Genomic DNA, 72,089 nt, shown 5'->3' on the forward strand with positions numbered 1-72,089 from the left:
TCAACCATGATTTTTTAAAAAAGAAAACTGGAAAAAAAAAAGAAGACGACAAATGAATCAGAATCAGAAATGAAAACAGAGAACGACTAACATCTTTTAATCATGTTTTATTCTTTCCAAATGTCATTTTATCAAAGTGAAGTTCCTTTAATGAAACCCTTCAGAATTCCAAATACATATGCCAAAATCCAATACAAACCGGTTTAGTTCCATCTCTTTAATTACAATAGTTGTTTCTATCAAAACCAATGGTACTCAATCACATTAAAAACTGGAGCACCAACTGCCCATTTAATGACAAGACTATTTTTTTATTTTCTTTTTCAAGAAAAATTTACACTTCTCCACTTAATTGTTTCAGCTTTTATATTTTATTATATTTATTTTGATCAAACAAGTTGAGCTGGAAGCTCCATATATCTATAAATCAAAATACCAAACCATAACTCATCAATAAAAACTCAACCTATTTCATCAAAATATCACTAGGTCAAGCTCGGGGGATTATGATATAGCTGTTATAGCTCGACTATACGTCATGACTCAGCTATATACGTTATAAATCGATTACCAAGAACAGTCATAAAAATAAATACCAAAATACTCAAATATGTTATTACTCTCTATTTAAAGCAAAATTACTCGAAAACATAACCATTATTCTCCATTTCAGATATAGAAAAGAGTAAAAGGATTGTTCAGATTGTTACAATTGGCAAAGTCTATTATTTATTTACTTACTTGAACGTCGGAATGTCTTATACAGATATCCACCCTTTATTTTCTCATTATCGACATATAACTCATCTCAACAAAAAATTTACAAATATTTATCGACAGACGAACTATACAATGGCCAACCTCTACAAGAACAACATATATTCTTAATACATATTATCTAAAGCCAATAAAATAGCTTATCTTATCTATCGGAACTCGGAAGTAGTACAAATAAGTTAAGATGTTCACAAAGCATAACAACTAGCATACATGTAATAAATTTAAGAATTATCAATTAAAAAAATTATAAAAAATATAAAAATATATAATTTAATTTTTAATATATTTATTAAAATAAAAAATTAAAAACTTCTATTAATAATAATTTTAATATGTATTCTATAAATATATATATTAAATAAATTAAAATCAAAATAACACTGCATATTAAATTTAATAGAATATTAAATTTAATAGAATTAAGATTTTTTAAAATAAAAAAATTAATAAAATAATGAGTCAATTACCATTAATTTAAAATAGTAAGAGATATTTTATAAAAATTATAAATTTAATAATAATTAATTTTTTATTTTATTATTTTATGATTGTTTTTAATTTAGATGATCTAAATTTAATTTAGTAAACATTGATTTTGGTGTAAAACATTTCCCATCTCAAAGTGGAATTGACGGGCCACATTAATAGCAGTTCTATGTTAGGAAAATCTCGATGACTTATTTGACTATGCAACTAATGAACACAAATGTGTTGAGTTTGTGACCCACTCCATAGGAGAAACAGGATGACCTACCCCACACACACAAGCTGTACAATAATGACTCATTGAGTCATTTCAAACAAAATTTAGAGCAAAACTTAAATCGTTTGTATCAATTTTGACTCAATTAATTGTATCTTTTAAAATATTAGATAAATTAATCTTTAATAAAATAAAAGTACTTATTAATTCTTTATCTTTTAAAATTTCAACAATTTATTAATCTCGCGCTCTCATATTTTATAAAAGATATTAGATCGATATATCAGTTTGTTTTTTTATTTTTATTAAAAATATAATTATTTATGTATTTTTTTATTGATTTAATTTTTAAAAATTAATTTCATGTCATGATATAAGAACTTTTATAATAAAAAAATTTAGAATTTGTTTATTATTATCTCTTAAAAGAAAAAATAAAATAAATAAAAAAAATTTATAAAAAAAGTTATATAAATGTAAAAATGACTCTTATATAAAGAGACGTGTTAAATATAGAGTGAATACCTCATCCGGCCCTGACAATCATCTCGAAAGGACAACGAGGCCCCCAAAAAAAAAACACCCAATCCGATCCCTGATAATTTATTTTTGGGACTGATTAGCCCCTGTACCAAAAAAATAACATTAATTTTTTTTTGGCACAGGGACCTCGTTGTCCTTTCGAGATAATTGTCAGGGGTCGGATTGAATTTTTTTTTTGTCAGGGGCCGGATTGGGATTTTTTTTTTGTCAAGGGCCTCGTTGTCTTTCGAAGTAATTGTCAGGAGCTGATTTAGGTTTTTCTCTTAAATATATAATTATTCATCTGTCTTTTTTTATTAGTTTAAATTTTTTTAAAAATTTTAAAAATCAATTTGTCCAAAACACATAAATTTATACAATATATAAAAGTTCTCTCTCTCTCTCTCTCTCTCTCTCTCTCTCTCTCTCTCTCTCTCTCTCTCTCTCTCTCTCTCTCTCTCTCTCTCTCTCTCTCTCTCTCTCTCTCTCTCTCTCTCTCTCTGTATATATATATATATATATACGCCATTCACACTACTCACGTTGCTACAGGAATATAATATTCATAAAATAGATATTAAAAAACATTTTCCATGATGATTGAAGCACATATACCTCGTGTGAGCTTTGAACTGAAGCCTTCGATACTTGTTGGCACTTTATTTCTCATATATAATAGACCATAGTCATGGCTATTCATCACTTCCACCCTTCAAAATTAAACAACTAGCTTTGAGAAGAAAATGGGTAGAGCTCCATGCTGTGAGAAACTAGGGTTGAAGAAGGGGCCATGGACCCCTGAAGAAGATCAAATCCTCATCAATTATATCAACACAAATGGTCACAATAATTGGCGTGCCCTTCCCAAACAAGCTGGTAATTAATTCATTTTTTTATATAATTAATCCCTTTTTTGTTTCAACTTCCATGCATTGATAACTAGATTCAAGAAAACATTTGGGGATGGAGATCACTTATTAATAGCCAGATTAAGTGAGAAATTACAATGATGAAAAGTTCAATAATGTCAGACCTTGATCCAAAAATCTTAAGAGACTTATAATTAATCCCTTTTTTTGCATACTACTGCTTCTTCTTCTTCTTCTTCTTTTTTTTTTAATTTTAAATTACAAGAAAGTAAAGAGAAATTTGATGAATAAATTTCTTTCCTTGCTTTTAATATCAACAGGGTTATTGAGGTGTGGAAAGAGTTGCAGATTAAGATGGATAAATTATTTGAGGCCAGATATCAAACGGGGCAACTTTACCAACGAAGAAGAAGAGACAATACTCAAGTTGCATGAAATGTTGGGAAACAGGTAAAAGTTTATTTCATTATTTACACTTTACATTTACTTTTTTATTATTTTCTTCATTCTCTCTCTGATCTTCTTTCAATTTATGTCTTCGTCACTTTTCAGCAATAAAACTTACTAAAAATTTTGAAATATTCTTCTAATAAAGTGGATTTCCTTTTTTTTTTCAGAGAAATACTAAGAAGATAATATTAAAATACTCTGTACACTAAAATTTATTTTTAACATTTTAATATTTTTTTAAAAAGAATAAAATAAGATCATATAAGAATTTATTTTTACAAAATTATTATATTAGTACATTAAAAATCAGTCGCATTATGTATTTATATATAAATGAATATATTATTTTATATATTTTAAACAAATGACTAATTTAATAATTAATCTTTAGTGTATGTAGTACTATTGTTATTTTTATTTAGTTCATATTCAAGTTTTGTGAATTCACAATATAATGGAACAAAATCTAAAGCTCCTGATTCCAAAGTTTATATGCCATTTTGATTCTTGTGTTTGAATCTTTAATTTGGCCAGTTGTGTACACCTTGTACTATGCATAGAACTTATATTAATATAAATTTAATTTTAATATATTAATTATGTAACATCTAATTGTATATCGTTATTTTTAAATCAAAATATGAATAATCATCTAAAAGAATAAAAATAATTAAATAATCATATAAAAAATTTATACTATTAGTTTATTAAAATTAAATTTATATAATATATATTTATGCACATTTGTATGTATAAATAATTAACAATTTATTATATAGTTAAAAAAATGTTTAAATAATTAGTCTATTACTTTCTCTATCTTTTTTCTTTTCTTTTAACATCAATCATCTTTGTAGTGTTGTTCTGATTATTTTTATAATAAAAATATTCAAATAAGTATAAACAATAATATTTTTCATGATGTCACTTGATGAATGATTGCATACACATTCATCTTCATGAACTTAATCAACTTAATGTATACCGGTACAGAAAAGAACAAAGAAAAGAACCTTTATTAGCAGCCTCTAACTTTTTCTTAACAGCCTTAATTAAATAATGTATAGTTTATTTCCTTCCTTTCTTTTTTATATATTGGTTTTGGTTCAATAGCACTTTAATTTGTCCTTTTCCGTTATTATTATATGAAAAGTTGAAAACAATAATGTTGCTCATATATTGCAAAAGTTAGTGCTATTATCATTGGATTAAATTATTTGTTTACATCTCAGTGATCCCTTTTTTCTTTATATTAACATAAAGTTTTACAACAAATATAATGAATAGTTCGGTAAATTATTATTTTTTATTAAAAATTTTAAACACTAGCAACTTTATTTATAAAAAATATAAATTAATTTGATATTCATAAAAATGTGATTAATTTGACAATAAAATTGTCTGAAACTAATTAAAGACAAAAGTAGCCAATAAATTACATATTTTTTCATATATAATTTGTCAAATTAACTCTATGTTTAATGAATATTGACTATTGACTTAATTTATATTTTTTATAAAATTTACTTTTGATACGTTGATAATATAAAATATTTTATATAATAATTTAATTATATTCATATAAATTCTTTCTTGTTTTTTGTCATATGTATATTCAAATCTTGTCTTTTGGAAACTTTAAATTATGTTATAAAATTATTTGTTCAAAAATTTTAATTTGATAAAAAAACACATAAATTTTTTATAATGCACTTTAAATATAATAATATATCGTTAAAAAAGTACATGTTAGCAAATCTTAGAGTGATTTGCATTTAAATTTTTTATAGTCATAAATAAAAAATAGTAATTTACAAAGAAAGTATCTAGCTAAACAAAATCCTTGCCATCATCGATGTGTTTGATAGTGAAGATTCTTTAATTTGGTTCAAGTTTTTCACGTGCTTATTTAAATTATTACAAGTGGTATAATCAAAGTCTGACACATTGATTTCTGCATACACGTTATCGTCAATCTACTTGAGTGATTATCAAACGTTGCTTTCAATTTTGTTTTCAATATCATCACCAAAAACAAAAAACAAAAATTGTTTTCAATATATATATTTATTATCTAATACATATAAAAAAATATCCATGATCAATATAATTTATTGTTTTTAATTTAGTTATTAATGTTTAAAAATGTGAGTTAAAAATATATTGTTAAATTATCAAATTAAAAAAATTAGATTAATGACTAAAATAATAGTAAAAAATAATAAATTTTATTGGCCTTTGAATTTTTTTATCAAAAATAATAATATCACTCTTTTTAAAAATACCACTCTTAACATGAAGTAGAAATGATATTATTATTTTTCTAATATATATTCTAAATATATATTATTAAAAAATATAAAAAAAATATATTATTTTTACTATCTTTAACATATAATTCTGAAGAATGTGTTTTCAAGAAATATATATAAACAAAAACATATTATAAAAAATTAATAAGTTAGAAAGAGTTTCAAGTATATAAAGAGAGCTCCTTTCATAAAAAAAGAAAAAAAAGAAAATGAGAGAGAACAGAGAGAGTTCGTCTTCTCTTATGTCTTAACAAGAAGACGCTTGTTATTTTTTATGTGGGAAAGAGAAGTGTATAACAAGAAGTTGTGAGCAGAAGTGTGTTTCACATTGATATGGGATGTATAAATCAGAGGTATTGATTTGTTTATTTTTTTTTTTTTTTTCAAACAAACAATCACAAATCGGACGGTCCGATTTGTGAATTTGAAAATTAAAAAATTTTTAATGTTAAAATCGGACCGTCCGATTTTTATTTAAAAAAAAAATATATATATATATATATATATAAAACGGACCCTCCGATTTGTAGTTTATTTTTTTCTACAAACAAATCGGACCCTCCGATTTGTAATTTATTTTTCTCTTCAAACAAATCAGACCGTCCGATTTGAATAAAACACCATATAAAAAAAAACACCTAATCTTCTAATAATAATGTATTACATATATATTTAAACAATATAAAAAAAATTAGTCACAAGAAGACAAGTCCTAAATAATAATTGATGTTAATTATTGAGATGCCACTTTATTTATTTATTGTAATAAAAAAAAAACATGCATGCCCATCAAGTTGATCATCATGTGCTATATATTGTATTATTACCTAATTAAAATAATAAACATTAATTATGATGCATCTACTAACTTTTTCCTTTGAACTAAATTATATGTAGATGGTCAGCAATTGCAGCAAGATTGCCGGGTCGCACAGATAACGAGATAAAAAATGTTTGGCACACCCACTTGAAGAAAAGGTTGCCCCCACAAGAAAACAACAACATTAAGAGCACAAAGAAGCCACGTCCAAAACAAAAGAAGAAGTTGGAAATTACCAAAAAGTCCAACAAAACCTCATCAAAACAAAAACAAGAAAAAGAAGAAGAGGAACCCATCAAAATTGGGGATAGGACAATGATGTCTCCTAATACACAGTGTTCAAGCAGTAGTAGCATTAATAATACTACTAATAATAATAATAACAATGATGGTGTGTCGATGAACAATTCAAGTGGTGAATCGATTAATAATGATGATGATGGTAATAAGGATGATAATTTGGCATTGGACGAGGAGTTTTGGTCTGAAGTTTTGTCATCGGATAATTCGTATGATGAGGATGCAAGAAAATTTGAGGACATTGAATTTGGTGACTTAGATTTGTTCCACTTTCCGTTGTTATCTTCATCAGCATCAAGTGTTGCATGTGATGGCATGGATTCTTGGTATGATTTTTGCACAAAATCTTTGGAATTGCCACAATTGTGATGTTACCTAAATGGGGTTCCCCGTCATTATTTGTAATTCGTTCTATTCAATGGAAATTAAAAAAAAAATCCTCCTTTTGCGTTACTCTTATTATTATTCTTATTATTTTGAAATATAATTTTATCTAGTATGCAAGTTAATTATATTTAGTTTTGTCCAGATTTTATAATTATTTTCAAATTAAATATAAAGATAATATATCAAAAGTACAAAATTAATTTTCTCTAACAAAAACAATTATTAATGATTTTATTAAGATTGTAAGTACGAGAGAAGTATGAAATTAGTCCTACATAAAATAAATAGTAAAACATTTATAAAATAAAAGACTCGTTAATTTGATACGTTAAAATTTTGAATTAGATATAACATTTTTTTATTTTATATTCTCTCGCTTGGTTTCTTCTTAAAATCTCCTTTATACATGGTAGTAAAATTACATTATAAATATATCAATTTGTAATATTATCAACGTGCATCATTTATGAGTTGTAACTTAATAATCCTCAACTCCTCAAGTTTTAATCTTTTAGCAAATAATTTTCTTTTAACTTTTGAAGATAATCAAAATTTACGACTAATACACTTTTTAGTAATATTTATATATATGTCAATTTGGATCACTATTTTCAACTTGTAGACAAGTAAAAAATTATTTTGATTTCTTTAGATCCTATCTGTTAATTTTATTGTACAGAATTTAACTAGCTAAATTTAACTTGGCTGAACTTCCATAATAAAATAGGGGATGACTCTCAAAAGGGAAAAAAATGTTTTTCAAATTCAAATCTAAAATCACTAATGAAAAATGAGTTCTGCTAGAAAATCAACTAGGGTCCAACTAACTTCTGCCAACTCTCTAATAAATTGGATTTCGAAACCTGTCGTATATAATAAAAATAAGTTGATATATATAGATGTTTTTTTTTGTAAAGCATTATAATGTTTCTTTTTCATACTAAATAAATATTTTTTAATGTATTTTTCGAATTTTTTGTATTACAGATGTGGAAAGAGAAGATTTTTATAGTTTTTAATTAAGTTTACTTAATTAGTTTCTAATTATTTAAATTTTAAATTTAAAAAAAAGTAAAATTAATTATTAATAATTATAATTAATTGAATTGTTTAATTTTTAACTGATTACACACTTGGTTACCTATACTTTTCCATAAAAAATTAATATACCTCTACCGCCTTAATTGTATGAATTTGGCTAATAAATTTCTTATGGACATTTGTTAAGTCTACTAATAATAACAAAAAAATTAATTTCCTTTTAGAAAAAATACATTATAAAGATCGTAAAATTTCAACTATTTAACCTTTTCATTATTTTTTAAATTAAACATATTAATCTAGTGCCCTTAATTGTTAATGAGACCCAATTAATAGTACTAGGAATCAGGGGGTTCCCTGTAGTTTAGAACGTGGATGAGACTTTCAATATATAAAGATTATTTGAAGAGGATCAAATATTCAAATGTATTAAAAATTAACCTAGATCGGAGTCAGAAACGTAGCGTGACCACCAAACTGGAGAGACTGATTTAGTAATATTATAATTTGTTGGTCCCTCCTACAAATATTTTTATATATTTCGCCTTTAATAATAAAATATTAAAAATAAATAAAATTTATTACATTAATAATAAATATATTATTATAATTATTATTTCTGTGAGTCAAATAACAATCATGCCACGTATATATTAAAAAATTATCCATTAAGTCACTACGTCACTCTTATAAAATATATATTAATAATAAAATATAAAATACATATTAAAAATTAAATAATTTATATATTTATACATAAATACATAATAATTAATTTAATAATTATTTTTTAATGTGTATATACTATTTTTAATCAAATATCACTAATTTATATATATAATTATAATGATTATTGATAGGTATTTTGGTTAAGTGATCTAAAATTTATATTATTTTAATCTTATAATAATTAAAAAAAGAAATATAAATTTTATAAATAGAAGAAAAAAATATTATTTAGACAAAGAAAATAAAAAATGCGAATGACAATAGAGTAAAGCGAGAGGGGCATTTAAATATTCATACCCGTCCTAAACACTCATAAATTGTTTCATTTTTCGTTTTATTATATACAAATATTTTAATTTTTGTCCCATACTCAACCTTGCGAGTATATACTTGTTTCATACTTGTCTCGTATCGTCTTGCAACCTAATCGATTTATAGTTTTTCTGTTTAAAAAAATTTATAATATAAAAATAAACAAATTAAATTACATCGATTAATAAGATCCCAAACATAATTGATGAATACTTCATATACATAATTAAAAGCTTACACATGTCTAACACAAAAATAAACAAGTTTTGCCCTAATTCGCATCATACCCAGTCAATCGTTAAAGAAAAACATGTCCCATTCAGCTCGAATAGATCCGAATTGTCATCCCTCAGATTTTTCCTTTTTACTATGAGATGCACATTCAATTATTAATTAATTTAATATTCAACAAATAAAAAATGTATGTTTTATATTTATGCAAGAATTGATATTGTTGTTAGACTTTAGTTCGCATATATTCATAATATAAAATTTTAAAAAAGTATAGATAGACAATGAAAATACTAAACAATGTGAACAATAAATATGTCGGATATTCAATTCATTAAGTATGCGAATGGTTATCCTAATGTTAGAGTTTAGAAGGTAATTTGAGAGTGGTTTTTTTACTTTATTGGATCAATTCTAAAGTCCATTGTTTACAACAATATCAAAAATTTATGATCATTTAATCAACCCATATTAAGAATTTATGATCATTTATGGAGTAAAGGTCAAATTTAATTAGTTATTCATGTTTGTGTAGGTTTGTATAATATTAGTTGGTAGTATATATATTATACACAAACCAACTTGAGTTGATCGAGTGGTCAACTCACTCGTCCGCTTAAGCAAGTGTCGGGGGTTCGAAGATTAGGAGGTTGGGGAATACTGTGGGCAATAAAAAAAAAGTATATATATTATACACACTATCAATGAATATAAATTAAATTTTACAATTATTAATGTCAAAAGATAATATATTTTTTGTATCAACACGTCCAACAATAATATACAAACAATGAAACAACTATCTTTTCTCTCAAATAGTAGTATTTAATCATTTATTAATATTTTAGTAACATGCATGACTAATAACATTTTGCTGTATATTATATTATAAGGCCGAATGAAGGAAAACTGGAAAAGGGTCATATTAAAAAAGAAAAAGATAAACCTCTTTGTTATCTCCCATTTTAATTAATTATAACAAAACAATAATCATGGCATGTAGTGTGTCCTTTAACAAATTAAAGTAGAGCAGGATCATATCTCATGTTGGTTTGTAGTAATCGATGAATGATGATAATAAAATATCGGATTTTCAGGCTGTTATATAAAACACTTTTTTTTTATATTGGATTAATAATGGTATTTTTTTTTTAATTGTAAATTATTTTGATATTTTTTTAAAATATGAAACGTCTAATTGTTGAAAAATATAGAAATTAAAATATCTAATTTTTTAGTACAAAAATCAAACTTTTTAATTTTTGTATTCAGAGCTTTCAATTTGTGTTTAAAAGTTAAACAAATTTTTTTGGTGACAAAGTTAAACAAATTTAAAATACACTTCGATTTGTGAACTTCAAAAATTAAAAAAAATTACAACAAAAAAATTAGACTCTCCAATTTTATATTAAAAAAATTTGAAAATTTCATGCAAAGTAATAGGAAGATCCGATTACTTATTTTCATACCCAAAAAAAAACACATACAAAGTCAATATTATTGAATTGCAGAAAGACTTCATTCATAATAAAAAAAATTTAGCCTGTATAAAAAATTAAATATAAAAAAAAGACAAATCTCTTTTACAGATAATCATCAGATTGCTTTTTTGTAGAGTATGTATTTTAAATAATGATTTTATTAAATATTTGATATAATATTTATAAATGTTTTGGAGACCAGAAACTAAATCTAATGAGTCCCCTATGGGAATTTCGAAGAACACCCAATAACTATTTATCAAAAACTAAAAATAAAGACATCTCAATTTTTTAATTAGTTTACCAAAAGACTAATTAAATCCACCAAATAGTAAATACTTTTTTCCAATTTCATATGCTGGCCAAGCATCTTTTCAAAACATATATAAACAAACCAAGCCCATTTTAAATTTGTTGTCTACACTGTACAGTCTCAGTTCTTATTATCTTTTTGGGTTTGGGGGCCGGGGGTTGCTTTGTTTGTTTGATTAGAATATTCTTCTAAAAAGAATATTAATCTGTTTTTAACTTTTTATATCTCACATATGAGAAATAGTTGAGATGATGAGTGGCCTAGCTTTTAGCTATGAAACACGGATACTTTATTGAGTTGTCGTATTCGCGTGTCAAATATATTTTGTATATGAAATTTATCGATATTCGTTCGACACACGTGTCTGTCATGTCCAACCGTATGTTAATAAAAATTAAAAACGTTTTCTTCTAGGTGAGTTCTACCCAACCCCCTCTAAATCAACATGTAAATTACCCCCGTGACGTGACATATTTTAATTAGATGTTTAGTTTTAGTTTGAGTTAATTTAACTCAACAAGAGTTAATATCTTAACTAAAGTAGAACAACTTTGTAATTAAATATTTTTGTAAGAGGGGTGAAAATATAATTTCTGTAAACATTAAAAAGTAAAGTTATATTTCTTAGAAGCTCAACGCCCCTTTGCCACATTCCTCTCTGAAATTGAAAGAAAAAATAATTCAACCTGTACCCACCCATTGACCAGACCCAGCCCGCCGCCCGCAGCCCGCAGCCAGCAGCCACACCAACCACCGCAGCCATCTCAACCCCGCAGCTCCGTCGCATGTACAGGCATCGCGTGTGGAAGATCGGCGCCGTCGCAGGAGCTTGAAGTCCTCTCCTCTGTTCGAGAGCGCTCTCTCTGTGTTCACTGTGCCTCTGTCACCGTCACTGTAACGGTCACTGTCAAGAACTTCTTCGTACTTCCCTCGCCGCCTGACAACTTTGTTCGTTCTGTCTTCATCCGTTAGCCGGAATCTTTTCTCGCCGCTGACATCTCTGTTTGCTCTGTTCGCTCTGTCCGTGCTTCAGGTAGCTCTTCTCCTTTTTTCCATTTTGAAAGAGTGATCCTTCTTGATATTTAATGAACATTTCTCTTTTCATTTATATGGCAGTGTGTCCCTTGGATTTGAAAAATTTTCATTTCAAACTTTCTTTGACTATACAATTTTCAAATAACTCTATAAAATTTTGCTGAAGTCACTATCATGGTATTACTTCAATGTTCAACTGTATTTACTCATAATTTTCTTCAATTATAGCAATTTGAATGCAATAGAAACGATAATCTAGAGGTAGAACAAGAGGCTTCTACCCTTTTTGATATGTGTTTTGGAGTTATAAGTAAATACAAACTCTTAAATAAATTCAGTTCCACTTTGATATGATGCCCAATTTTTTTTCTCATAATTTTTTGATCTATTGACTCTAGAAAGGAGTGGAGAATTTTAATATACACAAGTACTGTCAAACATGTTACATACTTAATGATTCTCATGAACTCAAAAAAGAGCTAAAATTTCTGCTTTGTTATGTAATTGTTTTTTGCCTCCACTGCTTATAGGAATGTTCTGGCTTATAGTTTTAAAGTTTCAACAACTTGATGCTTAATAAATTTCTGTATTCTAGGCTGAGTTTTGCGCTGTTCATTCTTGTGATTACTGATTCTGAAATTTCTAATGTTGTGGCTTATCTTCGTGTTTGTGTTTGTGTTTGTGTTGCTACTGATGTTCGCGTTCTTAGTTGCAGCTGTTCTTCCATAAAAAAGGTATGTATATGAACTAATTAGGGTTTATAAACTATTTATCCCCTTTCTGATTAGTTCTTCGTATGACAATATCATGAATTTCTTGCTTTAAATTTAAGTTTAATTGTGTTTCTGTAATTTTTAATTCCATTTCAACGGGTAATTGATATTCTAATTTTTGTGTCTTCTATTTGCATATAATAGGCACATCATTATTATTATTATCATAGTGCATTGCTGATTTCTTTTTTGGCTTTTGATTGTTGAAAAAGGAACGGAAAAAAGAATCTACAAGCATCATAATCAATTTTCGAGATCGAGTTCCTTAACAATATTTCTTCAAATTTTGTCATTTCACTTTTTCACATCTGGCTTTTATTTTCATATTATTGATACTAACACAAAATCAGTTACCACTATTGGTTGAAAATTGTTTCTTATGGTTACCGTTTTATGAATTTCTGACTTTTTCTTAGTAATGACTACTGGTTTTTCTTTTAGTTCATTTGTGTTTTTGATGCATTATATGTTGCAGGTTATCATTGCCAAATATACAAGGGCAGACATCCCTACATTGGACAAGAAAAAGTAAGCTCTACCTATATGGTTGATTTTTTTTTAAGATTATATTTGTACAACAATAATGATTAGAAGAAATAAAACCTGTGCACTTCGAATAGCTGATTAATTATTAGCTAGTTTCAAATTTAAACAAATAGCTATAGAATATATTGCTGGTAATGTATACTTCTTCAAAAAGTGCATAATAGATATAATCAGAGGGAGGAAACCAAAATTCGACTTCGACTAACTAAAAGCTCAAAAGTTGGCTCGAATTATATATGTATAGATGTGTATATAATACAAAATATAGAGCTCAACTTCAAGCTCAAACATAGCTCATAACTTGCATATACATCACTTTTAAAAAGGTTAAACTACTAGAAGAATGAATTAGTGATGTTAGCCTCTCATAACTCGCTGGCAAATTCATCAACAGTGATTCCCTCCATTCGATAGGAAGCAGATTTTGAGGCAAGTTCCCTCAGCTGTGATACGCTTCTTCCCAATTTCATTGCCACCTTCATTCCAAGCAGCTCCCCGTTTTCTCTTTTCTCCAGAACGCTTTCTTCCAAAGTTGATTTAATGGAGGTTTCTAACTGCTAGAAGAAGCCAGCAGAGTTTTTATACATTTCGAATGCCCATACCAACTTGGCCTTCATGCTCGAAGGTGTTGATTGCAGCATCCAAAAAACCAGCCATGAGAGGCATCATTGACCATTGTAGCATACCTAGCTGTTCTTGTCAAATTCTTATTCTCTCTGCAGAGCAAACAAGCAAGTCAAATTCATAGAAACCACACAAGAATGTTGACAGCAAACAGCTACAAATTTATTTATAGATTTATGTGCTACTCTTTTACCATAAATCTCAACAATTAAATAGTCAGTCTATCACGAGTAGCAATATCTTAACATTTCAGATATCGGTTTTTCCATAGTAAAAGATCATTCTAGAATTCCAAAAATCCAAAATAATTTCATGTTGAACCTTCTAACCATGGTACATAAAATCAAATAAAATAAATAAAAAGTAAGAATGATTGTAAAAAAAGGAGACCTGTAAGGAATATGCTGATGTGTAGAAATGTCCGTGTATTTCTTAGCAATACCAAAGTCAATGATATACACCTACAGAGGGTGCTTGGTTTTGATTCATACAGCAACTGAGGGTGCTTGGTTTTGACATTTTTCTGAATAAGAAAGAAAACTTAGCCAATAGCATGCTCGATCAGACACATATGACTTGTCCTTCAATAATTTAATTTTGCCACTGAAATATCCAGAAACCTTAAATTGCCATGCCCTACAGCACCCCATAGCTCTAATATATCTCTCTTAAGAAAAAAAAAGAACTAGTTTTGCATATTCATTTCTTGGAAAGTCACTAAAACATTACAATTCTCCTAATTTCGGCAGCTCTTGAAATTTTATTTAAAATTTTATTTAAAGTTGCATAATTATACATCATTCTTTATGCAGTAATAGTTGGCTTTTTCAAGTGTCAACTAAATAGCATATTCTTGCTTTCCAACAGGATACACCATGTGCAAATGCCTATTTATATTAAAAAAAACCCCTTCCATATGGTAAAAGTATTATTATTCTCTTTTTCTTTTCTTGCTTTTTGGTGAAATATGGTAAAAGTGTTCACTTATAAACTGAACTCATTGGAATTAAACTATAAATCAAAGAAACAATAATGAAAGAAATTAAAGGGACAAAATCAATTGAGAAGAAAAATGACCAAGTTATTTAGAGAGATTGAACCATATTGCTATAAAGGAATACAAAAGGCATATAAAATCATATTGGATTCGATATCACAGTAAAGGAAAACATATTACAAGTTTACAACAGATAATCACAAAAGAAATTTGAAAATTGAATTATGGAAGGCTGTGGTATTTTCAATGTATTATTGGCATTACTCATAAAGCCACTCAAATTCAAGATACCCCGTGAGAGATTTGAAACATATGCAAATTAACCATGCACAACCAGCTGTTTAATGCCTTTTTAATCAGAATAAACAACCAATAATAGTGCATGGATGAAATGCACAAAAAATCAGATGAAAATACCTGTTTACAGAGGTCTTCAAGGAACTCAGAGTATGTAATGGGTTTCATGTCATTAAATTTAGCAATGAATGAATGCTTGATGATATCAATTATCATTTCGCATACATATTCCCATAATTCTCACTCACTAACAATGTACCTCCTAATTGCCCGTAATACCCTTATCATATTCATATCATATTTCCTTAAAAGATCAAAATGCATACATAAAATATTTACTAGTGTTTAACCAATGCAACCCATTAAGTCCTAACAAAATTAGAATTTAAATCAAAGGGATGCACTAATCATGAACTTCAACACCATATCTAACTTTCATTTTGCTTAAAAAGTGACTTCTATTCATCATATTCTAAAAGGGTTTGCATAATTTTCTATTTAGCATAGGAACTAATCATCAATATACCAAATAAGCAGAAATCAAAGGAAAATAAACTCTAGTAGGCACAATAACTTACCAAAGTAAACCAAATTGTATACGTTGTCCCCACTGTATCGCTTAAACACATTGCTTTTTATCTGAGCAAAATTATTTGACACTAGCAAAGCGAACAATGCATTGTTGTGAGAAACTATATAGGTTGATAGAGTGATTGCCTGAGCTAATAAGATAAAAGAATGAACAAGTAAGACTAGTAAGGAACCAACCTCTGTTTCTTACTCTTGCTTACAAAGAATAACATAGTTAACAAAATATATATGATTTTTCCCTTTTCTTTGGTGTTTTTTTTTTTTTTTTTGGGTGGGAGGGGGGGAACCTAAGAATCTGAGAAAATGAAAGTAATTCCAACGAGGAAGGATACTTGAAGCAGCAATAGCTAAAGATTCATCGGCAATAAATCTCCATATCCAGAATCTCGTACTTGCTGGTGGACAACTTGCAAGTTCTTCAAAAAAACCAATGAGATCAAAGCATTTACGTCATCTGAATTTGGGGAAGAATCAAAGATTGAATTTTTACTATTTTAGTAAATTATATAATTACCCACTTTGGGCTATAATTTAATTACCAATAGTTTAACCATAGTTAACATAGCAACTAATTAAAGGATGACATGTCATAGAGGGTAATATACATATTATTATAGGAAGGGTAGAGTAGAATTTACCTTTGTTTCTATACTTATTGAATATTTTGTATTGAGATTCAAGAAATATTAGATAACCAACATTTTTATTATCAAATTTACCTCTGTAAGAAATTCCTGATATCCTTGTGCTGATGATTGCAAAAGCATCTTAACAACTACTGGAATATCATCAATAATGCCATAGTAAACTGTTCCAAATCTACCTCTATCGAGGACTCTCTCAAAGTTATTGGTCATGTTAACAACTTCATCGAATGAATATTGTCGGCGTTTGGATTCCAAAGGATCACCAGATTCCATATGAATGTAGACATCATCTAATTTTAAGGTCAAAATGTGTGTCATGGTTAATTGTACTTAGTGGACTGTAAATTGTAGTTTTAAGTATTGTTTCTTTTACCTTTTAGCTTTCTCTTTTTAATGTAAATGATGTTAACTACTGCCAGAACTATCAGTAGGAGCATCAAAAATGCAGAAACAGATGCTAGTATATAAATAACTGGATTATTTTTCTTGCTTTTATCTTTTGTCTGTTGGTCACAAGGACCAGATTCACATAGATTTGGATTTTGCCCCAACACCTAGCATCATTCAGTAACAAGAATCAAGTTAAAGTGAAAAACTACATTTAGTTTGCAATCTCTATGGAGGTTCTTACTATCAAGTTTCCATGTGTCATGATTTAAAGTTGTATGTATGTGTATAAGATAAAAGAGAAATAATGAAATCAAGAAAATAATAGTTACATGGAAGGTAATACATTTTAGTACATTCGCTACATGTAAAATATTTTATGTGAAAAGTATACCTGTGACGTTCTAGTATGCTGAAATTGATATGTGATACTATATAATTGTAGAAATTCATGTAACTATGTAAATAACAGGTATTACTGATTCAGGGTATCAAATTAAATAAGAGTAAGATACTTAAGTGATAGTACACCTTCACTTGACTTTGGGAGAAGTGCATTTGGAATTAGACCGGTGAGGTTGTTATTCTGCAAGTTTCTACAAAAGAAAATGTTTCTTTATTTTTTTGTAACAACAAAATTAATAATTTATATTAATGCTGAGAGTATGAAATAAACTTACAGGACTCTAAGCGATGGCAGGTTTTCTACCAGAAAAACAGTTATCGCCCCAATTAAGCTATTATTTGATAAATCCCTGACACAACAAACTCAAATCACTACAATCCAAGTGGAAGATAGGAAAAAATATACAAAAATTCAACGAATTTGCATTCGAGTCACTCACAAGGACTCTAACTCAGTAAGCTTAGAGATATAAACTGCTATGTGTCCAGTGAGTCCTCTTGAAGATAAATTCCTGCATGAATTTTCAAATACATTATAAACGGTTCATTATACTTAACAAATTAAATCTATATATGTATACTTACAAGGATGTGATTCTTGGGGTGCCATTAAAATAAAAAAGGAGTTTTAATCCCAACATAAGCCTAGTAACCCTAAAATCTGGAAAACAAAAAGGTGCATACATTACAACACTAGACATCAACAACAAGAATGCAATACTGTATCAACTAATTCACAGAAAGCAACCCAACAAAAAGAGAAAGGATTTTTGACAAACATTGCTAAGTAAAACATGAAACTAGGGATTATGATAACAAAGCTAGTGAATTCTGAATTGGCATGCATGAAAAATCATACATTGATCACACATAGTAAATTGCAAAGTTGCAAACTTTGAAAGCTGCAGAACTAGGAATTCAAGTTTCATAGGCATACAGTGTATTGAGCTGCTCGGAGAAGTGCTGAATTGTCATCGAGACAGGAACGAGTCACCATTCTTAGAAAATCATGGTTGCTTCTTCTTCTTGTTCTTTTTAGAGGTGTTGAGGAATGAAGAGGAAGCTTTGTTAAGAAGGATGAAGATGATGAACAAGTTAAAGAAGCCATTTGATTGATTCATGGTCATCACACTTGGTGGTTATTGCAGAGTGGATAAGGGATTCTGCAACGCAATTTCATGAGAGGGAAGGATACCGTGAGGAAGGCGGCGCTGCTTGTGACGACGCGGCGGCGATGCTTTCGAGCACGGAGATGGCACGACAGATGGAGAGAATGGGGCACCCAATGAGGCGGTTATCCTCGGTGGCAGCGACGGTGCCGGAACGGGAGAGGAAATACAGAAGATTAGGGTTCATTGTGTGCGAGGCTGATTTAGGGAAGAATCAAAGACTGAATTTTTAATATTTTAGTAAATTATATAATTATCCACTTTGGGTTATAATTTAATTATCAATAGTTTAACCATAGTTAACATAACAACCAATTAAAAGATGACATGTCACAGAGGGTAATATACATGTTATTATTGGAATGGTAGAGTAGAATTTACCTTTTTTCTATCACACTTAGACACACTTAAATACATCATGTGTCGACGTATCCAACCTTATTCTTAATATGTTTTCTTGAAATGAGTTTAGAAATAATATATATTATTAATTAAAACAAAAAATATTTTAAATACTTTATATAGTTAAAACAGGACATTAAAAACAGTTAAAATATTATTTTATATTTTAATATCAATAAAATATAAAAATATTATTATAATTTATCTAAAAATACTTAATATTTTATATATATGATGTGTCTCTATATCTTATAATCTTTTAAAATTTGTGTGTTCGCGTATCCCATATCTTATTGTATCCCGTATCCATATCAGTGTCCATACATCATACGTTCTTAGCCATGGCTAGTTCAATTCTATTGTTAATTTCATTTTGCTTAATTTTGATGATGATATTTTAGTGGCAAAACGGGTAGCCTCCTCGTCTCGCATTATCCCATCAATGTCCGTCCTAAAAATGGACGGGCCTATTTTATCAAATAAAGTGGGCTTAAAATATTAGTTTGTCTTATTTTATGGTAGATTGATAAATTAGTCAATTTAATTTTTTTTAAATAATAAAATTAATTAAAATTAATTAAAAATAATAATCAAAAAATAAAATATAATTAAATTATAATATAATTTTTTATTAGTTTTTATTTTTTAATTTTAATAGAATTGTTTAAAATAATATTCGTCAATAAAATTATTTTTATCTTAAGATATAAGTCATTACATAATTTAAGCATATATATGAAAGTATAAAATAAAATAAATAAAATTAATAATAAAAAAAGAATATAAAAATAATAAAATGTGTTTGAAAATTATTAATAAAAAAAAGAGAAAAATAACACTTGGCCTACGCGAGCTGGTTGGCCACACCCTGTCAAAATGCGCAGATTTGACGAATTTTTTTATTTGGCAGGATTCAAATCTTAGTCCGACTCACTTTTTTTGTGGATTTGATACGTTAGCCTGACGGATTTGACCCATTTTACTATGTCTTTGGAATTGATACCATTTAAAAAAAATACTTTTTATATTTGTAACACGATAAATTATTTATGTTCCAACTAAATTCTATTAAAAATAATCAAAGATTTAAGTTTAATTATAATGTACATTCATAAATCCATGGGATTTACAATTAAATTCAATTCAATTTCAATTTTATTGTGTTCCAAATACAATGCTAAGGAGCATAAAAATTTCCAAAATTGTTGTTGTGATGTGAAGTTTTTTTAAAAGTATATTTTTTCCCCAAACACATTCTTAATATCCCTAATTCTTCCAAGAAAATTTGCCAAAAAAATGTGGCTAAAAGTATCTTTTTAAGAGGAAAGAGTAAGACAGTAAGGATTGGTTTGGATTGGCTTTTTTGAATAAAAAAATATTTTTTAAAAAATAAATATTTTTATTTAATTTTAAACTTATTTAGATATATTTTTAAAAAATTTTAAAAATATTCTTTTTAAAATCAATAATATCTTACTCTTTTAAAAATAAAAATAAAAAATATTTTTAATATATTTTTTAAAAAATCTATTTAAATATAAAAAAATTTTATTAATTTTTTAAAAATAATTGTTTTTTTTATAAGACAATTTAAACTAACCTTAAGTATTTTAATTGGCTTATATTAATTTATTTGGCATACATATATGCATGCTTTACATTTGTGAAAAACAATCATGTATTTGTCCCTGAAAATCAATAATTTGTTTGATAAGAATATTTTTTATAGGAAAATTATAATATAAGATGAATAAATCAGATGACTAGCAGTAATTAGAGATAAAAAAAAGTTGGAGTAATACTCTAAATAGGTCTCTAAAAAATTGGTAATTCGATAGATTTGTTCTTTAAAAAAATTAACTAGGTTCCAGATTCCTAAAATTATTAGATATATGCTATATAGATCTCCAAGTCAGGTTGAACCGGTTAACACGATACTATCTCTCTTACGTAGAGGTTGTAGGTATAACGTGTCAGGTAAAGCAACACGTGTCGCGTTCAGGATAGATTAGTCCCTGGACACGTGGCTAAAACGACGTCGTTTTGGGACAACACCAAACGACACCGTTTTGAGAGAACAGATTCGTCCCCACCATTGTTCCCTGGTTCTCGAAACTTTGACGTTCTAAAGTCAAATAGGTCTCCTAAAATTTTTGTTATAAGTCAAAAAGTCCCTAAATTTATAGTATATATGTCAAATTAGTCCCCTCGAATTAAGCAACTAGAACTATAATTAGAATTAAATCATGATTGAAGTATCCAAAGTATGTCAAAATATGCAATTCCAAGCACATGAAACAACATATCTCAAGTATAATTACAATCAAACAATTAGAATTCGTCAGTATCCTCATTTAGCATCTTGTTCTTTTGCAGAACTTTAATCTCTTTATCTTCATTAATTGGGTGAATAACAGATTCCAAGTTAGTAGAAGTGGGATCATACTAATACATTGCATTGTGGTCATGGTAACCCAAATTCAAAAAACATTTCTATAGGTCAAAAAAATAGATCAAGTCAATGTCTATTGGAAAAAATTTTTGACTTCTCCATTAATGTACACAAGTACCCCTTTGTTGTCTCTAACAAAACTTTCACCACGGTGAAATACAGGTAATATGTCTTTACTCATCTAAATACCAAAAAATAAAACTTTATCACAAGTTAACCAAGCAACTAGCGCAATACAACAACATAATAGAATAAAAAATTCAAATACCTACATTATTTTTGTTATTATCAAATATCTATCCGTAACCACTTCATCATAACTCTTATTTAAGCTACACCTACAACAAGCTGTCTTTGATCTAGCCTAAACATACATCACATGCACGTTTATCATACTTCACTCTTTACTGCTAATTTAATACAGCAAAAACTAACTTAACTTATCTCGAACAATGGCAATATGCACGACACACCACCACCAAACAGTTCTTGTACACACTGTCAAAGCACCATTACGAATTTGGATAAGCGTTAATGGGGTGAAGAATATGAAAGGTTAGGTCGTAAAATCTAGGTGAGGGTTTTGATACTTGTAATTTTACAAAGAGAAAGGGAGGGAATACGTTTTTTTATACAAAGTACCTACTTAAAATTAGGAACCTTTTTTACTTATAATAAAAATTTTAGGAGATCTATTTGACTTTAGAACGTCGAAGTTTCGAGAACCAGAAAACAAAGATGGAGACAAATCTGTCCACTTAAAACGGCGTCGTTTGGCGTCGTCCCAAAATGACGTCATTTTAGCTACATGTCCAAAGATTAATCCATTCTGAGCGCGACACGTGTTACTTTACCTGACACGTCACACCTACAACTTCTATGTAGAAAAGAGTGTGTTGTGTTAACCAATTCAACCTGATTTGAATATCTATATGGCATATATTTAATAATCTTAAAAATTCAAGATCTAGCTAATTTTTTTAGAAAATAAATTTGTCAGACTGCTAAATTTTTAGAAATTTATTTAGGGTATTATTCAAAAAGTTATTACCATAATTTATGATATAATAACTAATAACTAATAATAATAGATAAAGTGAATATAAAAAACCATTATAGAGAGACACAATGTATATATGATAGCATATACTTAAGCCGAATAGAATATACTAATGTATGTATTATCAACTTAGCTACCTAATATTTTGTTATTATTATGTCGGCATGATTTTGAAAATGTTTCTTACGGCCGTACTGTATAATATATTGTCCATGTGATATATTATTATTGGTATTTATGGACAAGCACACAGATCCAGTTGTCATGAAAGTGATTTCATATTCTACACATTTCATATATTCTGTTGCTGGTGTATAATTAAATTATTAATTAGTTAACAGAGTGTAACCATCGATTATCAAAATAGCTATGTTCTGATCTAATAATTACTAAACTAATATTCCATGCACGTTGTTAATCAATAATATTAATTTACACTTACACTTTAACATTGTGTAAGATGTGGGCCGGGTGATAACAATAATTTTGATAACAAATCATAAAAATTTAGGGGTTTTTGTTATTTTTTTTTTCTCTCTATACTTACATATATATCTCAAATAGGATTTATGAGGGATATATGGAGACTATTTCGATAAAGATACTAAAAATATCTTTTTTTTTTAAAATGTTTATATATGTCATAATATTATTGGATATTTTTATTAAATTGGTTAATAATTTAATTTTTAATAAACCAAAACAAAATCGGTTTATTATAACAACAATAATAAATCTAATTATTCGCACTATAATTATTAGACCTGATTTGATTCGACCGATTTAATTTAAACCGAACCATATTTAAATTTTTTGATAAAAAGACAAATATATCCCTAATTTTTGTTTAAAAAAAAACTAAAAAAAATATAATCTAGTGGGTTATATAAATTAATCGGTTCGATCGAATCTGATAACAATTGAATTTATTGTTATTGTTATAAAAAAATTAATTTTATTCTAATTTATTAAGAAATTTAAAAATAACCAATTCATTAATACCTTTAATAATAATACAACATATAAATATCTTTACAAAAAGATGTTTTACACGTCTTTATAAAGCATCCTCCTCCGTTTGTCAGCAAATTCCATAGTAGCTTGGGTTTGATCATTTTTTTCTTCTTGCAATTCGTTGCTGCGGGTTGCTTCTTTTGTTTTTCAAGGTTCTTACCTTTTTATATCATCAATTTGGCTGAAAATATTTCAAATAAATTTTAAAGTGATATCTTAAATTAGTTTTCAATGAATTATTTTATCTAACATGTTAATTCATGACAAATTTTAACTAAAATATAAGTCTATTTGCCTATAAAGATATTGATATATAAATTTTATAATGTTTTAAAGTCTGTCATATATATATATATCATATATATATATATATATATATATATTTTTAAACAAATGAAGCTCAACACATTAAAGTGGAATATACAAAAGAAAGAAAGTAACATAAAGAGCTACGAACAATAAAATAATTCCCTGGCAACTCCATCTGCCTCCCATAGGATCACAACCACGCCATTCTGTGTAGCTCAACACCGTTCTTCTGTGAATAATCTCAAGACTTGTTCTTTTATTTCTTAGATCCGTGTGCATTACATTCCAACCATATGTTCTAAATTACTGCAAAGAACGCGGTCATCCACAGCTTCTGCCGTTGTTGTCTATTGTGCATGTCATGCCAACTGTCAAACAGTTCTTTAATGGTTCCAGGAATTACCTAATCTTTACTCAGTGACTTCAACACTTGCACCACACCTGCCATGTTACCTCACACGAAAGAAATAAATGCTCAGCAGATTCCACTTCCTTAGTACACAGTACACACATACTATTATTCATAATGTTAACTCCTAATTTAGTCAACCTCCCCTTGGTTTTAACTCTACCAACTAACACAAACCATCCAAAAAGCTTAATTCTCAGAGGTACAAAACTTTTTCAAAGAAAACTCGTAAACTATAGCTCGTGATCTCGGCTGACAGTGTCTTCAATTGTATGGCTTGTATCACAGAGCTAGTAGAAAATAAAATAATAACAATGATTGGTTTCTAATATTTTACCAAAACCTTATGTATGTGTAATCGATTTGCCAATAAAATATAAAATTGTGGATTTATTGTAAAATTTGGAAAAAAAAAGTCAGTAATTGATAGAGATTAGAATAGATTAGTGCGCGCGCATAAGTGTATGAGTGTGTGTAGTGTAATATAGTATTAAGTGACTAAGAGTGACTTTTAATTGACTATCTAATAGCCTTAAGACATATGGATCTTTAGAATGAGTTGTCAAACGCTTAATCAAAGCAAATTTAGGATTTAAGTGTGATAATTATTTTTGGTTTACTGTTGGGGAATTTAACGAATTCCAAAATAAAAAATTATGGGTTTGAAATAGGCTAAAGTTCTCATACACAAAACATGATTGGATAACCAAATAATGGTTTGCCAAAGAATATATGTGATTTTTGTATACAAGTTAAAAACCAATGTGGATATAAAAGTGTAGAGAGGATAAAATTAGGTTAAATTAGAATACCAAAATAAAATAAGTCTCTATTATTATTATTATTATTATTATTATTATTTAACAACTAAAATGTGTTATATGATTTTTTTAATTAAAAATTAGATGGCATATTTTTTTTAAACTTAATAAACTTCTTTTTTTATCATTTCATTTACTTAATGATTTAGTATAGATTTATTTGTTTAAAATAACTCCTTTTTTGTTGAAAAAATTGTCTATTTTTTTTTTTATCAAATGACATGAATTTAATTTAAATAATTTATATTAGTTTGCAGCCTCTTGATAAGTTGAAAAAAAATAAAATCATTCAAACTACAGGTAATCAGAATACATGATATCAAAAATTTCTAATGCAAGAATCAAAATTGTAAAGTATAATTATTTATTGTTCTATTTTTTGTTTATTCTAGAAATTGAAAAACCAAAAGAGCAATTAAAATTATAAACAAAATAAAAAAAATAAACTTTTATATTTTTTCAAGAAGATAAAATAGTTGAAGTAGATGGAACAATATCTCTAATTTAAGGATTGATATGATATGATTACCTAATTGGGTTTTGGAATTTAAGGATTGATATGATGTTTGAATATGATATAGATAATTGGATATTGATATCTCTAATGTATAAATTATTGTTGTCTTTTTTTTTTTTCTATTTTTTTGTCATCTTTTTCTTTCTACTTTTCTTTTTCTCTTGTATCACCTCAATACCTCATCATGAAATTATTTATCTCAAAATTTAATTAAATAAAAACAAAAGTATATAAATATTTATATATCTAATGAATTTGATATAAGAGTTATTTTTTGAGTTTGTATAAATTTTTATGTTTCTTTTTTTATATTGAATTTTTTTTCTTTTTAAGTAACAAAGGTTGAGCTCTAAATTTTTAAATAGTAAAAGTTCTGATATTACACTATGATATCACACTATGAAACTATTTATTTCAAAAATTTTAATTAATAAGAAGAGATGTTCAAGAATGATTATATCTCTAATGTATTAACTAAGACTAATTCTCGTGATAATCTTTTAGCAATTTGAATTATCACCAATACGACATTGTTTGAGAGATCAAGCATGTGGAGATCGACTGCCATTTCATAAGAGAGAAGGTTTAGGCACTGTCAAACTCGTTCATATTCCAAGCAATTAGCACCAATTGGCTGATATACTAACTAAAGTCTTACCAGCTCCACAATTTTATTATTTGATTTCTTTTGGCCACGTCAATGAATGAATGTTGAGATTGATCATGGAGTTGATGACTTCTTCAGCATGCATGGCTATGAAACCCTTCGTTTCTTACACATAATAAGGATAACGTTGTTTGCACTGTCTGCTTTAATTTAATTTATCCATATATATCTATATGGAATTTATTTGGTATATTGCATTGCATGATGAACCTGACCGAAATTCAAGGCAAAATGCACAATAGGAGAATCGAATATGGATAGACATCATTGTTTTGTGTATTTACTCTTTCATTCTGCATTTGTATCAACTTCATAGTCGCCTACATTACATGTCAGAGTATTTTCTTAGACTATAGAGTGGTGCAGTTTGTATGCATATGAGAGAGATCCATTTTTTCTAGCTAGCAAATTTTGTTCGGATTTAGGATTTATTTGTACATACTATGGTTACTTCTTTTAAGTCTATCAAATCTTTAATTAGATTTCTACGGTATAAAATTTATAATTAAATTTTTGTATTATTCTTGATATATTTACTTTTGTATAATATTATTTTAAGAATATTCTGTTTTTAGTTGCAATTTTTAATAAATTTCATATTTAAAATTTTTTAATTCTAAATAAAAATTTAATAAAATTATAAAAAATTATGGAATAATTAAACTTACTACATCGACGCTTCTATCAGGATTCTAAGATCCTTGAATATCAAAGTTATGCAGCAGAAAACAACAATGTAGAAACCAGATCAAGCAATGAAGAATTAGAATCTCGAATAACTAAAACAAAGAAAGAAACGATTGAATGAACTTTATTAAACACACCTTGATTAGAGAAGAATACAAGACTTAGTCCCAAGTGAGTTAGGTATAGCTATTTATAGAAGCTAGTAACTAAGGCTGCATTTGTTTCCAAGAACAGGATAGGATAAGACACTGAAAACAGGATATGACAAGACATTGATGGATAGAGATATAAAATTTGTGTTCTTGTATTCTGTTTGGCAATAAATTAGAACAAATTATGAAAATCCAATTTATTCTTATTTTTTTCCATTCAAAAAATTTGAGATGAAAAATATAATAATAAAAAATATAATTATAAAAAATTAACAAAAATAGTGAAAGAAAAAATAAAATATAAGTTGTGTCTCTTGTTAGTGTCTCTATGTCTTTCCTGTTAGGATAGACACAAAATACACTAATTCAGTGTCTCTGAACACATTGTCTCTGTCCATGTCTCTTCTGCCAACACAATTTTGTGTCTCTGTCTTTATAAACAAACGCAGCAGACTTGAGCACAAGACTGAAAACAGTTATAACAAACTTGAGAAAAGTCACTTCCTAACAAACTAACTAACTGACACCGTGAATATAACTAATCTTAGCCAGTATAACTAACTATATTTCTAATGTTATATTGCTAATCAAATATTGACCAAAAATAATAATATTTAATGATCATATAACATTGCTCTAAATAAATTTCACTAACACTACACCAGCACTCTGCTAGTGAGTACAAATATTCTGTACTGAAATTCTATATGTATCCTCAATTTGTTTTAACGTTTAATTAATTGAAATATGATTATATTATGTGTACATTAAAATCAGCCACAAAAATTAGTCATTAATATAAATAAATATTAAAATATAAATATATAAATATATTAGTAACTGATTCTAATAATTAATTTTAGTGTATAAATAATATTTTTGATTAAAATATGAATATCTTTATATGAGAGAAAGATATTGTATGTTAATTCTAATTTCATCTATGATATATTATTAAGTAAAATTTTACTATCAAATTAAAAAAAAGGGTTAAATTTTACGTAAGGTTTGTAATAGTCTAGAAGAATAAATTGAACCTATAAAATTAAATAAGAGAAAATTTTATTCTCCTCTTTTAAGATATGTTAAAATGACACTCCTCTCTTCTCTATTTGTAAAATGTACATTTTTTGGGGCAAATCATTATATTAAGTCAAGGAGAGCAAAATTTTACATAAATCCGCCAAACCAAAATCTGGTTCATGAATCCATCAATGCACATTTCTATATAGTTCGAACCAGGTCAATTCGAACTCAAACTACATGTAATTCGAATCAATGTGATTTGAACTATGTACACACGCACACACCCACTAATTCGAATTACACCCAGTTACCCACGCACGCATTTTCAGATAATTCGAATTTGACTAATTCGAATTATTCATGGTATAATTTGAATTATGCTGTTAAAAAATTAATAATTTATTAGAAAAATTTTATTAAAAAAATTAATAATTTATTAAAAATTTTATTAAAAAAATTAATAATTTAAAAATTAAAAAATATATTTTATTTCATACATTAAAAAAAAGCTAACAAAATATTTAATTACGAGACTTTTTTAAAATATTAATGAGCTATCAATTCGAATTCCATACAATACTCTTTTGTCCATTTTTAAAAGCTCATGAATATTTTTTAATAACTTTTTTAATAAATTTATTTAAATTATACTTCAAAAAATATTTTATTCTATGCAAAATAATTTAAAAAATGGCTTAAAAAATATTTGGAGTTCTATAAAAATTTGTAATGTTCTAATGATTTAGGTAAATACATGCATGTACTCAAATTTTAAATAAAATACTCTACGTAGTCAATAATAATTTAGAAATTAAAGAAAATATTTTATTTCATACAAAACAATTAAAAAATATATTTTATTCTATACAAAATAATTTTTAAAAAAAATGGCTTAAAAGATGTTATGAGTACTATAAAAGTTTGTAATATTCTAGTGATTTAGGTAAATACATGATAAAAATATATTTTCTTTAATTTCTAAATTATTATTGACTATGTAGAGTATTTCTTTAATGTCCTAAGTCATTAGGACATTACAAATTTTTATAGTACTCCTAACATCTTTTAAGCTATTTTTTAAATTATTTTGCATAGAATAAAATATTTTTTTGTGGTATAATTTAAATAAATTTATTAAAAAAAATTATGATAATTTTTTAATAAAATTATTTAAATTATATGGTGAGATATTACATGATTCGAATTACCCGGGGACGCTCGAATCACTCTTATTCAAATTATATGGTGAGCAATTCGAATTCTATACAATACTCTTCTGTCCATTCTTGATAGCTCATGAATATTTTTTAATAAATTTATTTAAATTATACCACAAAAAAATATTTTATTGTATGCAAAATAATTTAAAAAATGGCTTAAAAAATGTTAGGAGTACTATAAAAATTTGTAATGTCCTAATGACTTAGGACATTAAAGAAATACTCTACATAATCACTATAATTTAGAAATTAAAGAAAATATATTTTTATCATGTATTTACCTAAATCACTAGAATATTACAAACTTTTATAGTACTCATAACATCTTTTAAACTATTTTTTTAATTATTTTGTATAGAATAAAATATATTTTTTAATTATTTTGTATGGAATAAAATATTTTCTTTAATTTTTAAATTATTATTGACTATGTAGAGTATTTTATTTAAAATTTGAGTACATGCATGTATTCGCTTTTTATTTTTATTATGGAGAATGGTCTGGAGTAGCACAGGTTTATGGAGAGAATGTGTGCTTTACAACAATGTGGGATCAGGTAAGGACAGATCGGACCGTCCGAATTCTCCATTACAAATCGGACGGTCCGTATTGCTACCACAGATCGCAGGGTCCGATCTGCTCCTCCCCCTCAAAATAATCTTATAATAATCAAATCGGACCCTACGAATTATTTTTTCAATTTATTAAAAAAAAAAAACAAAACGAACGGTCCGAATTGCACCATCTAAAATTTAAATTTTTACTCCTTGAAAATCGGACCATCCGATTTGTACCATATATTTTATTCTTCAGCAATTCGGACCATCCGAATTGCTCCTGCCTAATGTCCCAAAAAGCTGCCCCCACACTGTGGTTAAGCACCCCAATACCCCATAATAGATGACTACACACTCATTAGTTTCATAACCATAAAAATCAGTCGCATGTATTTACCTAAGTCATTAGAACATTACAAATTTTTATAATACTCCTAACATTTTTTAAGCCATTTTTTTAAATTTTTTTTGCATAGAATAAAATATTTTTTGTAGTATAATTTAAATAAATTTATTAAAAAATTTTGTTAAAAAATATTCATGAGCTATTAAAAATGGACAAAAGAGTATTGTATGAAATTCGAATTGATAGCTCATTAATATTTTAAAGAAACCTCGTAATTAAATATTTTGTTAGTTTTTTTTTATTGTATGAAATAAAATATATATATTTTTTAATAAATTTTTTAATAAATTATTAATTTTTTAATAAAATTTTTCTAATAAATTATTAATTTTTTAACAGTATAATTCAAATTATACCATGAATAATTCGAATGAGTCAAATTTAAATTACCTGGGAACGCGTGCGTGGGTGTAATTCGAATCACCCTGATTCGAATTACTGTGTATGTGTAATTCGAATCAGGTTGATTCGAATTAGTGGGAGTGTGCGTGTATACATAGTTCGAATCACATTGATTCGAATTACATGTAGTTTGAGTTCGAATTGACCTGGTTCGAACTATATAGAAATGTGCATTGATGGATTCATGAACCAAATTTTGATTTGGCAGATTTGTATAAATATTTCCTCCCCTTGGTTTATATTAGTGATTTGCCCCATTCTCCTCTCTTATAACTTTTAAAAAACTTTCTTTTTAATTCATTTTAAATGATTTGTGTTAACTAATGTTAACTTTATTTATTTTCAAGAAAAAAATAAATTATATTTTATAAAAATACTCTTTAGCAAAAGTTTTATTTTTTTGTCTTTAATAAATTATTTTTTTATTGATTAAATTATATTTTCACCAAAATATTTTTAAAAAATTTAATAATTAAATTTTTTTTCTAAGATACCCTTCAATAATTTTTTAATTATTAAAAAAATTAATAATAAAATATAAAAATAATTATTAATAAAAATTTTGATAAAATCATAATTTAATAATTAAAAAATTATTGAAGGATATCTTAAAAAAATAATTTAATTATTAATTTTTTTTAAAATATTTTGGTAAAAATACAATTTGATGAATAAAAATTTTTTTATTAAAGAGTATTTTGGTAAGCAAAAATTAATCACAAAAAAATAAAATTTTTGCTAAAGCATATTTTTGTAAAAAATAATTTTTTTATTTAAAAAATTGATAAAGTTAACATTAGTTAACACAAAAAATTTAAAATAAATTAAAAAAATAAAAAATTTAAAAAAATATATATTCTACAAATAAAAAAAAAATCATTTTAGTATATCTCAAAAAAAGAAAGTAAAATTTTTTCATTAAATAATTTAGATAATAAGGATTATCATACTATAATGGACCAAGATAAAAAGAAGAATGTCTTATGATACCCTATAACATTTAACTATTTTTTCTTATTTATTTTGTTATTTAATTTTTGTGTGAAACTTTACCATTAGAGTTCAACTAACCCTGCTCAACCTATAGAAATTTCATATGCATGAAGTATTAGGATTCAATCAAGTTCATCCAAGTGATTTGAGTTAAGTGTTTTTTTTGTTTTCTTCTTCCTTTTGCGCTTCTTCTTCTTCATGCTTCTTCTTCTTCTTCTTTTTCTTCTTCATTTTGGATGCTACGTCTTCTTCTTCTTCTCCTCCTTTTTTATTATTTTTTAATTTGTTACTATCGTCACCAACAACATCTCTTCCTCTTCTTCCTTCTCTTTTTATTGGAATTTCATCTCCTTCTTTTTTATCATTCTCCTCTATTATCATCATCATCATCATCATAATCATCATCGTTATCGTCATTGTCTTCTTCTAATACGTATCGTCGTTATCATTATCATCGAATTCGAATTTATATAATGGACAATTTTTGGTTCATGTGGTATTATACAATGGTTTCGTTTTAAGCTAATTTTCGGTTCATTCGAGACGCAAGTGTTTTTGAATTCGAATGTATACAATGGACCATTTTTGGTTCATCATTTAGTATTATACAATAGTTTAGTTTTGATAATATTTTTGGTTCATTCGATCACCACAGAGAATCAGAATCAATAAAAATATTAGCAAAATATTGGTGTTATTAGTGATGATGATAATGATGATAGAAGAGAAAGAAGAAAAGAAAGGAGGAGATAAAAGAAATTCAAATAAAAAAGAAAGAGGAGGAGGAGGAGGAGGAGGAGGAGGAGGAGGAGGAGGAGGAGGAGGAGGAGGAGGTATAGTGGTGGTGACGATGACGATAATGAAAAAAGATAAAAAAAATAAATAAAAAAAAAGAAGAAGAGGAGGAGAGGAGGAGGAGGAGGTATAGTGGTGGTGACAATGGCGATAATAAAAAAAGATAAAAAAAAAAAAGAAGAAAAAAAAAACGAAACCCGCAGCATAAACTAAATGACAAGAATGAACTTGAATGTAAAATACGAGACTTATTTTAAAACAAATAAACAAGTAATTTTAAATTAAAAGTTTAATTATTTTATTATTTTTTATAATTTTATTAAATTTATAATTAAATTTTATATATTTTTTAATTAAATTTTTACATTATTTTTAATTTTATAATTAGATTTTTTTTATATTAAAATTAATAAAATATTTTTTAAAAAATATATGATTAAATTTTAATTATGTTTTTTATTTTAGATACTTTTAATTATCAAAAAATATTTTATTAATTTTAATATTTTTATACTAAAATAAATTTAATTATAAAATTAAAAATAAAATAAAAATCCAATCAAAAATAAAAAATATAAAAATTTAATAAAATTATAGATACTAATAAAATAATTAAACCTAAATTAAATAAAACATAAATAGTGGTTGTGTTGTGGCATACATACATATAGAGAAGGAGGTAGACAAGAAGTACTTATCATTACGTTATTTTAGAATGCAGAACAGAAATTAAAAGAGACGCGGAGAACATGAATATAATGAGTGCATGATGCCTTGTATATTGGCCAGGTTCATCATGCAATACAAATAAACAAAGTTCCATAGATATGGATGAAGAAGAGCAGAGTGTGAAGGCCAAACCTTATTATATATGTGTAAGAAATGAAGGGTTTCATAGCCATGCATGCATTGACGTGTCACTCACACACATTCTCTATGAACCCTATAAATAACTAAGGACTCGCTATCTTCTCTCAACAACATACACTCCCTCTTCTCCAATTGAATTAGTTCTTTGAACAAAGATGGTGATTGGGCCGTTTAGGCTCTCACTTTACGTTTGGTTGGTGTTCCTCACAAGTGCATGCTTTGGAACGAGGCTTGAAGAGAGTTTCAATGAATGCCAGCTCGACAGACTGAATGCTTTGACGCCGGACAACCGGATTGAGTCCCAAGGCGGCATCACCGAGACATGGAACTCGAACCACCCGGAGCTAAGGTGCGCCGGTGTCACGCTTCTGAAGCGCACCATCTTCCCTAACGGCTTCCACTTGCCTTCCTACGCCAATTATCCCCAGCTCATTTTCATCGCCCAAGGTTTGCTTTTTGTTTCATATTATTACATTTATAAGAATTCATGTAATTCTTTTTATCACGTTAAAATTTTATGAAAAATAGGTTTATGATATAGTATCTATCAAAATTTCTCATTTACAAGACTAGTGAGAACTATATTTTTTCTATTGACTTATATTTTCAAAAAATATAGTCAATAATATAATAAGAAAAAGTCTTTTAAGGCCCAGCACTTTTATTAAAATTTGGTCAACACTTAACTAATAAAAAAAATATGAGTAATCTCATATCATTGAATATAATCTCATATTATTAAAAATATTAGTAATGATTAATTGATGGCTACAAATCACAAAAATTACTACTTCTAAGTCCTAACACTCCTCATATAATAAAGTCAACACAATTTATTCTTTTTATCCGGTACTTAATCGTCAGCTTATTTTTATATTTTTATAAGCTGAAGTTAAAAAAAAAATCAAAATGAACCAGTAGAATATGTGTTAACTAAAATTGTTGGTCAATATAAATAAAATTTGCTAGTCCTTATACTTTTTCTCAAAGTAGTTTCATAAGATATTTCACATAAACATGTTAATTTTCTGTAATTTGTTGTAACTAATTTTATATATAATTAACTGTGGATTTAGGCAATGGAGTCGTTGGAATATCTCTACCTGGATGCCCTGTGACATATGAAGAGGCTGAATCGCAGTCTAGAGAGGACAGACGACGACGTATTGCTATTAAGAGAGAGTCTGAACGAGAACAAGAACAACAGGGTGATAGCCACCACAAAATCTACCACTTGAGGCAAGGTCATCTCCTTGCAATCCCGGCAGGAGTTCCTTACTGGAGCTTTAACTATGGAAATGAGCCTATTGTTGCCATCACGCTTCTTGACACCAGCAACTTGGATAACCAACTTGATCCTTCTCCAAGGGTAGGTAACTAATGTTGAGTTGATTATAGATATCAATATACTTATTTAGGTGATGATGACATTCTTCATCTAAAATATTTGTATTTGCTGGTTCAAGAGATTCTACCTAGCTGGAAATCCGGAAGAAGAGCATCCAGAGACGCAACAACAACAACCACAGACGCGACGCAGGCATGGGCAGCATCAGCAAGAGGAGGAAGAAGGCAACAACGTTTTGAGTGGATTCAGTACACAACTACTAGCGCATGCTTTCGGCGTGGATGAGGAGATAGCCAGGATACTCCAGAACCCGCCAGAACAGACGAAGGACCAAATCGTGAGAGTGGAGGGAGGATTCAGAGACGTCATAAGTCCTCGCTGGGGAGAGGGAAAACAGTATGAAGATGAACTAGAAGAAAGACAACGCCAACCACGAAGACGGGATGAACAAGGAAAAGGATATGACTATGATGACGACCGTCGTCCACATAGACAAGATCCCTACAGACAGGGAGACGAAGACGATCGACGACCACGGGGTTCACGTCAAAGACAGGGAAGAATATATGATGATGACGACCGTCGTCCAGGTAAATAATGTTATTAAAATATAAGTTTAATTACTCTCTTGCTTCTTATAATTTTATGAAATTTTTAATTAGGTTTATATATATTTTTTTTAATTAAGTCTTTGCACTAAAATTTTTTTTAATTAGATTTTTATATTTTTTTTATTTATTTAAATCTTTGTACTAATTTTTTTAGTTAGATCCTTATAAAATTAAGGCAATTACTACTAATAAGAACTTAATTGAAAAAAAAATTAATATAGGAACCAATTAAAAAGAAAAAAAAAATATAAAGACCTAATTAAAAATTTTATGAAATTATAAGAACTAACAGAATAATTAAACCTAGAATATATTTACGGTATAAAAATTTTTTATTTTGATTTTTTAATTATTGTAAAAATAATTAAATAATATTAGTCGTAATAAGTATATAATCATAATATATTAAATTATTAATGTTAAATTATTATGTAACAGTATTTATTTACCTAACATTATTGTTTAGAATATTATGATATGAAATATTTATATATCTCTCGTATTAATATATAATACTTTCTCTGTTTAATAAGGTCAATACGAAGAAGGAGAGGAAGACGATCGACGGCCACGGAGGTCATCACGTCCAAAAAGACAAGGAAGAAGGCATGATGACGACGACCGTCGTGCAGGTAATTATAAGGTTATTAAAATATATTAATATAACATATATCTCATATTAATTTATAATATTCTAAATATGTTTTAGATGAAGACGATCGACGAGGATACGATGATGACGAGCGTCGTCCAGGTAATTACAAGGTTATTAAAATATATTAATACAGTATCTATATATATATATATATATATATATATATATATATATATATATATATATATATCTTGTAGTAATGTATAATATTCTAAATATATTCTAGACGATGATGATCGACAAGGATATGATGATGACGATCGACGACCCCGGTGGTCATCACGTCCAAAAGGACAAGGAAGAAGGTATGATGAAGACGGTAGAAACGGAGTGGAGGAAACACTATGCAGTCCAACTCTTGTTGAGGACATTGCCCGACCATCCCGTGCTGATTTCTATAACCCTGCAGCCGGCCGCATCAGCTCAGTTAATAGCTTGACCTTCCCCATCCTCAGATGGTTCCAACTCAGTGCGGAACACGTTCTCCTCTACAGGGTAACTAATATTGATCAATTACTTATTATTAACATTGTTTTGTCAAGTCAAATCAAAACTTATGTATGTATGAATGTACATATAGAATGGCATATACAGTCCCCATTGGAACAACAACGCAAACAGCATAATCTATGGGTTAAGAGGGGAAGGAAGGATCCAGGTGGTGAATTCCCAAGGCAACGCGGTGTTCAATGGTGTTCTAAGGGAAGGACAGATTCTGCTGGTGCCGCAGAACTTCGCTGTGGGTAAGCAAGCCGGGAATGAAGGATTTGAATATGTGGCGTTCAAAACAACTGATCGTGCTTCAATCAGCCACCTCAAGCAAGTGTTTAGGGGAATCCCCGCTGATGTTCTCATCAATGCTTTTGGCCTTCGAAATCATCAAGTCAGTGCTCTCAAATACAATGGAAACCAGACCCCTTTGGTCGCTGCTTATGATTCCCAGTATGGGCCTCAACGTCGTCATCAAACTTAATCATAATAATAATGCTCAAGTTGATAGCAAGAATAATGATGGTTCTAGATTATGGTGGCCATCTTCAATAATAATAAAGTAAATAAATTTTGGATGTTGTTGGGAACTTCGAGTTAAAATAAAGATTAGGCCTAACTTATGTGCCTATCTGAGCCTCTTTCTTGATCTATGTATGATTGACGACGTGTATTAGTTTCTATAATAATAAAAAGAGAAAATTCTACTCTCCTCCCACGCGATATGCTAAAATGACACTTCTTTTTTCTTTATTTTCTAAATGTACATTTCCCTCTTTTCTAACTTTTAAAAAACCTCCTCTTTAATCTATTTTAATTTTTTGTGTTAACTAATATTAACTTTATCCATTTTTTAAGAAAAAATAAATTAATTTTAAAAAAATACCCATTAGCAAAAATTTTATTTTTTATCATTAAATTTTACTTACCAAAATATCCTTTAATAAATTATTTTTTTATTGATTAAATTGTATTTTTATTAAAATACTTTTAAAAAAATTAATAATTAAAATTTTTTTTCTAAGATACCTACCCTTCAATAATTTTTTAATTATTAAATTATGATTTTACCAAAATTTTTGTTAACAATTATTTTTATATTTTATTATTAATTTTTTTATATCAATATATATTATTTTAACATTAAATAAAAAAATCTTACCACTGTTAATATATATATATAGCAATTAATATATATTGATATTGAAAAATAATTTTACTAAAATCTTTTATTTAATGTTAAAATAATATATATAGATATCGAAAAATTAATAGTAAAATATAAAAAAATTGTTAACGAAAATTTTAGTAAAATTATAATTTAATAATTAAAAAATTATTGAAGGGTATTTTAGAAAAAATAAATAATATAATTATTAAATTTTTTAAAAAATATAATTTAATTAATAAAAGAATAATTTATTAAAGAATATTTTGGTAAAGAAAATTTAATAATAAAAAATAAAATTTTTGTTAATGAGTATTTTTTTAAAAAATAATTTATTTTTTTTAAAAAATAGATAAAATTAACATTAATTAACACAAAAAAGTTTAAAATGGATTAAAGATGGGGTTTTTTAAAAGTTAGAATGGAGAGAAATGTACATTTATAAAATAGAAAAAAAGGAAGTGTCATTTTAGCATTTCGCAGAAAAAAGGAGTAAAATTTTCTCTAATAAAAATATGACTTTCTAAAGTATTCTCATTTCATAGCTCTGTGATTTAATTCAAATTTAGAGGTAAAAAAATTATAAAATAAAAATAAATAAATCCCTTTTTCCCTTACTATTTGATAGAAGAATAAAATATTCATTTATAATTTAAAAATTCTTAATCAATTCTCAATTATTTATTTAAGTAACTGGTTTAAACAATTTCTATACTTGTTTAAAGAGTTTTTAAGAGCAATTCTAATGGTAATTATTCTAAATTTCTCTTCTGACATAAGGATACTTTTGTCCGTTGAAGTGTGAACTCAAATGAATTCCTTTACATGGATCGATGAGGAGAGTTCTTATTCAGAGGGACTCAAAATTTGACATATGTGGAATGTCAATAAAAAAATTAAAACATATATATAAAATAAGAAAAAGTATATGGAACCAAAATGTGAGCAGCCAAAAAGTAAACAAAATCGTTTAATTAAAATTATTTTTTGAATAATACGTTTAAAAACCGCTCCTAAAATTACAGAGCACAAACCAAAACCCAATTTTTTATGGAACCCAAACACATTTTAGCTAATTTTTGGCTGATATGCTTTTGGTTCCTAGTTGTTCTCATAAAATAATAGTTGTATTGTATGCATATATATTATAATGGTTGCTATTACATATAAATGAATTAAAAAATATGTTACATATAAATAAATTAAAATATATATTACATACATATTATATGTATGTTAATTAATTTTGTAAATTAGTTTAAATTAATTAATAATTATAATAATTAAATAGGCACCAGCATAGATAGTTAAAAGAGAATTTGATTGAATATATATAGCAATTTCATAATGTTTGTTGTTAACTATAAAATTTAACTATATTTTTTTTGTATTAAGTAATTTTACAACTTAATATAATCCCGAATTATATATTGTGTATTATTGTTATATATGATTTTTTTAATATTAATATCTTTTAATAGTAAATTATTTTTATATTTATAAATTTAAATAATATTATTGAAAAAATAATAGTTATATTAATTTTAATTATTTAATTAATTGAGACCACAACAGGGACTAAAGTTAGTTCCTCCTAATGGAGAAGAAAGACATGTTTTGAGTTCCTATTTACTGTTTATGACGCAAAAACTGATGTAGAGTTACTTTTTATAATAGGTGGGCCATAAATAGGAATTGGGATGAGTTTCCTACTGCAAATGGTCTAAGAGCACCTCTAATAGTTGGATTCCCATTCAACTTTTTGGAAGAACCTACCATTGGAGTATAGAGAGATGGAGTCCCTGCACATAATTCAAGAAGAGAGAATTTTCATTCAGAGAGACTCATATTAACCAATAATGGCAAGTTATTATAAAAATAAATAATTATATAAAATTTGAAATAATTAAATAATTATATTAAATAATTATATTTTTATTTAATTAATAATTTATATTAATTATTTATGTCATAATTAATATTAAATATTATTTATATTATTATATTAAATTATAATTAATTAAATTTATTTATATTAAAAAATAAATTTAATTTTTACACCTTACAAAATAATTGTTGGTTGGGTTCGTTATTTTTACTTTTAAATTTTAAAATGCCTAACCACATTATTAAAATTGGCCATTGCACCATACCATTAATTTTTTTAAAAAAATGCCCAACTTCGAAATAGGCAGCAGCATAGACAATTGAAAGAGGACTTTAATTGAACACATATGACAATTTCACAATGCTTATCGTCAACTATAGAGCTTAATTATGTTTTTCTTTGTATTAAATAATTTTACAAATTAGTGTAATTCTGAATTATATGTTATGTATTATTGTTATATATGAATTTATGTAATATTAATATCTTTTAATAGTGAATTATTTTTATATTTATAAATTTAAATAATATTATTGAAAAAAATTAATTATATTAATTTTAAGTATTTTAATTAATTAATTAAGTGGGACCACAATAGGGACTAAAGTTAGTTCCTCCTAATGGAGAAGAGAGAAATGTTTTGAATTCTTATTTACTGTTTATGACGCAAAAACTGATGTGGAGTTACTTTTTATGACAGGTAGACCATAAATAGAAATTGAGATAAGTTCTCTAATAGAGATGGTCTAACACATCGTCAAGTCGGCCTTTACAAAAGGCACTTAAACCAATTATTCCGATGGTTGATAATCAATTAAAAAATTTTAAATATAAAAAAATACTTTATTCTCAAATAAATAGTCAAAGGTCGAAAAAGTATTTACTCTAAGAAAAAGAAATTTGTAAGATGCAAACACATGTATGTGGATATAAACATACAAATACAAATATTTCACTCTAAAATAATCATGAACTAACATTTGTGCTAATTTGGTTTAATTAAGCCTTTAAAGGTGCAAAAGTAGTATTTTTCATATAGGTTGTCAATAATGTTATTTTCTGCAAAAGTGACTTGGGATTTGGAAAGATACATGTTAGCCTGTGATAGTAAATTTGTTCTATTCTGCCATATCATCAATTTTTTGTTTATATGGTTGCTTGGTTTCTCTCAAAAAGTTGAAAAGGAAATATACAATTTTCATCCACCAAATCAAAATGGAAGAACCCCCTCAATGGTTTAACTACTATTAGATAGCAAGATGAACATGGGAACTGTGATTCTAGTCTTAGATCTATAGAACATTCTCCTCTTCCTGTAGTTGCCATTTTCAATAGTTAGGACTATCTTCCCAGGTTCATTGATGTAAAAGGAGTTTCTAATACTCTCACCAAGCCTATTTTGATTTTGAAGCAATATAGTGTATGACCCTTCATCATCTGGGACAAACTCTTCTTTGTAAGACACATCCCATCCAAGCACAGTTACATCCCAAGTTACTGTCACTCCAGACTGATACAAAAATATTTCCAAAAATAATCAAAATGATAACTAATTATAAAATCTATTAGTACGATAAATATTTAGAGTTAATACTCGAATTTGTCTTTGTAAAACAATTCGTTTTCGAAATTGATCTCGAAAAGATTTTAATTTGTTAGTCATATTAGTCCTTAAAATATAAAATTGTAAGTCAAATTTGATCTTTTCATTAGTTAGATAATAATATGTCATGTTAGATATCATAGGTTATGCTACGTGTCAAAAAATGATTGGAATGATGACATGTCACGTTAAGATACAATTATTTTGTGACACGTAGGATTAATATTTTTATGTCATCATGACATGTGCACTTAAGGTAGCACGTGATCATCTAACTGACAAAACAATCGATTTGACTTATAATTGTATTTTTAGGGATTAATATAACTAACAAAATCTTTTGCTATCAATTTTAAAAATGAATTATTTTTCAAGGGCGATATTTATGAACCGGTGAAAATGTGTTACAAAAACTTTCTATCATGTATTGTTGTCATATTAGCAATTTAAAACTATGAACTATTTACAAAACTTATTTTTATACGCATTAAAATTTAATTTGAAACAAAAGATATTTAAGATTATCAGAATTTGATGTTGAGTACCTCACTGACTGGAAATTCAACCGTAGAAACTGTATTTCCTCTGATGTGGAGCTCTTCAGCCTTATCTTCAGGTGAGAAATCTGGGTCCTTTTCCCTCCTAAGACCTCCATATTCTACTGGAAGCTGTTCTGGGTCAACAAATCTTTTACAACGAAAATAAGAATTTTAGAAAATATTCGAAGTTTTTATTTTGAGGATTTTATAAAACAAAAACGCTAATAACAACGCTAACCAAATAAATCAATATTACATTAGAAGATCTTGAACAGCAAGATTTTAATGAAAGCAAGACTTTTAAGATCAGGATCAGGATCAGGAATTAGCACACTTACTTGAGAAGTGTCTTTGTGATCCTTTGTGGCCTAACTAGGATGAATTTCTTTTTACTTCTCTGACTCATGAACCTTGAGAATAGCACCTGAGAGGTGTACGTCCAAAATGGAGCATGTAGTACTATCTGCCAAAAGATAAATAACTAATTAAATATAATAACTCAAATTTTTAATAAAAAAGGTCAACTATATAAATCAAACGATTTTGTATATCATAAAAGAAACAATTTAACTTCAAGCCAAGACAGCTAACGTGAAATCTTTTGCTGAATGTTTACGACACATATCAGAAAGATAAAATAAATTCAGTGCACAAGCATCTCGCGTTAATGCAGGTTCGAAAAAGGGCCATACCCAAACAAGTTCAGGATAAAATAATGAAAAAAAATACTGACATTTTTCCAGACAAGTTCAGGATAGTAGTTCTGAATCAAGAGTAGAGCTTGCTTGCTTATTGATTCAAGCTCCTTCATCCGTTGTGGAGATGCACGTTTAAGATCATAGACCTGAATCACTGAATCAACACCTCCTTCTTTGAAGCATAGCTTCCTCACAGCCCTCTCCATAAGTTGAATCCTCCACCTCAAGAACCTCTCACGCTTCTGCTGTGTCCCAAAAGTCTTCTTATAAAGGCTCTTGTCATTGAAAATACCATAGAGATGGTAACAAACAGGGCGCCCTTCTTTGTCCCTACTATTCAAGAAGCTGGCATGCTCGAATTCCGAGCCGAGATCTTCCTCGTCAAGAATGCGGTCGACGCGATTCTCAATTCGCCAATTCAAGGTCTTCTGGAGCATGTCGAATGCTTCAGAGACCTTGTAGTCCTTAGCCTTCAAGAACTTCAAGAGAATGATGTCAGTGCCTTCATGACCCTTGCTTGGAAGCAAAGGGATACCCCATAAGGATATGTCCTTAAGCTCCTCTGGTGTGAGCTTCTTAGAGCCCTCCCCTAAGAGGTAGTTTCTGAGGATGGCGTCCTCCACTTTGCCCCGGAATTCGAGCAGTGATTTTTTTATCTTGACTTTCATCTCAACGGGGTCATGTATCATATCTTCATCATTGCCACCAAGATCTTGATCTAGTTCTTGTTCTGTGCTTGAAGAATCTTGGTCCTCTTGAAGGGGTGCTCGTTTCTCATTGGGAAGCTCTTTTTCCACGAGGATTTTCTTGTTATTATTATCAATGAAGACTAATGGAACACCAACAAGGGTATTGTTGATGCTATTATGATCTCCATTTTCTTCATTGAAACCATCTGTTTCCATCAGGGCTGTCATGTATCCTCTCCTCTGTGGTCGGGTTTTCCGGCGAAAACCCGAGTATATGCTGGGAAACTAGGATGGGGAGGTTGGAGGAAGGATAAGAAAAAGAAGAGGAGGGAAATTGGATAAGAAAACGTTGATGTTGATGTTGTTAATTCCTTTGGAAACAAAGGGGTTCTTCAATTTTTCAAAAATGTGAAAAAGAAAGATTAATGTTGAGTGATGGATGGATGAATGCCTTGAGTTTCAACAAGTCTCAACCGTTAGTTTGGTGGCGCCAAAAATAGTGTCTGAGATATAAGCACATCTGCGGTGGCTCCAACATTGGATTTCACTGGCATACGTCTAAATACTTAGAGGCCAACACCGTTTTTTTATTCTATTCTATTTTTTTAGATTAACATTATATCTAATAATGAATTTTAACAATTTATATGATATAAATAACCATGCTATATCCTGTTACGGTTCAACTCCCTATGAACAAAGTTGGCAAATTGGTAGATTTGCATGTATCAAAGTAACCATTAAATGCTGGCTTCATTGCGTATATATTATATTTCATAAAATACCTGATTTAGTCACGTAAAGCTTGAAAAATGAAAGGAACTACATTCTAGATAAAATAAAAAGTGGAACGCTCTTAAGAAAATCACCTGCTATTAAAAATAATAAATAAATTGTCAAGTTACAAGCTTATTTTTTTCTTAAATATGTATAGTCAATTTGAAAATTAAAAAAAAATATATATATAACATAATTAGTAAAATTATTCTTTTAAATCTCAATCATTCGTATAAAAAATAATAAAATTGAATATAAAAATCTGTTTAATTAATCAAGAACATATACTTCTTACTTAATAAAGAATTTTAAAAATAAATCTAAACAAATTTTAAAATAAGTACTCATGAGTTTACCCTAATAAGAAGTAAATAAATTAGAAATGATGAGGACAACACTAATACATTAACGTAGCCAATATAAAATAAAAACTTGATTTAGCGCAGATATAATAAAGATACAGCTAAGCATAATTGTCTTTTCATGGACACAAAATGATCAGAAATAGATACAATTTTGGATTAGGAATAAAGAGATGCAAACTGAGGGAATAATGCTTCTATCAAATTGTCAAGCTTCTCTTCTATCAAAAATAAATGGACAAGAGTAATGCTAAGCAATAAAAACAAATTCTAGCAATATCTATCACTTAAGCCACGGGATGATTGAATAATATGAAGTTATTAAACCCACTTATCTAAATTAATAATCCACATATTCTAATACTGAAACGGATAAATTTTCTCTCTAATCTTATTTCAAACGAAAAATAACAACATTGTGAAATTGACAAAATGTTCACCTATACGCAACCCCACCACATTGGTTTCACTTCTGAACAAATTGCCTCTTCGGCTTTTCCAAATTGCAACCGCCAAATTTTTAGCATTATTTTTTTCCCATTTGGGTCACAAAAATACTTCAATTATTACGCCTGTTTAACATTAAATAATAGTAACAATAACAATAACAATAATAATCATCATCATCATCATCTTTTGCAAAAAGAAAAGTGCTTAGCTTAAACATAAATATCAAATCAAGGGAGAGAGGAAAAATAGTGAAATGAATAGAAATAAATTTTAAGAACGAAGCTGTTCATCTACAAATTGTATTCTACATGCATTTCTACTGGTCCAAACGGCAGCTAATGTAGCCTTATATACAATAACTTTAAACATGAACCTAAAATAAGTGGAATGAAGGAGTGACACAAACAACAGAAACATAGATACATATAGCAAGTTCAACCACCTTAAAAATTAAACATGCAACCTAGCTATGTACATAGCAGGGAGCTTACTTATCAACCGTAATCTGTAGCTTAAGGATGGATTCTATGACTCACGGTATTTAGTCAGATCAAACGTGAGAGTCCTCGAACAACTGAAAAAAAAATTTTAAAAATTATGTTATATGAACTAAGGTAAATATAACGGATTTACACAATAAATATTTTAAAAAGAAATGCAATAAATGATGATAATAATGAAATCAATTGATAATGTGAAAGTATACCCTCTTTCAGAGTCCCTGTAAACACCAACTAAGGCTTCAGCTTTGTCATAAAAGCTGTCTTTCAGTGATATCACAATACTCTGGAAACCGTTGCCCCCATCAGCATCCTGGCTAACCCTTGCTCCTTCACAAGACTTCGCACGGATAAATCCAGCAACCTTAGCGACATTCAAGTTATCCAATGCAGCATCGACTTCATCCAATATGAAAAATGGTGAAGGCTTGTAGCTGAAACAAGAAGGGAGATTGGAATTCAGAATCAGAACCTTGTCCATGTTCCATGGAGTCTAATTGAGATTAATTTAAGACTTAATTACTTGGTTGGACCTTATGGTTTTATCAAATTTTTAATTAAATCGTTATAATTAAAAAATTTGTAATTGAGCTTTTATATTAGACAAAATTCTCAATTAAGTCCTTTCTAACTATATTTGTTTAAAAATAATTTTTCTTTTTGAATATTCGTTTTTGTATTTGATGTGGGATGAATTATAGAATATTCTTAAAGCAAATATTCTAAGATGATTTCATTTTTAAGAAAAAAATAACAACTAGTAAAGATGTAATTACAGATTTTTATCAAATTTAAGAACAAATTACAAACTTCTAAATTGTAATAACCAAACTAAAAATTTATTGAAACTATTGGAAATAACATAGTAGTTAAACTTTGATTTAATTAAGACTAAAATATTCGGAGTACCTTTTGACTTATTCAGTCTAAATTTTAAGAAAATGATTAACAAACTTGAAGATTCACATTTAAATGTGCACCTGTGCATATAGACAGATGTATAAGTCGTAAACAGAAAAAATTGTATACCTGTGGATGGAAAATAACAAAGCAAGAGCAGCAACAGTTTTCTCCCCACCAGATAGCTGCTCCATATCACGGAAGCGCTTTGTTGGGGGCATAGCAGTGTACTTGATGCCGTGTAGGAAAGGATCATCTTCATTTTCCAAGTTTAAATATGCTGTTCCACCCAGTGGATGTGTGCTACTCTTTGTGAGTTGTTTGTAAATTTTATCTATATTGCCAGATATATGGTTGAAAGCATCCATGAACAATTCATACCTGCATTCAACACACAAACTTCAGCTTTACAAATAGACAGATGATGTACAATCAGCAAATGCAGAGAGAGAATATTCAACCGAGAGTTAAAACAAATGCTAAGGAAACTACCATATGTATCGAAGTGATAATAACTAGGCTTAAAATCCCAAAAACACAACAAAGCCCTATCCCGATAAGTGGGACCGATTACATGGACCAAACAAAGCCATTGTGTCCGAACATTTCTCATCAATGGTTAAGACAATGTATTTTACTCTCTGAAGGGCAACCTACATTGTAAAGGAGCCAAATCCTTTGGTTTTTTTTGTGGGGCTGGGGGATGAGTTATTAACTTTACAACAACAAAGCCTTATTCCACTAAATCGGGTTGGCTACATGGATCAAATGACATTATTGCGTCTTATCAAATATCATGTCAGCAATAACCTCTTTTAGATTTTGATCTCTCTTGACCACCTCATTTAGGATAGGTTACCTCCGCCCCTAACCATTGGTCTATCTTTCATTTGATCTACCCCCAGATTGGATTTGTCCGCTGGTCTTCTCCCCACAAGTCCAAACCACCGAAACGATATTCCCCCATCTTTTCAACAATAGGCATCGCTCCAACTTTCTTTCTCATGTCCTCATTTCTTATTTTGTCCATTCATATATGGTCATTCATCCATCTAAACATTCTCATTTCGACCAGACTAAGCTTATGTTTGTATCACCTTTTATCATCCATCACCTCATTCCATTAAGCATATGAGCATAACTAGTCTAATGGCAATGTAATATAATTTACCTTTAAGTTATATCAACTTAAAAAAATAAAGAAAACAACTAACCATTTCCTTTTTCTCGTCAAGTCATGTACGCTATCTAAGAACTGAACTATTGGCTATGTGCTAATATTACACATACTGACTAACAGAACAAAAGTAATTTGTACCTCCTTTGCTTAACTGAATTGAATCTATCAGCTTTCTCCTTCTCTTCTTTCCTCACCAATTCAAACTCTTCAGTTACAGCTTTTTCCTTTTCAAGAAGAGCCTCATATTGGTCCAATGCCTTCAAATTTGGTGCTGTTCTTTCAATTTCAGATACCAAGGAATCCATTTTTTGTTTAAATTCCACCTCAATTTTATCCCTGTCAGAGTGCTTATCTTTCAATGCCCTGCTTAGCTGATCAAAATCAAAAACTGGACTTGGGGTTGAGGTGCCAGTATCCATTGGATCAGATATGGTTGGAAGGCTAATCTGTTCAAAGTCACACTTATCTAATATTTCCTGCTTTTGTACAATCATCTGCTCAATATGTGCTTCCTGTAAAAAAACATTAAATAAAACGTGTTGTTGGCTATCTATACTCATAAGTTACAGAAGAGACAACAGTTATAGCACATCTAACCTTGGTGTTTATCAGACGATTAAGTTTGGATATGTTTGTTGTGGCTGACGAAGCCTGCTTTTTCCATTCTTGGATTTCTTTCTCACAATCTTCCGACTTTGATTTCCACTCTACAAGAGTAACGAGAAAGAGAGAAAACCAATCAGACAAGCATGGAAAAAACCATAAACAGCAAACTGAAGTGACGGTGTCCTTTTGTGAAGATGGATCAATCATTTTTCCATCAATTCAAATGAAATAAAAGAGCACACACAGATAGCCAAGCTCTCACTACAATAACAAAGTAACAAACCAACTGTGAATATGAAGAGAGGAGAAAAAAGTGATCAACCCAATAAAACCTGAAAGTGTAATGTTTTCTATCTATATTATAAAGCAAACACAAGTTGTATCACATAAACCTTTTATTTCTTGCTTAAGCTGATCAATCTCTTCGGTAGCATTCTCGGTAGCCAACTTTGTTTCAGCTTCTTTGTTCTGTGCCCGTTTTAAATTATTCTGTAAAGTATCCAGGGATGATTCTAGCTCTTGAATTCTTGAACTCATGTCCCTATTTTGCTCATATTCCAATCTGTAAAAATAATTTCAAGAGAGAATATCCATAAATAGATGCATGAATTATTTCAAAAGTAACCAACAGGATGACAAGTAAAATCAAAACTCATGATCCAAATTTTCTTTTCTTTTTTAACTTTGGATTTGTCCTATATGATTTCTTCAAGATAGTTGAAAATTTTTAGTAAAAGAATCAACAAGGATGCACATTCCATACCACATGAAGAAAAGCTTTAGTTGAATTACTACTATTTATGCAAATGAAGAGCTGCAAATTGGCATTTCTCATAGAAATTGCATCTGCACAACATAGAATCTCTGATACAACAGCACCCATAGGATGGATATGGGTGTAAAAAGTGTACTAGTTAAGAAGATTCTTGTTTCTTAGAATAAAATAGGTACTAGGAAGCCAATGCAACCCACCCAAGTGTAAAATAGATATGAATAATTATACAGCAAACACTGCTATACACAATACCACAAATATTGTTTCTATCCCCAAAATATAGCAGCAATTAGTGCAAAATAATATCACAGTTCAGCAGGCTTGACCTGGTAGTAGAACTTCGAAAATTGTTTTCCTTCATTCCATTTCCCAAAATCCTTTTTTTTTTCCTTCAACACAATCCAAGTCTAGTATTTTCTGTATTGTAATTTGTATTTAAATACATTTTCAGCAAAGCACATTGATAGAAGTTGCTTGTAAGTTCACAAAGAAATGCAAACATGTAAAACTTGTAGGTCAAGTTTTTAACAGATAACAAGAGGTACAATGTTTGGTTTAAAGGGAGAAAGTAACATACTGATATTTTAATTTTGAAATTTGGCTACTCAGTTCTAGCCTCTCTTCTGCAACACTCTGAGCATCTTTGAGTCGGTTTTCTTCATACTCACGGATATTTGCAACCCCAACAGACTTGCTAAACTTTTTGTAAGCCTCATCTGTTTTTTCATTTATGCCCTTCTCGAGCTCACTTATTTCTGATTTCCTCTTATCAACAGCATCTCTTAACTGAAGAGTTCAAACAACGTTAGGTATACAAGTATATTGCCATGACTATACAAATAAGAATGTCATCATCACCTTCTGGAGTTCCGGACTCATACGACCAATTTCTTCTTTGATGTTCTTTTTTTCGTGGCTCAAATTTCTAAGTTTGTCTTTGATGCTTTTCTGACAAAAGTTAAAAGCATAGAAAATTAAATAATTGTAATATACATATTGGTCAGAATCAAAGAAAAATCCTTCTAATCGACGGCCAGCAAAAACTTGCATTTATCTGTCTAAAAATGCAAAGAAAATTTCATTCCTAAGCACTGAGTTCCATATAAACTCTCATATAATAGACAACCAAAACGTGCAATATTCAATAGTTATAACCAAGGTGGAGAGAGCATGTGAAAATAGTCAAAAGCAGATATTACATAGCAAATAATAACAGACAGCTGAATCAGGCCAGTCAGCCAGTGTATATCACATTCATCGAAAATTCATCATCAGTTCCTATCCTGAAACCTTTAACAATTTCCATAAAGAAGTAATATGACGTGAATCATTTATCACAAATCGTAGAGGTTCATAATTTTTATATATCATAACATTCAGGCAAAGTGGTTTTGCTGGTGTATGAGGTGGGAGGAATGGTGGAAGAATCAAACTTACCTCCTCAATATCAGCGTAGTGGATTTTCTTCTCGAGTCCACTAATTTTGCCAGCAGCTTCAGACTCTTTGAGGTGCATATCTCTTATTGATCCTAGTTTTTCCAAATCTGATTCATACTGCTCTTTCTTTTTGTTAAGTCCTAAAAAACAACATGTTTATCGCAAGAGCAAAGCATTGGCTTGAACTGTGCCCAAATAATAACAATAAAATTAATAAAAACCTTCAATTTTCTTGTCATCCCACTGTTTTGACCTTGCTTCCATTCCACCACTAGTGCCACCAGTCATTGTGCCGGATTTTGTCAGCAGAATTCCGTCCACAGTCACAACTAACCAAATCACACAAGACAATGCTCACTATTTTGTATTTTAATATAAGTTTAACAAGATTAAAAGCACCAGGAATGCAATACATGTATAATGTGTAGTGTCAGATTCTTAAGAAGCAAAATGGCTGTTATATAAGCAACAAAACAACAAATAACTCAATGTAATGAGACAAAGTCAATTAAAAGTTATAAACTGAGGAGACCAGAAAATAAAGGAAATACAAAACCAGTGGGAAAGAAAAATGGCGGGTTAAAATAATAACATAAATACCCGAGAACTCCCATCTAGTTTACAAGCAAATGATATTAAGAAGATAATGTATCTGTAGCTAATAGAAAGAAAGAAATAATGCATAGTTACCTTTAAACCTCTCACCACTCCAGCCTAAAACTTTGGCCTCCTCAAGATCATCACAAACAAGAGTATTTCCCACAGCAAAGAGAATTGCCTTCTCCAAGGAAGGATCAAACTTGAGCTAGTTAAGTTGAAAACTTAAAAAAGAACTTGGTTCATCAAAAGCATATACTTATATCCCTATATTATATTAGATTAAAGGTAAATAGGTTATTAATACGCCATTTCCTTTCTCCTCATTTTCCTCTCTTCATAACCAAGAGAAAATATATATGCATACACACACACTAAGTTTCTTTCTCTATATTTTCTCTTCTACCAATTTTCAAAGTATTGTCAAATACAGCAGGAAGAATCTGAAGTAAAAGTATCGCAGATTTATCTTGTTAAATGCAGCAGGAAAAATCTGAAGTTAAAGTGTGGCAAATTTAAGCAATGGCTGACAAAAGAATAGCACTCAAGAATTCAGAAATTTCAAGCACTATGGTTAACAACAAACATTGTTTATCTTTTAAAACAGTCAAGTAAAGCATGATAATAGAACGTTCCAGAGAAAGTTCCCAATTTTATGAGAACAACTTCAAATAACGAAATCTGAAAGCACCTATATACACTTTCACAACTAGATTTTTAAAGAAGCCACTGGTTGAAAAGGATATTGAATCACATCAAAAACCAGTTTCGCTGTACCCCCTAATGTGCGCAATCTTTCCATGATTGGCTTCACTCGAACTGATTGCAGAGGAATGAATGTCTGAGGAGGAAGCCTTTGATCTTTTAAATACTGCAAAGGAGCAAACAAATTGATGGTATAATTAATGCATAAACCAAATAAAATCAATGCGCCAAATCTAGAAATATTGGAAGCAATGATATTTTTTACATTTTACACATTGTCTATGCACTTGCAGCAATTAAAGTATCTTTTCAGGATAACCAAAGACACAGGAAGCAAGTAGCAAGATGGGTCAAACGTAACATTTTCTAGCAGAAATGCAGCAGCAACAGCAACGTAAAATTAACTAATCCAGTCATCATGGATGAAAAGGCAACAAATGTTATTCCTGCAGCTTGAAGGCACCAGCCTAAATTTTTGCTGATTGAGTTTTGGTTCATGAAGTTTATACAGCACAACATATCCTGTGCAATAGCACAGTCCAAGACAAACTGCTATCTATTTTCTCAGAGAAATGATTTATCCTCCTAATAAATCTTCCTAAATATCCCCCTAACCACTAAATAAGGGAAGAATGTATTGCATTTTATATTTCAAGACATTTAAAAAATCTCATTTTTACTTCATTTACTACTTAGGAGGATGTTTATGAATGTATTTATGATGCTATATCATTAATCTTCTTAATGTTTCAAAGCTGAAGCAGTGCTCCCACACACATATCAGCATTAATATTAATGTTGCTTTGGCAAATCAACAATACGCGGTGTCCAAATAAAAGGCAAACACAGTTTCAACAGCAAAATAGAAATAGAAAGCTGTAAAATGATCATATTTTTTCGAGGACTTTCCCTCCAGACATGTTAATTCAAAAGCTATGCCTTTAGAAAACTTGTTTATTGGTTTTTGCTCCTGTACGGAGGATTATCATCCATCTTCATGTACTATTCGCTCGATCTTAATGATATTTTTTCCTTTATAAAAAAACAGAAACAATGAGTTGCAAAAGATGACTCGGTAGTTATTATTAAACAGACACACATACACCCAATAGCACAAAACACAATTAGGAAATCTGATTAGCACCTTGATGCATTCCTTTCCAGTCTTTTCATCTTCAACTACAACTGCATCCATAAATTTACCCATAGCAACAGTAACAGCAAGGTTATACTTCTTCTGTGTTGGCCTGCAAAGATCAGTCATGCGTCCATGGACCCCTTGAAATAGGCGTTTCAGAGCCTCCACAGCCTGAGACAGCCTAGCATCTCTTTCATTTTCATATCTATCAGCCTTCAATTCACGTAGCTGATTTTCTATTTCACTAATTTTTAGCTCCAAGCTTTTATGTTTAGTCCTGCAGATCAAAATCAGCATGGCCATCTACATATCCTCAGTAAAGTACTTCGACAAAACAGGAGCTTAACCAATTAAAAGTTTTAAAAAAAAAAAGTAGTTATTTTACCTAGAATCACGATGTTTCTCCTCCATCACACGCAGTTCCTTTTTCAGTTTCTCAAGCTCGTTCTTGTTTCCTTCAGAACCACCAAGAATTTTTTTAAGCCTTGTCTTCATCTGTGTTTCTTGCAAATCCAACTCAGACACCCTGTTTTCCAACTGTTGAAGATTTTCTTCCAAATTTTTTTTAGCTTCACTATCAGCATGCTGCTGCCTATCTAGAAGCTCTTTCTTCTCTCTTAGCTCTGCAGTTTTCATTCCAATTTCTTCCTTGCTGCAATAGTAACTCCACATCATAAATTTGCCAGAGAGAGAGAAAGAGAAGAAAGCTGAAAATCAACATGCACGCAACACTAGTGCTGACAAAAATTCTTTCTTTTTCTCCCTTCAGCTACTTTCCAACTAAAAATGCATGGCTAACTAATATAAGCAATGAATAACAACAACAACAAAGCCTAATCAGTTATCCCACAAGGTGGGGTCAACTACTTGAATCAAACAAACCATAGTGCTCTGTCATGGATCACCAAATACAATTGTAAAGCAGGCAACATGATCTTCACATATTTGCCAAATGTAGCCAAAATCACATATCCAAACATGTTTCGACTTTCAAAATCTGACAATGACATTTGTTCTCATTTTTTTGTTCCTTCTCAATTTGAGAATAGCCAACACCCAATTTTCACACACAAGAAATGGCAAATATATGTCTGTGTGTGTGCTCATGCAGGGTTCTAGAAAGACCAAATATCCCTAATATTTAACATGATTTGCATTAAACATGCATAACCAAAAAGCATAAGTGCACAGTGAATAAGCAATGACAATTTTAATTGCAACCTATAACTAAACCCTATGATTTAAGTTCTTACTCCAACCATGATGCAGCAAGTCAGAAAAAGATAAGGAATAAAAGAAATGAAGAGTAACATATAACAAAGAGCAACGGCATAAAAGAATGGGAATTTTTATTAATATACACCCACATTTGAAAATATTTTTCCAAGTCATCACCGTCTAACTGTAGCTGATTACGAACATCTCGACTCCTTTCTTGTAGGGCTGCCATTTTTGCTGTAAGATCCTGTATCCCCTTCTGTAGCTCTTCTATATCATTAGCATGTCTCCTCCGTTCTGCTCTTTTCTTTTCAAGCTCCTTATTGCTTTTCTTAATTTTTGAATTTATACGATTAATTTCCTCCCGCAGCTTGAGGAGCTCAGGTTGCTGCATGGACAACAGGAAAAACAAGGAGTAATTCCATAAATTAATCATTCCATAAGAGAGTGACAAATACAATACAAATAAGGAACAAAATTCCAAAAGCATAGCAAGATGAATGTCAGCAACTCCTAGCTAGTAGCTAGCTCTCATTTTATTTTGCCTACACAAGTTAGGAACTGCTAGCTTAGATAGGTTGCAAACTAGGGTGGGTGCTAACCAACTACTCATGCTACTGCCAGAATAATAAAACCATTCTCCAGAACTTGGAAATCTAATCTTAAGACTAATTCTCTTCAGAGAAATATGAACAAAAGCAACAAAATTCAAAAAATAATGCACTCAACCAAATCATGCATAAAGTTCAATGGATGGTGTTGAGGATGAAGTGATGACAATGATCTTATATTCCTTCACATACCAAATGTGGTAAAAATACTCACACTCTTGTCAAGTCTGCTACTTTTCTCCGTAATTTTTTTTTCACGCAATGCAATCTCTTTCAGATATTTGGCTTGCTCCTTTTTCTTTTTACTAGCCTCACGTTCAAAATTTTCTAGTTCTTCCATAACTTCTTTACGGCGTTTTTCATCATCGTCAAGCTCCTCGTTTGTTTTAGCAACATCCTTTTCTATATTGAACAACTGCCACAGGAAATGTTCTTTCTTTATAGATTTCTGCAGGGAAAAAAAAACAAACAGATACAGCATAATCAGTCCACATAAGATCAAGAGAGATGAGGAAAAAATGCATTAATCAATAGGTTCATACATAATTCAACTTGAAACATGAGGTTACAAAAACAAGTATCCAACAGAGTAATATCATCTTTTCCATCAACAGAAGCAAATAATATGATTCAAGAAATGTCTCAAAACAACTTTGCAGCTAAACTTGCAAACATAATTTTAAAATTAATCCTGCAATTTCGCAGAAAAGTAGCAATTTCAGATCCCTAGACTACGCATGGTTTGTGTTCAGCACCCAAAAATAAGCATTCTAAGAAAAGGAGTCCGTATCATCACACAGTTGGCTAGTATTATACTATATCATATCATTCCAACCTAATGACTTGCTTGGAAGAAATGCACAATAAGTGCGTAAAAGTTTGCTGATGGTGAGACATTAAAATTGCAGAAATGAGCAGAGAAATGAGAAAACATAAAATTCATGAGATATTAATACCAGTTGTTCTTGCAGTCGGAGATGTTTCTCTGCCTCTTCTTTTTGTTCTTTCTTCTGTTTTCTCTCCATCACCACTGTCTTTTTCTTTTGATAGACAAGTGCTGATTTTTCTTCAGCTTCACCCTTTTCTTCTTCAAATTGCTCGTAGTCCCTCTTGAGCTCATCAGAGCCAGATATTTGCTCGAGAAGGGCAGTAAGTTCCTTTGGGTTTTTTGATGCAATGGATTCTACATCACCCTGTATGAGAAAGCCAATTGATCAAATGAGCAAGTATGGTCATTCATGAATTTCAACTATGCAAACCACCATATGGGATGCAAATTGCAACTTTTGAGTGATTTGATACTCCATCCATCATGGACACAAAGTCCAACTCAATAAGCTTACCAAAGTGGTATGCATACTTGTACAATCAGTTTCCAAGCTTAAAATATAGATTCACACCATCAAAGGGAGCTGGTGAAGGTTGAAATGTGAGTCTACAATCTAGGTTTGGAAATTGAGCTAGTATTGTTTCAGCAATACTGCCATTTGGGCTGTTACCACAACCATATGCTGAACTTTTCCATAACTGTCCATAATTTTAATGATTGCCTCATTGCAAATCAAAATTAAGATAACAAAAACCACCTAAAGCAAGATACTACCATATCTTTCGATAATCAGTTAATCACAAACCAAAATTTATAACCACAAACTTAGCACATAATATGGGAGATACTCCCTCTTTTTTCATTTTTACTTAGTCAATTTAGCAGATCCAAAGGAAACTAAAGGAACTTTTCAAAAGTCCAAATTCACATTCTGAACTTTTTTCCCATTTGGCTGTTCAATATTCACTTACCAAAAACAAATCATTTTTCATAGTGTGAAGTTAAAATATTTAATTCTGCAAGAACCCTTACAAAAGAAACACTTATATTATCACGTATCAAAAACAACTAACTCACAGTTACTTTACAATTGTTCCCTGCTCATAAACTATTGAAAGAGCTATTTACCTAACAGGCCCTAGACCAGATGCCCAATTATAAAAACTATTTTATCTAAACACCCATATTAAATGTCTAGCATATAGTTTCATAGAGTTAACACTACATACATCTACCTTCTCCCAAGAGACACAACAACCTAACGGTGTGCTCGTTTCATACCATTCAAACAATTTCAAAAGGAAATTGGTATGCCTACGTTTATGCTTCATAGCCCTATGCAGTCCCTACAAATTACAAGTCCAACTAACTGAGTCTCACCGACCACAATTTCCTTTAATTACATACATAGAAAACAAACATTTTTTTTTTTTGAAAAAATAAATGATGTTCAAATAATCAAATTCACCTGAAAGACGAGAAAATTGCGAGCCTTGACAAGTATCCCGAGGGACTTGAGCTTGGCATTGTAAACATCCCAAGTGACAACGTTACCGTCGATTCGGTACTCGCTGGCGCCGGCGCTGGTGATGGCTCGAGTGAACGTGATCTCGGTGTCCGAACTGTTACTACCATTATTGTTGTTGAGCTGGTAGACGAGCCGAACGAATGCCCTGCGTCCCTTCTGCTCCTTCTCCTTGTCGTCGGAGGCGTAGATGAGGTCCCTCAGCTGCGCACCACGGAGTTGGCCGGTGCGGACGCCGAGGACGAAGCTGATTGCGTCCATGAGGTTCGATTTTCCGGCGCCGTTGGGACCGATGATGGCGGTGAAGTCGAAGAAGGGGCCGATTACTTGGTGGCCCTTGTAGGACTTGAAATTCTCCATTTCCAGGCGGTGGATTCTCCCCGCCGGGGACGGGAGAGACGGCATCGTGAAGTGGGGGGAACCCTAGATTCGGAATTTGAGTGAATGTGGGAGTAAGTTAGTGAGTGAGTGAGGGGATTTGGGGATTAGGGTTTGGGAATTTGCGGGGAATTGAAAAGAAGAGAGGGGGAATTGGCGGGAGGGTGGAATTTTGGGGAGAGAGATTATGTTCTGTTTGGGGAATTGTTTAGTGTGAACTGTGAAGTGTAAACTGTTAAACGGGAGTCATCCATTAAAAATTTAAAACACCACGTCAACAAATAAGCCAAAAGTTTTCTGATTTGATTTAAAAAGAAAAAAAAAAAGGGTAAATGACATAAACAATTAAATGGCTTCTAATATTAAATTTGATTTATACTTTTTCAAAGGATTCCATTTATATAATTTATTCGATTTACTACTCATACAGTATATATATATATGTAATTATTACTGAACAATATATATGGTAAATCGAATTAGCTTAATTCGATTTAATTATTGTTATTTATTTTATATTAACTTTAAAATATAAATATTAATAAAAAAATATTTTCATTTAAATTTAAATTAAATACCAAACAAATAAAAAAAAATATCCAATTTTTGTGTTTTAGTCGAATTCCAAAAAATCTACATTTTTATAAATTTATGAATTTAAAACATAATAATAAACAATTTTTAAGAAATTCATTAAAAACATTCTTTAACTCGTTAGCATCTAAAAAATTATTATTACAACTTTTTATATTGAAAAAGTTTATTTTTTATGACTAGAAAAAAACTTGTTTAATTAATCATCTTAATTCTCAAATTTTAAAAATTAAAAAAAATATATTTTTCAATTTTTTAAAAACAAACTGTGTTCGTTATATTATGAGCAATGTTACATAAATACATAATCAATAAAATTTATTAATTTAGATTAACATTTTGTTAATTTTAAATACTAAATTTTAAATTTAATAATATTAAAAAAAGTGTTATATTAAAATATTAATTAATAAGAGATACAATTTATTGTTTATTTTTTTATTATTTTTTATAATTATATTTTTCTTTTCAAATTTTGTTAATAAAAATAAATTAGATTTTTATAATGTGTTTTAGTTTATCATTAAATAAAAAATATATAAGAACATTAATTTTTGTGTCTCTATTCTATGTGTCTTATTCTTAATGTTTTGTCTTGTCTTGTTTTCAAAACCAAACACAACCATTAATACCTCCTTCAAGCCACTCTCTTGTTAGAGATATAATGAGTTAATACTCAAAGTGGTTGCTGAATTTGCAGTTGAGCCTCAATGTCGTTCCTAAACTTAAAATTGCCCCAAATTTGTCCCTCAACTCAACAATGGTAGTTCTAGAGATACTTTTCAATGACGAAATAATGACGTGGTTGGATAGAGGCCACATTGAAAACCACGTTGTACTGGTAAAATGTCGACCTTTCATTTTTGGCACCCAAATAGAATATAAAGCACGTCCTTTTAAGGTATTTTTGACAGTTTTAACTCTCGAAATACCCTAAATGATATCGTTTATGTTCTATCTGGGCGCTAAAAATGAAACGGCGACATTTTACTAGTCAGCGTGGCTTCCAACGTGGCATCTGTCCAACTATGTCATCATTTCATTACCGGAAAGTATCTCATAAATGACCATTGTTAAGTTGAGGGACAAATTTGGGGCAATTTTAAGTTCAAAGACGACATTGAGGCTTGACTGCAAGTTCAAGTACAACTTTGAGTATTAACTCAAGATATAACTATTCATGTTACCTCTTCCTATCAGTTTAAACTTTTGGGATTAGTAGCTTTATGATATGGTATCAGAGTTCTATGTCTGAAAAGTCTAGAGTTCAATCCTTGGTGAACCCTAAAAGTGGTGAAAAAATAGCATAAGGCAAATAAAAAGAGAAAAAGAAGACCTATATAAAAATTAAGCAAACCCAAAAGAGACTCTTACGAAACATATTGCTAACTTTTCTAACTTTTCTACTTCCAAAAATTGGTTCCTTGTTTGATCAACCATGGAAAATATCATAATATCTAATAAACAAATGCCAATGCTAATCACGGTTCTTTCTTTTTTTGGTTCGTAGTTTTGTACATTCTGTTTTTTTTTTCATTCAGTTCACTATCTCCCTTTTTTCTCTGAACTCTGATAAACCTCTCTTTTTCCAATTTTTTCATTTAGTTCAATATGTGTACTTCCAGACAAGCCCATGACCCTAATACCCCTGTCCCTGACTCTGCTGATACTGTTTCTGCTCATCTTACAGTTATTGTCCGTTCTAGGAGAATTTACCCAGGCCAAAAATTTATTAGTACTGTGGAAGAAGAAAATACCAATGACACCGTATGTAACTTTTATGAAAAAATTATGAAAGGAGACATTACATGGGTAAATGAGCACTTAATGATCAAGCTTGAAAATATTGCTGGATATAAAATTGTCCCAAAAGATGTTATTGCTGAATTATGGGAGTATTATAATTAGAAAAGAATCGAAGAAGACAGAGTATTATACTGACAAGCACAAAATTAAAGAACATAATATCAATGCTAGGGAGCTTGATTTAAAAAGTTTGGGATCTGGATTGTTAGAAATAGATGCTCAAGGAATTGATGAAATTCATTATCCAAATTCAACTCCAATGGTAGTAGTTAGAGGGGGTGCAGGTTTTATGAGAGGTCCAATTAATTTATTTGTTAAAAGATCTGAAACTGCCATTGCAAGAAACAAAAGAGAAAAATTGAGGCAGCAAAACATTAAAGAAGCATGTAATAAGAAAGCAGTTCGTAGAGTTCATCGTTACATAGCATGGTGGTTCTACCAAACTAGAATTTCATTAAACCTAGTGTGGTTGAAGAGTTTTCAAAAAATATTGTGGGCTGTTGGAAATTTCGTTTCCAATTTACCTGTTTTCTACTTATCATGCTCTAAGGGTTCCTTTCTTTAATGAAGAGTTAGAATACACTAAAGGATTGTTGAAGGGTCATAAAGAATAATGAAAAAAGTATGGCTGCTCTATTTTGTCAGATACTTGGATATATAAGAGATAAAAGAGCATTATTAATTTTTTTTTGTAAACCCCTCTTGGTACAATATTTTTAAAGTCTATTGATGTCTTTGATTATGTGAAGATTGGTGAAATTTTATTTGAGCTTATTGATAGTATTGTGAAAGAAACTAGGAATCAAAATGTTGTTCAGGTTGTAACTAACAATGGAAGTAACTATATTCTAGTCGGTAAGATGCAGATGGAGAAAATATTGAATTTGTTTTGGATCTCTTGTGTTGTCCATTGTTTGGATTTGATGCTTGAAGACATTGGAAAAATACCATTAATTTAAAAGATCATAAAAGTGCCATTTTGATGTGTGCTTCAAATATTGGTGATATGAAAAGATCAAGTATTATCTAGAAGTTATTAGTTATATTTTTAGAATGTTCAATTTAGTTTGATGTATTTTGATTTTGTTTATTTAGTTACTAAATTGTACTTTATGTTATGAGTTTAGGATTTTCTTTATTTTAACCTAATAAGAGGTTATAAATACCGCATAAATTATTGTAGTCGTCATTCAATGATTAAAGATGAAAAAGTTCCTTTTTAGTTTCGTGATGAAACCATGGTGTGGATAAGTGAGATTGAGTGAGTCCCTCTCTTGTTACATCAGAGAATTGGGTAGAAGGTTGAGTGAGTCCCTTCGATTCAATTCCCAAACTATGCTTTGGACAAGCTAGGTTCAGGAGTCACTTTCTTGTTGCATCAAAAAATTGGGTAGAAAGTAGAGTGATTCTCTTTGTATTCAATTTCAATCTATCCATTTTATTTTCTATTTCAATTTCAATATATCTTTTTATTTACTTAGAATTCTTGTCTTTTTATTTATCTTTTTCTTATCACATCTCTTTGATTAGCTTTACTTACAGTCACTCTAACACTTTATCTATGTTGAGACACTTCACAAATGATAAAGAATTGGTAAGACATATTGTCACTTGATTTGCCACTTTATTTCTCTCTTTAGAAAGGCTTTATGAGGAGAAAAAAATTTGAGAAGAACGTTGATCTCGGATAAGTGAGTAAGGAATAAGTTGTCAAAGGAGACACATGGGAAGGAGACAACAAAGATTGTTATTAGGTCCTTTTTCTGTGATCATGTCAAGTACACCCTTAAGATCATGAATCCTCTTATTCGGTGCTTAGACTTGTTGATGGGGAGAAGAAGCCACCAATAGGTTATATTTATGAAGCAATGGGGAAGGAAAAGGAATGCATCATGAAAATATTTTTTAATTATGTGAGCAAGTACAATGATGTTTTTAAAATCATTGACAACAGACGGAATTGCCAACTTCATCATCTATTATACAACTGGTCATTTTCTAAATCCAGAGACGTTTTATGACAACTTTCGTATTGAGCTGGATTTAGAAGTTATAAAGGGGTAGTTTGAGTGCATCACTAGATTAGTGCCAAGTCCAACTATGTAATAGAAGTTATTGGAGGAGCAAGTATTATACAAGGCTAACTTTGGACTTTTTGGATTAAATGTAACACCCTACCACATAGAGCTTTACACCTAGGATGTAAAACAGAGGTGGCAAGGTGCTACGACTTCTAAAAATTAAAATACATACATATAATAGTAGCAAGAATATAATAAACTAGGAGTTTTGAAAAATAGGTAAAACAAAATTGCGAAACGAAAAGCGCAACGCTCTGGAAACAGAATAAATTGCGTGTGAAGAAAACTATAATTATCAAACATAAGATAATAAAAGTAGGAATAGAGGGCCAAGGATACAAAATAACAAGCTCCTAACTCAGCCCGTGAAGTCAAGGCTGGCAGGAGAATATTTACACATATATACATACATAACCAAAACCCAAATATACATAAACAAAATCTTGTCTCTCTATAAACCTCTAAGAGAATCAAAAGAGCAAGATATGCGGAGAGAAAGCTACATATATATATATATATATATATATATATATATATATATATATATATATATATATATATATATCACTATACAACAAAATAACCCAATAACCACTTCGCTCCAGGAGTCCAGACGCCTAACAAGATGCCTCTCGACCTGCATCTGAAAAACAACAACATTGTATGGGGTGAGAACCAGAGGTTCTCAGTATGGTAAAGGTGCCACACACATAATATATAAGATCCGTAAAATGTCAGAGGCAATCCTAGAACGCCGACACTCAGATTGTAGAGCTTAAAATATTAAACAAAAGCCATAAAAGGTGGTGTTCTAAGAGTATCTGAGCCTAACTTAACTTAACCTTAAAGTCTAAGTCCCATACTGCTATTCCTCCATACCTCCATCTCCGTCAGTATTTCACAGACAAATAGACAGATAAAAGCAAGCACAAGAAGGTTACAAATACTGCAGGTAATAAGTATACATTTAGCATGGCAAGTATACCTAGGCACACCCAGTTAATGCACAAACAAGTAATTCAAGTAGTATGCATATGATGCATGCCTGTCCTATGGCTGATGAGGCTCATCTGTCGGTTATTCAGCCAACCCAACAAGTCCGAAAACCTTAGACTGTCCCTCGATGTGCATCCCCAAGAGTTTATGCATAGTTTTTTCTCAAATAAACAGTATTGCTCAATGGGGGTTAACATTCCCGGGAATTTATAAGTGCCCGGTCACCCTTACGTTGTAGGGTCAACAGAGTATCGAGTTTTCAACCTGGTACACTTGATGGCAAGCCACAGTACTTTACCCAGAAAAATCTCATATCTCAGATCATTTAATCATTCAAGCCAAGTATCATTCATAATCATCTGTAACATTTCATAATCAATATAATCAATTCATTATTTTCTTTTTGGCTTTACCTCACGTCCAAGTTATCTCCATTTCTTAGGTTCATCTGACTGTCAGGCTTAACACCACTTTTTATGACTAAAGGAATGAAAATAGAGGTTTAGAGATTTGAAATAAGGTTTTAAAACTCAAAAATCATGTTTGCTGGAACAGGTGCCACGCGTACGCGTGGGAGTATGAAGATGTAGCTCGCGTGCGCGTTCCTTGTCATGCGTACGCGTAGGTGAAAACTTCATATCACGCGTGCGCGTGGGTCACGCGTACACGTGGACATGCTTGTTAGCTCCTTACGCGTACCCATAGGACCAGTCGCGTACGCATCGCCAAAACCCATGCCACGCGTGCACGTGGGCACGCGTACGCGTGGATGTACATTCTTCAAAAAAAAAAAGAATCAATCAGAGAGCTGCATAACCAGAGAAATACCACCTGCATATTAACAAATTCCACACCAAAATTTCCGACAGGCATAACTCAGTCGTTTTAAATTGTTTTTCTTCCGTTCTTCGAACGGCATAAACTTATGAACCCAATTTTCATTTAAAACAAATTGGAATCAATTTAGGGTTTCGGAATCCAAGTTATAGCCCGCCGAAGTTCGGCCCAAAACCAAAGTTTTGCAAATTCTTTAAACCTTATGTTCATTCAAAGTTTCCATTCCATTCAATATTAAACCTGTCAATACCAATACAATTGCCAGCAACAAACGTCAACAAAACTCTATACCATTCAATAACACTAAAAAAATCTCCTTTTTCAACAATTCCATCAAGCTTCCATTCAATATTCTTGTAAGCATATAATCAACAAATCGACCATATTACTTTCTAACATCAATATAAATAACAATCTCCACCACATAATCAAATCACCAATTATCCAACAAACACTAACCAAACATGTTCATCAACAAATTACTAAACATTCAATATACACCTGCATTCTAACTTATCCTATGGTCATCTAGCCTAAGTTTTCACAGAACATTATATATTAAATGCAAGAAACCTAAACCATACCTTGGCCGATTCCTACATAACGATCAAGGCAATTTAACTAAAACCAACACAGCCTCAAAACCTCAACTAAACAGTTTCCTCCAAGTTCCGGCATTCACAATTTTAAGCTCCAATTATTTATTCACAACCTAATACACATTCAGAACACATATATACCCAATTTAATGCCCAAAGCTCAAATTTAGTGAAATTAAAATAGAATTATGGTATCCTCACCTTATCCAAGCTTCACATAAGCAAGAGTGAACATTTTTCTCAAGCTAATTGGATCCTAAAACATCAAAAATCAAAAAAATTCAACATCTCTTCTAATTTTCAAAAAATTGGGGGAAAGGAGTGGTTGGGAGTGATTAATGACTTACCAATGAAATTGTTCCAGTAGAAACATAGAGCTTAACGCGATGGTCGCGTGGTCGCAAATGGTGCGGCGATCGGAGCTCAGATGGAGGAGTTACGGCGAGTTGAACTTACCGTAAGGGGTTACGGGATTCCTTCCTTCCTTCCCCTGTGTGCTTCAACGCTGCTGAAATGGGGAGAAGAAGGACGTGGGTTCATTTAAAAGGCTGGTCCGGTTGGGCCCACGGCCCGATTTGGGCTCAGTTCAACCGGTTCGGCACGTTCGGTCCAATCTTAGGCCGATTTCTTCGAAATTAGTGTCAAAATTTTCATTTCGATGAGCTCTATCCTAATTTAACATATTATTCGCATTTCTAATCTTCTTTACTAAAAACTAATTTATCGACTAATTATTTACTAATTTAACGGGGTTTACATCCTACCCACCTAATTTTGCCCATGTAGTTACCTGAAAAGAGATGTGGGTAGTCTTTCCGCATATCTGACTTAAGTTTTCAAGTGTGTTCCTCAATATCAGCTCGACTCTAATCTACTTTTACCAATGATATTTCTTTCCTGCGTAATCGTTTAACGCTGGTGTCATCAATTCTTACCGGGATTACTGGAAGTGTTAGATCTTCTCTCACTTGAATCGGTTCTGGTTCAAGAACATGACTTGCGTCAGGAGTATACTTCTGAAGTTGTGACACATGAACCACGTCGTGCAAGTTCAAAAGATATGGCGGTAAAGCAATCCTATAAGTCACCGGCCTAATTCTTTTTAGGATCTCAAACGGTCCAATATAACGGGGATTCAATTTCTTAGTCTTAATAGCTCTTCTGACGGCTTTGGGCTATAAGCATTCGGCTACGAATCTCCTTTATTTGCTTAGTAGTTTTAGCTATCATCTCAGGCCCTAATAAGCTCCTTTCTCCAATTTCATACCAACATAGCGGGGATTGACATTTCCTGCCATACAAAGCCTCATATGGAGCCATTCCGATGCTCGCATGGTAGTTATTATTATAAGCAAACTCCACTAGTGGCATATACCGATCCCAGCTCGCCGGTTGGTCTAAGACACAGGCCCTTAGCATATCCTCCAAGGTCTGGATAGTTCTTTCTGACTGACCGTCTGACTGAGGGTGATATGCAGTACTCAAACTTAACTGAATCCTAAATGCATGCTGAAAGGCTCCTGATAAACAACAATTTTATGGTTTATCTTGTGCTTAATTAAGTGGTTTTTATCAACTCTTTACCCACTTATTCATACTAATTGCATGTTTTACGTTTTCCTTCCTGATTTTGTGCTATGATTGAAAACATATTTCTTTGATCTTAAATTTGCTATGTTTAATCCTCTTTTATTACCATTCGATGTCTTGATATGTGTGTTAAGTGATTTCAGGATTTATAGGGCAGGAATGGCTTAGAGGATGGAAAGGAAGTATGCAAAAATGGAAGGAATACAAGAAGTTGAAGAAATTGCTAAGCTGTCCAGCCTGACCTCTTTGCTCTCAAACAGTCATAACTTGAGCTACAGAGCTCTAAATAACACGGTTCTAGTTGCGTTGGAAATCTAACATCTGGAGCTTCGAAATGATATATAATTTGTCATAGTTGCCTTGAGTATAAGTGACGCGAACGCGTGCTCCACACGGACGCATCGCAGTGACAAAAAATCAGCATGTTTGAATTCGCAACCAGCAAATTCTGGGCTGTTTCTGGCCCAGTTCTGAGCCCATAAAACACAGATTAGAGGCTATAAAGTGAGGGAATGCATTCATTCAAAAACAACAATTCATACAACTTTCATATTCACAATTTTAGGTTTTAGATGTAGTTTTAGAGAGAGAGAGGCTCTCTCCTCTCTCTTAGGATTATGATTTAGAATTTCTATTATGTTTAGGCTACTTTTCTTCATTCCAGGTTCAATGTTCCTTTAATTTAATTTCTCTTCTACTTTTGTTTACTTTATCACTTAGTTATTTATTTTCCCAATTTAATTTATGAATTTTCATGTTAGATTTGATTTCTTTTATTTAATATAATTTGAGGTATTTCAGACTTATGATTATTTTTTTTTAATTTATTAATGCTTTCGATTTATCCAAATTATTTTCATTCAAGTAGATTTTCTTCCCTTTTATCTTTGGTTGAATAATTGGTGACACTTGAGTTATCAAACTCAGCTGTTGATTAATATTTGAAGTTTGCTGGTTGATTTGAATCCCTCTAAAGCTAGTCTTTCCTTAGGAGTTGACTAGGACTTGAGGAATCAAATTGATTAGCCCACTTGACTTTCCTTTATTTAGTAAGGGTTAACTAAGTGGGAACAACGAATAATTCTCATCACACCTGATAAGGATAACTAGGATAAGAATTCCAATTCTTATACCTTGCCAAGAGATTTTCTTAATTATTAATTTAATTTTCTTGTCATTTAAATTACTTGTTCCTTATTTCAAAAACCCAAAAATTCTACTTTTTCCATAACCAATAATAAAAATACCTCCCTGCAATTCCTTGATAAGACGACCCGAGGTTTAAATACTTCGGTTATAAATTTTATTGGGTTTTGTTACTTGTGACAACCAAACTTTTGCACGAAAGGATTCTCTGTTGGTTTAGAAACTATACTTACAACGTGATTATATTTGTGAATTTCTTTACTAGCAGAAATCAGTTCATCGGCTTCCCAGAATCTTGATGTAAAACGAGGATCCCTGTTAGATATAATGGTAGAAAGCACGTCATGCAATCTAACAATCTCTTTGATATACATTCAAGCCAATTCTTCCATTGCGCGACTTATTCGAATGGGGAGAAACTAAACTGATTTTGTTAGTCGGTCCACAACCACCCAAATAGCATCACAACCAGACCGGGTTCTAGGCAAACCAATCACAAAATCCATTGCGATGCTCTCCCATTTTTATTGTGGAATCTCTAAAGGTTGAAGGGTTCATGATGGTCTCTAATGCTCAATCTTAACCTTCTGACACATTAAACATTTAGATACATGGAATGTCACATCATTTTTTCATTCCTGGCCACCAGAATATCGCTTTCATATCTTGGTACATTTTGGTACTTCCTGCATGAATTGAAAATCTGCTCTTATGAGCTTCCACCAAAATGCTCTGTCGCAAGTTTCCGACATCTGGCACAATAATCCGGTTCTTGAACCTCCACAAACCATCCTGACCTCCTGACACTCTCCACTGTTTTTCCTGTTCTATTACTGGCAATACCTTACGTAACGCTTCGCCATCTTGATGAGCCTTCAGAAGTTTTTAGAGTAATTAACCATTTCTGACCATGAAAGATTGAGGCGCTGACAATACTAACCATGACTAATTTAAATTAACTTTATAACCATAAAAGATGTACTCCGTTTGACATTTCTAACCAAACGTCAATTTTTTAAATTTGCCATTAGTAAGGCTTCCTACGTGGCAAGTTTCCTTCCAACTTGGCTTTCCAACATGGCATTACTGCTTAATTTTACCATAATGACCCTATGTTCTTCTTCTTCTTCATAAGTGTGTGGGTTATTCCAAAATCTAAAACCCTAGTTATGAAAGGTTGAGAATGTAGTTATAAAAGTAGAATATAGATTTATTATGATAGCTATCATGCTTCTTCTTCTCTGTTTATCATGCTTCTTCTGCGATTATGACAAGACTACGTTTATCATGCTTTTTTTCTGTGTTTATTATGAAAGTAGTTATGAAGATAGAAAAGATTAAGGGAGAAATTATAGAAATTAGGATTTGGATTTTGTCAATTGTTATAGGACTTGTGTTGTGCTTCCTTTCAATCATGTTTCTAGCATTTAAAATGTAGATCATTGAGGTTTGATTTTATTATATTATTTTCCTGGGTTGATGTTGAATTGGAATGGAAAGGGGAATATAGCGTTGAACCAGTTTTTGGTTTGTCAAAATATTTGTTGACAAAAGTAACCTGATAAGTATATATTTGTTGACATATCTAACCACGAAAAATTGAGAATCTGACAAAAATAACCACTTAAAAATTCGAAATTTAACATAGTTGGTTATATTTCATATCACAAATACTGATTTAACTTTGACATAACAATATATGAGTTGTGACAATTAACAGCTAATGAAAATTTGTGAATCGAATGAATGTAAATTTGACAAAAATAACCTTTAGATATTCGAAATTTGACATAGCTGCTTATATTTCAAATCACAAACTCTGATTTAACCTTGACATAGCAATATATATGAATGGTGATAATTACTAAATGAAAATTCTTGTACCAAATCAATGTGGGACAAAGCCAAATATGTAATCATCTTCCATTAACATAGTAGACATATAAGTTCATGCTAATTCATCATAGTTGTTTGATGAGAATTAAGTAACAAAGCAAACCATGATTGATGTAACTCTAAACCAAAACACTATAAATAAGTTTCCAAAAAGATTGAAGTGCACATGGTCTATATAACAGTCATATCTAAACACTACAACAAAAGTTCCTTAATCCAATTAATCTTAGGCCCTAACTAGGTATGGAATTGCTACTGCCACTAGAGAGTCCAGTTGTTGATGCTCCAAGTCTTGGAGTCGGCATAAATTGCATGAATCTGGTGTTGCTAATGCTGCCGGTGCTGCCGGTGCTACATCTGGTGCTGCATCTGGGACTACTGTCGGTGCTGCATCTGGGACTATTGCTGGTCTGATTCTTCGGCTAGCACAGGAAGACTAATTGGATGCTCAGTAAATATGTCCATCCGCCTATTATGATTTATGGCAGCTTCATACATCTTAACTATATCAATGTCGGTCCTCAATAACTTCAACCCATTTTTGAGTTCCTTACCGGGTTTCAGCCAATAATACTCATTCACAAGAGTATGAATAGAGTTATATGAGTTCTTGCTACCATCTAACTAAATATGATACAATATTAAAACTCATGCTAGAATTAACATGATTAATTGCTAAAAACATTAAACCAAATATTCAATTAAAATAAAATAAAAATTAACATGCAAAAAGGCATACTTTTTTTTTAATATTCTTCAGAAGGATATCCAGAGGTTACTTGCTGCATGAGTTGGAATCAAGAGACACAGGATGAGTACACCTAGGAGCAAGAGCCGAGCAATACTCTCATGTTAGAGACGATGAAGAATTTCTATTATTTTCAATCAAATTCTTCTTTTTTTGACCTTAATAATGTGATTACTAGTATAGAGAAGTCAAGTTACATGTTACTAGCAAATGCAAATAAATAAACTGATAAGGCTTATGGGTATAGATTATACATGATTTAGCCACAAATGTACCAATCCCTTAAATTAAGTCAATTTTTTTTTGACATAAGTACTCATTTTTTGTTGTCACAAAAATGCTCTCTTTTGTGTCATGTGAACATAAGTTCCAAAGTTACATACTTACATGCATATTTGAAAATGTGATTGATAATTTAATTGTGCAGGCTCTAAGCTGCCGCATAGAATTAGTTAAAAATCTACTAATTCCTCAATGGATTTTAATCCTCAAATGATATGATAACTTATAAATGAAGTAATAACTAGTTCAGAAAGTCAAATCAATCCAACATATTAACAAAATATTAAACTTAAAGAAAACTGATAGGAAACATTGTTCACTAATACTTTGAGTACAAAATATATTTCACCAAAGTTTCTTAAAAATAAATAAATAAAATAAATCCACTGGATTCATGCTTTTGACCAGATAGATGAAAGAAGCACATTGTATTATGGAATCACCTAGAATATATCATATTTTTCATTTTGAACAGGTGCCTGTAATAGTGCTATAGTCTGCTACATTTTTCTCTTTAAACAATAACTCTCTCTCTATCTCTCTCTTTCCTGCACATGTTTAGGTCCCCCTTCCTTCCTTCCTTCCATGTTTTTTCTAAAGTCTTGAGAAGATGCCTAAAACTAAATTATACACATGCTGCTAATTGTATCACACCACAGATAACTAAATATTCCACCCTTCTAATTAAGATCACTAGGAACAAGACATTTCAAAGTGCAGTGATTCTTTTTAAACTAACAACAATCAATCAAGAACATTCTAAATAGGAATTAACAACAAACAAAAATTACTAAATTAACAATGAATAAAGTATTGAAATTAACAACTTAATCAGCAATCACCAACAATCAATAACCTAATTAGTAAAATCTTTGTCACATTTTCAAAAGAAATCATTAGTAAATTGGAAATTCTGCAATGGTAGCATTTGCCCTAACTTAAAAAATGAAAACAACAATGGAAAAAAGAAAGAGTAGAAGCAGGCACCAACCGAAACACAGGCAACGAGGGTGACAACGGGAAGGCGATGGCGAGTTCTTTGAGTGCACGTAAACACGATAACGACGACTGAGACGGGACGTCCAAGCTCTGAATGTACGACACAGAGGACCTCCACGACGGCGACTACACCAACGACGCTCACAAACAATGAACGCCGGTGAAGAGCGATGATGTCTGTTGGGTTAGAAGAGGGTCGACATCACCATTGATGAAGAATCTTTACTCTGCGTGCGAAACTCTTGGTGTTTCAATATGGTACAAGAGACTCTGAAGTGATTAGTTTAGTAACATATTATTTTATTATTAAATTAAAATAAAATAATGACACCTTGGATAATAAACGGCCACGTAGGAAGCCTTACTAATGACAAATTTAAAAAATTGACGTTTGGTTAGAAATGTCAAACGGAGTACATCTTTCATGGTTACAAAATTAATTTAAATTAGTCATGGTCAGTATTGTCAGTGCCTCAATCTTTCATGGTCAGAAATGGCTAATTACTCGAAGTTTTTATTTAAAATCACTTGAAATATGCAACTGACTCAAACACAGAATTCCAGATTCTCCCCTAACTCCCAGTTTCAAATCTTGAAATGCCTTTAATAGCTTTTCTTCCCGTAGCATCATCCAAGCTGCATATAAAGATTTTTGACTTAGGGCGTCCGCCACAACATTCCCTTTTTCTAGATGGTAATTCAATTCAAAATCATAATCCTTCAGAAGCTCCATCCACCTCCTCTGACGCATATTCAACTCTTTCTACTCAGAGAGATACTTCAAACTCTTATGGTCTGAGAAGACATGAAACTTAATGCTATAGAGATAATGCCTCCAGGTTTTCAGAGCAAACATAACAGTAGCAACTTCTAGATCGTGAGTCAGATAGTTCATCTCATGTGGCCTTAATTGCCGTGAGGCGTAGCTACAACATTTCGGTGCTGCATCAGAACGCACCCCAAACTCTTTAATGATGCATCATAGTATACTTCAAATGGTTCACTCGACTCAGGCAATACCAACACATGTGCAGTAGTCAACCCTTGCTTTAATGCTTGAAAACTCTTTTCACACTCCGGAGTCCAGACAAAAGGCGTATCCTTCCTAGTCAGCTTAGTCAAAGGTAAGACGAGCTGTGAAAATTCTTTAATGAATCTCCGATAATATTTAGCCAAGCCTAAAAACTCCTGATCTCTGTTACTGAAGTTGGTTGCTCCCAATTCATCACTGCTTCTACCTTAGCAGGATCCACAGCTATTCCCTGCTTACTCACCATGTGACCGAAAAACTTTACCTCACTCTTCCAAAACTCGCATTTAGATAATTTAGTGTACAACTTCCTGTCTCTCAGAATTTAC

The 72,089-nt window shown here is 30.2% G+C and overlaps 6 protein-coding genes across 8 annotated transcripts in view; 2 read left to right on the forward strand and 4 right to left on the reverse strand.

The window, feature by feature from the left end:
- Positions 1-2,545: 2,545 nt before the first annotated feature.
- LOC107625046 (uncharacterized) lies at positions 2,546-7,215 on the forward strand. Its single transcript, XM_016327576.3, has 3 exons — positions 2,546-2,881; positions 3,195-3,324; positions 6,534-7,215. Exons 1-3 carry the CDS (start codon positions 2,749-2,751, stop codon positions 7,123-7,125), a joined length of 855 nt encoding a protein of 284 aa, XP_016183062.1. The 5' UTR covers positions 2,546-2,748; the 3' UTR covers positions 7,126-7,215.
- A 6,754-nt stretch (positions 7,216-13,969) lies between these two features.
- LOC107628221 (putative leucine-rich repeat receptor-like protein kinase At2g19210) lies at positions 13,970-18,527 on the reverse strand. Its single transcript, XM_088505703.1, has 7 exons — positions 18,490-18,527; positions 17,993-18,064; positions 17,828-17,902; positions 17,663-17,743; positions 17,134-17,312; positions 16,833-17,050; positions 13,970-14,158 (listed from the first exon to the last, which is right to left on the reverse strand). The coding sequence occupies exons 1-7, from the start codon at positions 18,525-18,527 to the stop codon at positions 13,970-13,972; spliced, it is 852 nt and encodes a 283-aa protein (XP_088361829.1).
- A 14,985-nt stretch (positions 18,528-33,512) lies between these two features.
- Positions 33,513-37,295, forward strand: LOC107625044 (legumin type B-like). Of its 2 annotated transcripts, none has more exons than XM_088504937.1 (7): positions 33,513-33,927; positions 34,557-34,849; positions 34,947-35,418; positions 35,973-36,071; positions 36,149-36,193; positions 36,321-36,589; positions 36,675-37,295. In XM_088504937.1, exons 1-7 carry the CDS (start codon positions 33,636-33,638, stop codon positions 37,065-37,067), a joined length of 1,863 nt encoding a protein of 620 aa, XP_088361063.1. In that variant the 5' UTR covers positions 33,513-33,635; the 3' UTR covers positions 37,068-37,295. The 2 variants fall into 2 exon arrangements, with proteins under 2 accessions (XP_088361063.1, XP_088361064.1); XM_088504938.1 differs by having other exon boundaries at positions 36,339-36,589.
- Positions 37,296-40,731: 3,436 nt separating this feature from the next.
- LOC107625045 (patellin-4-like) lies at positions 40,732-43,533 on the reverse strand. The gene is made up of 4 exons (XM_016327575.3): positions 42,515-43,533; positions 42,120-42,244; positions 41,788-41,929; positions 40,732-41,149 (listed from the first exon to the last, which is right to left on the reverse strand). The coding sequence occupies exons 1-4, from the start codon at positions 43,394-43,396 to the stop codon at positions 40,877-40,879; spliced, it is 1,422 nt and encodes a 473-aa protein (XP_016183061.1). The 5' UTR covers positions 43,397-43,533; the 3' UTR covers positions 40,732-40,876.
- A 1,470-nt stretch (positions 43,534-45,003) lies between these two features.
- TTN8 (Structural maintenance of chromosomes (SMC) family protein) lies at positions 45,004-57,385 on the reverse strand. Of its 2 annotated transcripts, none has more exons than XM_088504936.1 (18): positions 56,722-57,385; positions 55,381-55,617; positions 54,639-54,872; positions 53,963-54,201; positions 52,981-53,247; positions 52,602-52,872; positions 51,507-51,623; positions 50,846-50,960; positions 50,377-50,484; positions 50,156-50,295; positions 49,577-49,666; positions 49,296-49,504; positions 48,336-48,505; positions 47,935-48,044; positions 47,476-47,849; positions 46,287-46,538; positions 45,464-45,691; positions 45,004-45,331 (listed from the first exon to the last, which is right to left on the reverse strand). In XM_088504936.1, the coding sequence occupies exons 1-18, from the start codon at positions 57,181-57,183 to the stop codon at positions 45,283-45,285; spliced, it is 3,672 nt and encodes a 1,223-aa protein (XP_088361062.1). In that variant the 5' UTR covers positions 57,184-57,385; the 3' UTR covers positions 45,004-45,282. The 2 variants fall into 2 exon arrangements, with proteins under 2 accessions (XP_088361062.1, XP_016183059.1); XM_016327573.3 differs by having other exon boundaries at positions 50,846-50,955; positions 51,499-51,623.
- A 14,251-nt stretch (positions 57,386-71,636) lies between these two features.
- Positions 71,637-72,089, reverse strand: part of LOC148573184 (uncharacterized) — a 1,579-nt gene continuing 1,126 nt past the window's right edge. Inside the window, exon 3 of the mRNA XM_088505704.1 lies at positions 71,637-71,964. Coding sequence (XP_088361830.1) covers positions 71,637-71,964 — 328 coding nt within the window. The remainder of the gene's footprint in view (positions 71,965-72,089) is intronic.

The sequence above is a fragment of the Arachis ipaensis genome, chromosome B2 (genome assembly GCF_059453495.1).
Source record: "Arachis ipaensis isolate K30076 ecotype BB chromosome B2, ASM5945349v1, whole genome shotgun sequence".
Lineage (NCBI taxonomy): Eukaryota > Viridiplantae > Streptophyta > Magnoliopsida > Fabales > Fabaceae > Arachis > Arachis ipaensis.

Excerpts from the sequence above, each read along its gene's own strand:
- LOC107625045 (XM_016327575.3), bottom strand. The coding sequence starts at position 43,396 with ATGACAGCCCTGATGGAAACAGATGGTTTCAATGAAGAAAATGGAGAT. Across the intron at positions 42,245-42,514 it reads CTGAACTTGTCTGGAAAAAT|ATAGTACTACATGCTCCATT; the intron begins GTCAGTATTTTT and ends ATCTTTTGGCAG. Across the intron at positions 41,150-41,787 it reads TTGAATTTCCAGTCAGTGAG|TCTGGAGTGACAGTAACTTG; the intron begins GTACTCAACATC and ends TTTTTGTATCAG.
- LOC107625044 (XM_088504937.1), top strand. The coding sequence starts at position 33,636 with ATGGTGATTGGGCCGTTTAGGCTCTCACTTTACGTTTGGTTGGTGTTC. Across the intron at positions 33,928-34,556 it reads GCTCATTTTCATCGCCCAAG|GCAATGGAGTCGTTGGAATA; the intron begins GTTTGCTTTTTG and ends CTGTGGATTTAG. Across the intron at positions 34,850-34,946 it reads AACTTGATCCTTCTCCAAGG|AGATTCTACCTAGCTGGAAA; the intron begins GTAGGTAACTAA and ends TGCTGGTTCAAG.
- LOC107628221 (XM_088505703.1), bottom strand. The coding sequence starts at position 18,527 with ATGACAATTCAGCACTTCTCCGAGCAGCTCAATACACT. Across the intron at positions 18,065-18,489 it reads TCCGAGCAGCTCAATACACT|GAATTTATCTTCAAGAGGAC; the intron begins GTATGCCTATGA and ends AAATTCATGCAG. Across the intron at positions 17,744-17,827 it reads CTGCCATCGCTTAGAGTCCT|AAACTTGCAGAATAACAACC; the intron begins GTAAGTTTATTT and ends TTTCTTTTGTAG.
- TTN8 (XM_016327573.3), bottom strand. The coding sequence starts at position 57,183 with ATGCCGTCTCTCCCGTCCCCGGCGGGGAGAATCCACCGCCTGGAAATG. Across the intron at positions 50,296-50,376 it reads GGATGACAAGAAAATTGAAG|GACTTAACAAAAAGAAAGAG; the intron begins GTTTTTATTAAT and ends GTTGTTTTTTAG. Across the intron at positions 49,505-49,576 it reads TGAGTCCGGAACTCCAGAAG|TTAAGAGATGCTGTTGATAA; the intron begins GTGATGATGACA and ends TGAACTCTTCAG.
- LOC107625046 (XM_016327576.3), top strand. The coding sequence starts at position 2,749 with ATGGGTAGAGCTCCATGCTGTGAGAAACTAGGGTTGAAGAAGGGGCCA. Across the intron at positions 2,882-3,194 it reads TGCCCTTCCCAAACAAGCTG|GGTTATTGAGGTGTGGAAAG; the intron begins GTAATTAATTCA and ends TAATATCAACAG. Across the intron at positions 3,325-6,533 it reads CATGAAATGTTGGGAAACAG|ATGGTCAGCAATTGCAGCAA; the intron begins GTAAAAGTTTAT and ends AATTATATGTAG.